The following is a 72,089-nucleotide window of genomic DNA, read 5'->3' on the forward strand; positions in this document are numbered from 1 at the left end:
GTCATTGTAACTCATCATAATGTCAGGAATGCTATAATAACTGAAGTGTGCTTTCTGACATTTGATGATCTCATCGGTAGTCATTGAAGTCAGCAGGTAAAACTACCAGCAGTGACCCTGCTAATTTTATTTTCATCTGAAGTTTGTTCAGGGCGGCAGCTTCCAGAACTGGAAGGCAGTGCTGCAAATGGCATTGGCACGCAAATCTCGTGTTTGGACCCTTGGAGCGGTGGCCATCCAGCTTAGAGAAAACATCGACCACCAATAGTCAGAATAGTAGTCTATGATGACAAACCAATCAGTTCTGCAAGATTGAAGGTGCCTACTCCATGCTTCATTCATGGTCTATCTGGGATGTCATGTGTCATAAGTGCCTCCCTTGTGTTCTTAGCTTCATTATAAGCTCTGCATTGGCTGATGTGGTCCTTGACCTGATCAGTAGAACACATCTCTTGACTCAATTCCTTGGTGGCTGTATAGGTGCACTTTAGCATCTCTTGGTTCCTTTGGAATAATGACTCTTTTTCCTTTGTATAGATGCCATATTGGGCTGTCAATTCATCTCTATATGTCCAATATCCCATTATAGCAACAGATATGTTCTAAGTACTTTTGAACTATCCTTTCATCACTACTTCTTAGAACAATTGGAAAGTTGCATGGTGGAGAGTTTGCATGAATTGAGCAAGATGCTTGTCTGTTAGATTCAAAGTCTCTGTTGGGCTGATGACTTCCAGAGCATGTTGAGCTTCTACTTCCTCACATTGAATCTGGAAGATTTCTTACTCAATGATAGCATCCTCTAATTTCTTCATTAGAAGTGCTGCTCCTAACAGCATACCTACAATGTACATCTGCCATTTCCCCATGATATCTTTGTAACAGCAATAACATTCTTTGAAGATACTTTGAAGCAGACTGTAGCAGATTGAGGAAAATGCTTTGATGTGGTTTCTGGTTGGATTCAGTAATCACTTCCAAGAAACTGTTGTTGAAAATGTTCACAAGCAAAGATAATGGCTAGGCATTCTTTCTCGGCCTAAATGGAGTATCATTCCATTTGTTTTAACATAGGGGTAGGCGATGGCCCAGTGGTATCATCGCTAGACTATTAATCCAGAAACCCAGCTGATGTTCTGGGGACCCGGGTTCGAATCCCACCATGGCAGATGTTGGAATTGGAATTCAAAAAAAAAAGTCTGGAATTCAGAATCTACTGATCACCATGAAATCTTTGCTGATTGTCAGAAAAACCCATTTGGTTTACGAATGCCCTTCAGGGGAGGAAATCTGCCACCCTCACCTGGTCTGTCCGACATGTGACTCCAGACCCACAGCAATGTGATTGACTCTTAGCTGCCCTCTGAAATGGCCTAGCAAGCCACTCAGTTGTACCAATCGATTCAAAGAAATGAAACTGGACGGATCACCTGGCATCGATCTAGGCACTGGAAAAGACAACAGCAGAAACAGCCCTGTTGACCCTGCGAAGCCCTCCTCATTAACATCTGGGGGCTAGTGCCAAAATTGGGAGAGCTGTCTCTCAGACTAGTTAAGCAGCAGCCTGATGTAGTCATACTCACAGAATCATATCTTACAAACAATGTCCCAGACACCACCATCACCATCCCTGGATATGTCCTGTCTCACCGGCAGGACAGACCCAGCAGAGGGGGCGGCACAGTGGTGTACAGTCAGGTGTTGCTCTAGGAGTCCTCAACATTGACTCAGGACCCCATGAAGTCTCATGGCTTCAGGTTAAACATGGGCAAGGAAACCTCCTGCTGATTACCACATACCATCCTACTTCAGCTGATGAATCAGTACTCTGCAATTTTTTAACACACTTAGAGAGAGCACTGAGGATGGCAAGGGACAAAATGTACTCTGGGTGGGGGATTTCAATGTCCACCACCAAGAGTGGCTCGGCAGCAGTACTACTGATCGAGCTGGGCGGGTCCTAAAGGACATAACTGCTAGACTGGGTCTGTGGCAGATGGTGAGGGAACCAACAAGCGGGAAAAACATACTTGACCACATCCTTACCAATCTGCCAGCTGCAGTTGCATCTCTCCATGACAGTATCGGTAAGAGCGACCATCGCACAGTCCTTGTGGAGATGAAGTCCCACCTTCATATTGAGAATAACCTCCATCATGTTGTGTGGCACTATCACCGTGCTAAATGGGACAGACTTCGCACAGATCTAGCAACTCAAGATTGAGCATCCATGTGGCACAGTGGGCCATCAACAGCAGCAGAATTGTACTCCAGCACAATCTCTAACCTCATGGCCTGGCACATCCCCTACTCAACCATTACCATCAAGCCAGGGGATCAACCCTGGTTCAATGGAGAGTGCAGGAGGGCATGCCAGGAGCAGCACCAGGCATACCTAAAGATGAGGTATCAACCTGGTGAAGCCACCAAACAGGACTACTTGCACACCAAACAGCGAAAGCAGCAAGTAATAGACAGAGCTAAGTGATCTCACGACCAGTGGATCAGATCTAAGCTCTGCAGTCCGGCCACATCCAGTCATGAATGGTGGTGGACAATTAAACAACTCACTGGAGGAGGAGGCTCCACAAATATCCCCATCCTCAATGATGGAAGAGCCCAGCACATCAGTGCAAAAGATAAGGCTGAAGCTTTCGCAGCAATCTTCAGCTAGAAGTGCCAAGTGGACGATCCAACTCGGACTCCTGCAGTGGTCCCCAGCATTACAGATACCAGTCTTCAGCCAATTCGATTGATATCAAGAAACGGTTGGAGACACTGGATACCACAAAGGCTACCGGCCCTGACAACATTCCTGCAATAGTACTGAAGACTTGTGCTCCAGAACTTGCTGCTCCCCTAGCCAAGCTGTTCCAGTACAGTACAACACCGGTATCTACCCGACAATGTGGAAAATTGCCCAAGTATGTCCTGTACACAAAAAGCTGGACAAATCCAACACAACCAATTACCGCCCCATCAGTCTCCTCTCAATCATCAGTAAAGTGATGGAAGGTGTCATCAACAGTGCTATCAAGCAGCACCTGCTCAGCAATAACTTTCTCAGTGACGCCCAGTTTGGGTTCCGCCAGGACCACTCAGTTCCTGATCTCATTACAGCCTTGGTTCAAACATGGACAAAAGAGGTGAATTCCATAGGTGAGGTGAGAGTGACAGCCCTTGATATCAAGGCTGCATTCAACTGAGTGTGGCATCGAGGAGCCCTCGCAAAACTGGAATCAATGGGTATCAGGGGGCAAACGCTCTGGTGGTTGGAGTCATACCTGACACATAGGAAGATCGTCATGGTTGTGGGAAGTCAATCATCTCAGCTCCAGGACATCTCTGCAGGAGTTCCTCAGGATAGTGTCCTAGGCCCAACCATCTTCAGCTGCTTCATCAATGACCATCCCTCCATCATAAGGTCAGAAGTGAGGATGTTCAACGATGATTGCACAATGTTCAGCCCATTCGTGGCTCCTCAGATACTGAAGCAGTCCATGTTCACATGCAGCAAGATCTGGACAATATCCAGGCTTGGGCTGACAAGTGGCAAGTGACATTCGCACCACACAAATTCCAGGCTATGACCATCACCAATAAGAGACAATCTAACCACCGCCCCTTGACATTCAGTGGTGTTACCATCACTGAGTCCCCACTATCAACATCCTGAGGGTTATCATTGACCAGAAATTCAACTGAACTCACCACATTAACAGAGTGGCTACAAGAGCAGGCCAGAAGCTGGGAATACTGTGGCGAGTAACTCACCTCCTGATTCCTCAAAGCCTATTCACCATCTACAAGGCACAAGTCAGGAGTGTGATGGAATACTCCCATTTGCCTGGATGAGTGCAGCTCCAACAACACTCAAGAAGCTCGTCACCATCCAGGACAAAGCAGCCCACTTGATTGGCACTACACCCACAAGCATCCACTCCCTCCACCACCGATGCTCAGTAGCAGCAGTGTGTACTATCTACAAGATGCACTGCTGAAATTCACCAAATATCCTCAGACAGCACCTTTCAAACTCACGACCACTTCAATACTAGAAGGACGAGGGCAGCAGACATATAGGAACACCACCACCCCCAAGTTCCCCTCCAAGTCACTCACCATCCTGACTTGGAAATATATCACCGTTCCTTCACTGTCCCTGGGTCAAAATCCTGGAATTCCCTCCCTAATAGCATTGTGGGTCAACCCACAGCAGGAGGACTGCAGCGGTTCAAGAAGGCAGCTCACCACCACCCTCTCAAGGGCAACTAGGGATGGGCAAGGAATGCTGGCCAGCCAGTGACGCCCACATTCCACAAAAATGAATGAATAGAAAAACAGTCTCGATACAAATGCCCCTCTGTTTCCAAGCTGATATTCCCCGAGCCTTGCACAGCTTGCTTTTACCTCCTCCCAAAAATCTACAAACAGGCCTGTCCAGGCAGACCCGTTGTTTCAGCCTGCTCCTGCCCCACAGAACTCATCTCCTCCTACCCTGACTCAGTCTTCACCCCCCTGGTCCAATCCCTGCCCATGTACATCCATGATTGCTCTGACACCTTACGCTGGTTTCAAAACTTCCAGTTTGCCGGTTCCAGCTACCTCCTCTTTAGCATGGATGTACAATCCCTTTACACATCCACTCCCCACCAGAAGGGTCTCAGGGCTCTCCACTTCTTCCTGAAGCAAAGACCTGAACCATCCTCATCCACCACCACCCTCCTCTGCTTGGCAGAGCTTGTCCTAACCTTCAACAACTTCTCTTTTAACTCCTCTCATTTTATTCAGGTAAGAGGGGTGGCGATGGGTACCCGCATAGGCCCTAGTTATCTCTGTCTCTTCGTGGGGTACGTAGAATATTCCTTGTTCCAGTCCTATTCCGGCCCCCACCCACAACTCTTTCTCCGATATATCAATGATACCATCAGTGCCACCTCCCTCTTTCGTCTGGAATTGGAAAACTGCAGCAATTTCGCTTCCAATTTCCACCCTGTCCTCACTTTCACCTGGTCTATATCTGACTCCTCCTTTCCCTTCCTTGACATCTCTGTTTCTGGGGATAGACTAGTCAGCAATATCCACTATAAACCCACTGACTCCCACAGCTACCTGGACGATACATCTTCACACCCCACTTCCTGTAAAGACTCCATCCCATTCTCTCAGTTCCTCTGTCTCCGTCATATATGTTCAGATGAGGCCAACTTCAACAAGGGAGCCTCTGAAATGTCCACCTTCTTCCTCAACCAAGGATTCCCCAGTACCGTTGTTGACAACCTCAACCAGGTCTGACCCATCTCACGCACTTCTGCCCTCATTCCTTCTCTTCCCTCCCACAACAGCAATAGGGTTCCTCTTGTCCTTACCTACCATCCCACCAGCATCCACATCCAGATAATCATCACACACCAATTCTGCCACCTCCAGCGAGATGCCACCACCAGACACATATTCCCCTCCCCTCCATTATCCGCCTTCTGCAGGGATCATTCCCTCCGGGACACCACGGTCCACTCTTCCTTCACCCCCAACACCCCACCCTGTAACCGGCGAAGGTGCAACACCTGCCCATTTACCTCCTCCCTCCCCAGTGTCCAAGGGCCCAAACAAACCTTACAGATGAAGCAGCACTTCACCTGCACTTCCCAGAATCTAGTCTACTGCGTTCGCTGCTCACAATGTGGTCCCCTCTACATTGGGGAAACAAAGCATAGACTGGGTGATTGCTTTGCAGAAATTCTACGTTCTGCTCGCAAAAAAGACCCTGAACTACCTGTTGACTGCCACTTTAACAAACCAGGGTTCCAGCAAAGCTCAACGCAAGTGGGAAGAAGAGAACCTCATTTTCCGCTTGGGGACCCTACAGCCGTCTGGACTCAATATCGAGTTGAATAATTTTAGGGCCTAAACTCTCCTCCATGTCCCAGCCCCCTACCCCACACACCAGGCTTTGTTATCACATAGCCTGCCATTACACACCCGCTGTTTTTAATCACTAGTAGTCCCCGTTAACAACTATTCACCCTCCCAACCTGATTGTTAGCAACTCCTTTGTCCGTCCAACTGTTCTTCTTTCTCTTTAGGCTCTATCCTATTGTTTACTCCCTACCCTATCCCCTCCCTATTCTTTGCACATAAACTGATGTTTTCCCATCCACCGTCAGTTCTGAGGAAGGGCCACCAGACCTGAAACGTTAACTCTGATTTTTCCTTCACAGATGATGCCTTACCTGCTGAGCTTTTCCAGCAACTTTGTTTTTGTTCCTGATTTACAACAGTTTTTTCGGTTTTTATTTAGATACAAATGCAATTGGATTTCCTTGCTGCATTAGTGTTGCTCCAAGCTCCATCTCACTGTTGTCACATTGCTCAGTGACTTCATTATTTGCTTTTTAATATTTCTGCATTGGCACTGCTGTCACCAGTTGCTTGATTTCAGTGAATAGTGCTTCGTGTTTCATGCTCCAATTTCATTGGAATTTTGTGGCCATGAGTTAGGGTAATGATTCACACTTCAATGACGTATTAGACAAGAAATTTGCTGAACAGTTGAGGAATCTAACAAATCATTGCAATGCTTCTATGTCTGTTGGTAACTACAGCACTGCTACAGCTCTCACCTTTTTGAGACCCAGGCAAAGATCTTTTGCTGTCATGGCCTATGTACTTAACTTTGAGCATTTATATTGCAATATTTTTCCTGTTCAGATTCAAGTTCACCTGGCAAGTTCTGCCTAGCAGTCACATTAGATTTTAATCATTGTTGGCAATGGGGTTCTCTATTGTGTCTCTACATCAATAATTAGCAGGTCATTTGTGATAGCTGCTACTCCAGAAAGATCACTAATTGTCTTATGTTGCCTACGTTGATATTCCTCTGGAGCCAAATGGCATGCATGCCCTTCTCTATCTCCCAAAGAGCATCCAACATGTAATTAGAAAAATGCTGCTTTCATCCAACGTCACTTCCCAAAAACCAGATAATGAAGCATTTTACCTTGCAAGTGGCAAAATTTCTTTGATCATTGAAACAAGGTAGTAAGCTCTTTTCAGAGCTTTATTTCAAATTTGTTTTTGGTAAGCCCACGTTCTTGGCTTTCCAGGTTGTTTCTCTGTTACTATGCTGTTGATCTGTTTGCAGGAATTGTCACTTTCTTGATTGTTTCCCTTCTTTCTAGCTTTTCCATCCTGTCTTTTGGGTTTCAACTCTCATGTACATAGAGATGATACTCTCCAGGAAGACATCTTAAATGCATAAATACACAGTTGTAGTTATCTAGGATCAGTTGCATGGCCAGTAGTTTGGTGTCCTGCAACACGTTTCAAATCTCTTTTGGCATGTTGAGGGTTATCAGTCTAGGATTTAGACTTGCTCCTGCTGGGATGTATGGCTTTTGCTTGGCCAGTATGATCTGGAATGCCAGAACTTCCTTCCAGAGCCATGGCCAGTGTCCATGAGACTTCAGCAGAGTGAGATAAAGGTCGAATAGGTATTCCATTGGAAACATTGCTCAAAGTGGGAATCAAACTGTTATATCCTTTCCAAGTTCAGTTTTAAAATGAAAGTCAGATTTGAACAATAGTTTTTAAGTAAATTAAAATAGCCTAATTAAAGGAGATCGCTGCCTGATTATGACAGTTAGAATTAAAGCACCTGAGTTTCTTTGTCTCGATGAAATGTTGATTACTGTAGCTAAAAAGTGTCCCTGAGCAGATCCATGTAAGAAAAGGAATTCTCACACCACGTGGTCGGTGTGAACAAGACTTCAGCAGAATGAGACGAAGACCGAGTGAGTATTCTGTCAGAAATTTGGTACACTGTGGGAATTTGGAGCTTATGGGGACAGAGATGCATTAACTGAGGTCGACTGCAAGAAGAGTGAGGAGTAAGTGAGAAATGATAAAAGGTGTGGATCAAAAGATTGACCTGCAATGACACCAATGATGGAGAAATATCACAAACCATAATGTGCCACCAGGACACAGGAAATTTCTTCAGAAGAGCTTGGAGCCAGAGTGGAGGAATCTCAGTTGTCATCTTCCAACAGCACTGGCTGGACTAGAATGGAGATTCTGCTGAAAGATGTTGAATAGTTAGGAGCTAAATTGAAAAGCAGAACCTCTAAGGTAATAATCTCTGGATTGCTATCTATGGCTAAACTGACATAGGGTAAATAAAGTAGGTAAGTATGGGGCTTAATGATTGGTACGTGTAGAATGGCTTTCATTTTGTAGAGCAATGCCACCAGTACTAGAGTAAAAAGAAGCTGCTCTGATGGGACAGGCTTCATTTGAATTGAATAAATAGAGCTGTAGAGAGGGCTTTCAACTCATTAGAATGGGAGAGGGTTTTGGAGAGGGGAAATATTGGCTTAGAAAGCAAAATACAACAGCACTACAGGGTAGCTCTTTGGATAAGATACCCAGAGGGGGACAGGAAGGAATAGACTGTACAAATATAGAAAAACAGCAGTACAAAGGGAGAAATAACCCTATACCCATTATGGAGACATGGTTACAATGAGATCAAACCTGGGAACTAAATATTCAGGGGTATGTGATTTTTGGAAAGGATAGACAGGAAGGAAAGTGTGGTGGGGTGGCATTGTTGGTATAGGATGGAATAAGTACGATATCAAGTAATAATCTTGGATTGGAAGATGTAGTATCCATATGGATGGAGGTATGAAATAAAACGGGAAAGAAGACACTGGCAGGAGTAGTCTATAAACCCCAAAACAGTAGCTATATGGTGGAACAGGGAATAAATCATGGGATAATGAGTGTGTGTACCAAAGGCAGTGCATTAATTATGGGTTACTTTAACCTTCGTATAGATTGGCATGGTCAGATTGGCAGGGGTAGTCACAAGGAAGAACTCATAGTGTGAATTCAATACAGTCTCCTAGAACAATATGTTGTGGATCCAACCAGAAATCAGCTTATTTTGAATTTGCTGATGTGTAAAGAGGCCAGTTTAATAAATTATGTTAGATTAAAAGAACCCCCAGGAAACAGTGACCATGACATGGAATTTAGCATTCAGTTCGAGAAGGAGGAACTTGAGTGATAAACAACAGTACTAAGCTTAAATAAGCGTAATTATATTAGAACGAGGGCAGAGCTGGCTGGAGTGCCAGCATTTGGAATTTGTGAGCTAAGAGGAGGATGTTGTAGGGAATAAGGATGAGTGGGTATGGGGATGAGGAGGAGGATACGAGGTAAGAAGCAGAGGGCGTGAGGCATGAGAAGGAGTGTTTGAGGGATGAAAATGATGATGTGGAGTAACATGCAGAGGTTGTATGGGATAAGGGGATGTGGGGGTAAGGGTAGAGGGTGTGAGGGATAAATAGGGTTGGAGGAGTGGAGGATTCTTATACAAACAAATGTTTGAATGAAATGATGTAAGAATGTACTTACATTCCTGTTATCCTTACAATCCAATCCAGTTTTGTTTAACTGTTAATTAAATCCCTGCATCAAGGCAAATGGGAAGATTGGGGATTTTTGTTTCCGTGACTGAGGAGGATGAGAGACTTTGTCAATCATGGTATTCAGTGACTAGAATGTAGTAGAACTCAATGGCTTCAGACAAAAAGCAGACCTGATACTCAAACTTCCTGACCAGGTACCTACCATTCCCCTCACTCAGTGACTAAACACCAGCAAAAGTGTTACACTGGCTGGAGCTGTGAAATAGTTACAAAACACCTGGTCCAAAATAGATACAGCTCATGCCATAAGAATTCAAAGTGAAATTTTATTTTAAAAACTAATTAAAATTTACAAGGGTATTTCTAATTTTCCACATGTAGACTAGGCTATGGCGTGTGGAAAATTCTACCAAAGAATGTTCCTATATTTAATTGACAATAAAATGTCTACTGTTCTTTTGCCACCTGGCGTGAAAACTGATGAAATCCACATGTGAGTCTCGCGTAATAGTTATCGTTATGTATACATCATTAAAAGACTAACTTAAGATAAAACACATTAAATTTTGGTGTCATAAAACATACCAGACAAGCAGTGGAATTAAAATGCAATGCCATGATTACCTTCACTTGAATGAACTGGTCTGGTTCAGTTCTGGTTAAACTCCATCTGAAGATACAGCCTTGAATTTTGGATACTTCATCTCGGGAAAGACATTATTTTCTTTGGAGCCAGTGAAACTCAGATTTAACAGAATGATACAAAGATTAGATTAATGGTTATAATTTTCAATCTTGCTAGTTTTTTGTTAAGCGAAGTTGTTAAGGGATATGGAGAATAGTTGGGTCTGTGGCATGAGATCACAACTCCTTCATTATGTCATTGAAAGGCAGAACAGAATCGGAGGCCTGAATGGCCTCCCTCTGTTCCAATGTTTCTGGAAAGGTTAAACTATGAGGACAGGTTCCATATCCTTTCAGATAACTCTGTGGTAACCACAGACCCATGGCTGCTGCAGCACATACAAACAAAGGAACAAGAGTAGGCCACTTGACCCTTGGAGTCTGCTCTGCCATTCAATAAAATCATGGTTGATCTGACTTTAACTTAAACTCTACATTTCTGCATACCTCTGATAATCGTTCAATGTCTCTGGATTGAGATTTTCTCATAGGCTGCATGCCTGTCCCTTCATGAATTCTATACTGTGTAGCTTCTCTTGGCATTGGGTGTCTGTACTTCAGTCTTAGATGTTGCTCCATCTAGTTTGAAAGCTCATTCCCTGGGTTTCTCACATCTTTAGCTCAGCCTTGACCTGGAGGAAGACTCTCTGTGTCTCTGTCTCTGTGTCTGGTCTCTCTCTCTTCCAGTAATCCTTTGAACTCTAGGTATTTACACCTGGTGACATTATTCTAAATACTGCCTCCATAGAGTCATAGAGCATGGAAACAGACACTTCAGTCCAACCAATCCATGCTGACCACAATCCTATATTAAACTAGTCCCACCTGCCTGCACTTCGCCCATATCCCTCCAAACATTTCTTATTCATGTATTTATCCACTAGTATTTATTTTCTCCTCCTCTTCAAGTCAAAATTACATGTTTCTCACTCTGTCTGCACTGATATTAGAGTGAAATCGTCATTTACATCATCATCATCAGTAAATTCATTTGTTTTTATTCTATACAAGAGACGAAGCTTGTATTCTCCTGAGTGCAGAAAATCAAGTTAAAATATAAAGGCTGATCTAAATGAGGTGTTTTAGATGATTAAAAAAAATTTAATAGAACAGATAAGATGTCCAAAGACGGTAACATAATCTTAAAGTTATACGTTGGTTATTTAGGTATGATGTCAAGAAACACACAGACAGTAAGGGAAATTTGGAACTATCTCCCCCTAAAAACTGTTGAGACTGAGATTTAATTGAAACTTTAAAACCTAGATTGATAAAATCCTTATCCAACAAAATATTGATGGGTCACGGAACAAAAGTGAATTTTCAAAGTTAATATGCAAACAAGTCATGATCTAATCGAATAGCAGAATAGGTTTGAGGGGCTGAATTGATCTCCTTTTGATCCTACATTATTATTTTCCCAAATCAATGCAAAGGAATTCCAATATTCTATCTGACTGGATTTGCTTTGGATTGTTATTATCCCAGACCGCTTCACCAAATTTAGGTGACAGTCTGGCTAGGTACCATTTAAAAAAAAGCAGAGTTTGATATCCCACAAACTTAGAGAAAAAAAAACTTTATGGTTTTGAGCAAACAAAAGTACACTTTACCAAATAAAGTTAACACAGCAAAATAATCTATATACACAGCTTATACTTTAACATCCAGAATTAACCTGAGGGGAATATTGCTAACAAACAAATTGTTGCTGAACATCCCACAGTACATATCAAATAGCATATGTGATCAAGGCAGATACACCCAGATGTTAGTGATGCTGTGGGTCACCTAGTCTCATAAATACCTGACCGACTAGTAGTCTGAGAGCAGCAACCTTCTGCTTTGATGATCTCCAACTAACTGACTGTTCAATAACCCTTGAAAACCTAACAAAAGGCCCTGCCTTCGTTCCTAGGCTGGAATTGTAACCCATTGTAACCCTATGTTCCCTGAATGTTACAATGCTCTCGCTAACTTCCTGTCCACAGCTGCCAGTCCACAAAATACACTGCACAAATGAATACAAAAAAAGATTTTGGCTCACTGAAACATGTTTACGATGGGACCATGAACAAATTTCTTAGTACTGACATTGATTTCTGCCTAACGAATAAAACATTACAGTTGCTGGAAATGTGAAATAAAGTATAAAATGCTGGATTTTAGGAATGCAATGACTATTCCTATTGTGCTTTGCTGCTGTGATTGTATATGAATATTATTTGGAAACTCAAGTAGACTTGACAACATGTAGCTTTAAGTTTGATATATATGTTTATATTGTGTGTGTTAAGTTTGATTTTTGAGTTCTGTGAGTTGTACTGGGTGTCTAGAAACCTTTTTACATGCAATTTGAAGAGACAGTTTTAAATAAAATTCTGCTTTTGCTGACACCCAGAAGCATGTTTGTATAGCAGCAAAATCTCTGAAATAAATTGGAATAAAAAACCTAACAAACCCCTTAAAGTGAAGAAAATATATAGGTGAAGATATACTTAACTAAGTAGATTTTCTTTAAACTTTTTAAAAAAAGGCTTTATATTGCATATGCCTATGCACATTTTTAAACAAGTTGGAGATGAGTCGGAATTTATCGTAAAATGTTTGGTGTCAGCGGACAATCTCTTTTTAAAAAATCCATTAAGGTGAACAATTCACTGCTTTGGAAAACAAGGAAGAAGAGAGAAATAAAACTGGGCTGTTATCTAGCAACATTGTGTCCAATGACAGTGATACATAAACAGAGACTAGTTTTTTTACAAAGATAGAACCATTTAGGAAGTCAGTCAGTGTACAGGTTTAGCTCAGATGGAAGCAGGTCATTCAGGGAGAAAAAACCCTTTATCGCAGCAGAGCAGTTTAGCAGTGAGGGCAAGAGAAAGGAAGCCCTGATTGGTCTAACATCAATAAGTAAACTCAAGAGACAGAATATTGTGGAAGAGGTGTTTAAGCAATCCACATGAAGAGATAAGTGAGTTTAAAGTTATCTTGGAGAAATGCCATGAAAGAAGATAGCATTAAGTGAATGCAGAGGTTTGCCAGAAGGAATCCTTGAATAGTTTTACCAACTGAACAGGAACTTTAAAGTGGAAGCAGAAAGACCCTCACTGAGATTTGAGTGTCTGTAATGTTATTGTTGAGGTTTAAAAGGTTGAATTTTTATTCCTGATATTTGTAGTTTGTATTTTGAATATTCTTATAAAATGTATAGCAGTTTGTGTATTTTTACCCATTTTGTGTAATAAATTTTGTTCTTTTGTTTAACGTACGTTGGTGGTTAAGGTCTTAGCGAAAATTTGTAGCTTGGGTTGTGGATGCAGCTGTTTGTTAGCTCGCCGAGCCAGTTGTTCTGTGGTGTGCAAATGTTTCGTTACCCTTCTAGGCAATATCACCAGTGTGACCTCTAATGGAAGTGTTGGTGTTCTGCTTCCTTCCAGATTTATGTGATCCTCTGGTGTGATGGACTTGTTGCTTCTGGTTCTGTTGTTTTAGCAATGGTCTGTATATATGGTCTATTTCTATGTGTTTATTAATGGAGTCCTGTGTTGAGAATCAGGCTTCCAGAAATTCCCTTGCATGTCTGGTGTTCGCTTGTCCCAGTGTAGTCACTGTGTCCCCGTCAAACAAATCAAAGAGGATGAAATCATGATCTCCTTCGATGTTACATTACTACTTAGGTCCATTGAAATACCATTAGCCAGAGAGACACTAGCCACACTATTAGAAGGAGCAAGGGCACTGACCCTGAACGCCAGCAACAACTTCAGCAAGGACAGCTTACTGAAACTATTAGATTTATGCCTCACAAAGCGCTTCACGTTCAACGGACACATATACAAACAGATCAATAGCACACCCGTGGGATCAACCATCTCAGTTCTCATCGCAGAAGCAGTGATGCAGAGACTGGAACACCCAGTCCTTCCTATAATCCAACCGAAACTGTGGGCAAGGTACGTGGACTATACATTTGTAATAACCAAATGCACAAAAGTAGTAGAAACCCACCAACTTGTCAACAACATCTTCAAAAGCATAAATTTCACTAGCGAGGAAGAAATCAAGAAACAGCTCCTGTTCTTAGACGTAATGGTAGAGAGACTGACTAATGGCGAATTCCATATCCGAGTGTACAGGAATGCCACACACATGGACCAAATCCCTAACTTCAACAGCAACCACCCTACCATATACAAGCAGAGCCGCATCAAGACACTATTTAAATGAGCTGCAACACCCCAGAACTCCAGAGAATGGAAGAGGAACACCTACACAAAGTTTTCAGCAACAACGAATGCTCAAGAAGTTTCATCATCAGATGCCTACAAAACAAATGACAATCAGAGGACACGGTACAACAGAGAACACTAGCAACCCTACCCTACATCAAAAATATATTAGAAATGACAACCAGGCTCCTAAGACAGCATAGGATCATGATTGCACACAAACCTATAGCAACACTGCGTCAAATGTTTTAAAGACTAAAGACCCCATACCTACGGTAAACAAAACCAACGTGATATACAGAATACTGTGCAGCGAGTGCAATAAACATTAAGTTGGACAAACAGGGAGGAAACTGACAACCAGGATACACAAACACCAGCTGGCAGTAAAAAGACACGACCAACATGCACTTGTCTCAATACACACGGACAATGAGGGCCATTAGGTCGCCTGGGACAAAATGACCATACTGGGACAAGTGAACAGCAGACAGGCAAGGGAATATCCCTGATGATGTTGCCTAGAACAGTAATGAAACATTTGCACGCCACAGAACAAACGGTTTGTTGAGCTAACGAACAACTGTACTTTGGTAGTCTCATGTGAAAATTATCAGTGACTGACCATCTCAGTAACCAAACTGTGAAAATAAACGTTATAATCGACAAAACCAAGCTTCACACTGGGATCTGACTTGTTCAGTTTGGCCATCAGCTGCGATCATTACATTCCACTTTTCCCTGTCCTTGTTATTACTTAAAACCTGTTCAGTCTGTCATTCTTTTCAGGTTTGATGAGAGACCATTGGGCTAGAACATTAAGCTCTGCTTTTCCCTCCACAGGTCCTGCCTAACCTGCTGTGTAATTCCAGGAAGCTTCGCATGGATAGGAAAGAGAGATCACATCCAGACCGAGACACAGCCCAAGTGTATAGTTTAGAGAATTTGGAGGCAACATTGCAATTTGGTGCAGAGGGTGAGAGGTGGTTTTGTTTGCTTTTTTTGGCTTGTAGTTTGTAAAGTTTTTTTTTAATAGGATACTTGAAGCCTAGGATCAGGGGCCCAGCACAAAAGAGTAACATCATAGATAAACTGTAAGTTTATTGGTTGATGATAGCTACTAATTTGATTACCTATTACAGGTTATTTTCAGATTGAAAGTAAAGAGGGGAAGTATTCATAGGCTACATGCTAAAAGACCAGAGGAAAATTTTTGGAAAATCAAATCAAGAATTAAGTATTTAAAGTAGAGATACCAGGCCAGGTGATGCATTATAACTAAAAACCAAAGAACCAAAGAACTGCAAATGCTGGAGATCAGAAACAAAATCAGAAATTGTTGGAGAAACTCAGCATGTCTGGCAGCATCTGTGGAAAGAAAGCAGAGTTAGATAAAAGAGAGGCAAGAGTGGATATTTGACCACTGGAAAATAAAGCTGGAGAAGTAGTAATGGGTAACAAAGAAATAGCAGAGGAACAGAAATGTACTTTGAATCAGTTTTCACACTGGAAGACACCAGCAGCACACCAGAACTGCAAAAAAGTCAGGGGAGTGAGGTGAGTGTAGTGGCCATCACTAAGGAGAAGGTGCTGGGGAGGCTGAAACGTCTAAATGTAGATAAATCATCCCGACCAGATGAGCTATACCCCAGAGTTCTGAAGGAGAAAGCTGAGGAGATTGTAAAGACATTGGTGGTGATTTTTCAGGAATCACTGAATGCCAGAGAACTGGAAAATAACTAATATAATATCCCTGCTTAAGAAGGAGGGAGGCAGAAGACTGGAAACTTATAGCCTGGTTAGCCTGACCTCGATCAGCGGTAAGATTTTAGAGCCCATTATTAAGGATCAGATTGTGGGTTACCTGGAAGTGCATGGTCAGATAGGGCTGAATCAGTACAGCTTCATCAAGGTTAAGTCATGCCTGACAATTTGTTAGAATTCTTTATGGAGGTAATGAGCAAGTTAGACAAAAGAGAGCCAGTGGATATGATCTACTTGGATTTCCAGAAGGCCTTTAACAAGGTGCCGCTCAATAAGATAAGAGCCCATGGTGTTGGGGCACATTACTAGCGTGGATAGGCTGACTGGCAGAAGGCAGAGGGTAGGAAGGACAAACGGGTCTTTTTCAGGATTGCAGCTGGTGTCTAGTGTAGGTCGCAGGCTCCATCTGGGACCACAACTGTTCACATTATACATTGATGATCTGGACGAATGAGCTGAGAGAGTTGCTGCTAGGTTTGCAGATAACACAAAGATAGGTGGAGAGACAGATAGTGCTGAGGAGGCGGGGAGGCTGCAGAAGGACTTAAACAGGCTAAGAGAGTGGGTAAAGAAGTGGCAGATGGAATACATTGTGGGAAAGTCTAACATTGGTAGGAAGATAGAAACGTGGACTATTTTCTAAAAGGGGAAATAATTCACAAATCTGAAGCACAAAGGGACTTAGGAGTCCTGGTTCAGGATTCACTTAGGGTTAACGTGCCAGTTCATTTGGCAATTAGGAAGACAAATGCAACGTTAGCATCCATTTCAAGAGGGCGAGTATACAAGACCAGAGATGTAGTGCTGGGACTGTATAGGACTCTGATCAGACTGCATTCGGAATATTGTAAGCAGTTTTGGACCCTGTATCTAAGGAAAGATGTGCTGGCTTTGGAGGGAGTCCAGAGGAGGTTTACAGGAATGATCCCAGGAATGAAGGGCTTGTCAGTTGAGGAGCAGTTAAGTACAGTGAGTCTGTATTCGATGGAATTTAGAAGGATGATGGAGGATCCAATTGTAACTTACAGAGGATTGCAAGGCCTGGACAGAGAGGATGTGGAAAAGATGTTTCTAATAGTAGGAGAGACTAGGACATGATGGACAGCCTCAGAGTGAAGGGATGACCCTTGGAACTGAGATAAGGAAGAACTTCTTCAGCCAGAGAGTGGTGAATATGTGGAATTCATTGCCACAGATGGTTGTGGATGCCAAATCATTGAGTATAATTAAGACAGAGAAAGATAAGTTCTTGATGGTAAGGGGATCAAGGGTTATGGGGTGAAGGCAGGAGAATGGGGTTGAGAAACATCTTAACCATGATTAAATGGCTGAGCAGCTTAGTGATACTTGTTAGCAAATAGCAGTTCTCAGGAAAAGAAAAAAATTGAGGACTTTGCTTATTTTCATTCCAAATGCTCAGTTCTTGCTTTTCCCCATACGTGTATGAGCAATCAGATATGTTTTGTGACCAATCAAACTTATTGCTTGAAGCTGATTTCTATTTAACCTTTCCAGAACTGACTCCATTGAAAATGCAGTTCAAAGGCAAATGTTGCAATTCGAGTTCATGTGGAAGGTGAATTTCCATTAGGAAGCGGTGCTCCTCCAATGTAACTTCAGCGGAAGAGCCACAGAAGCCTTGGAACAACACTGTGGAGTTACAGTAGAAAACCAGTCATACCACAGAAAGAGAGACCGATTATCCAACATATCATACATGAGCTGGCTCTTGGTCTTTCCAGTTAGACACGCTACTCAATGCTTTCCCCAAAGCCCTAAATTATTTTCTTCCATGCATTTTTATTCCCTTTTCAAAGTTACTATTGAAAATCCTTCCATTGCCCTTCCAAAGAAACATTCCAGAACACAATTCATTGCATAAAATTAAATGTCTTTATCAGCTGTCTGGTTCCCTTGGTGGTGTTAAACCCTGCGGTCGTTGTGGTATAGGTGCAGCAATACTAATGTTAACGAGGAAGTTAAAACCAAAAAACTATAGAAACAATACAGGACATAAGGGGACTGTTTGGCCCATCCAGTCCATGCTGACCCAAAGACACCAGATGCTCTTTCTAATCCTATCTTCCTGCACGCCACCCCAAGCCCGCAGTTTGCAGCACTTAAGGTGCAGATCCAGGGTAATTTTCAAAAGAGTTTAGGGCCTCTGCCTCCACCATCAACTCACACAGTGAATTCCAGGCACCCACCACCTACTGCCTTTAATGATTTTTCCCCACATCTCCTCTAATCCTTATGTCACTTAATTTGAATCTATAACCCTTGGTTTTTGAACTCTCTGCCAATGGAAACAAGTTCCTCCTGTCTATCTTTACCCCTCACAGTTTTGTATACCTCAATCATGTCACCCCTCAGCTTTCTCTGTTCCAAGGAAAACCACCCCAGTCTCTCCAATCTCTCCTTGTAGCTTGTTCTAGGATTTCAACTCAGCAATAGAGAAGGGATGGGGATAACTTTCCAAGTCAGGATGGTATACAACTTGAAGGGGAATTTGCAGATGGTGGTGTACTCATGCATTTTCTGTTTTGTCCTTTCATGTGGTGGAGATGATAGGCTTGGAAAGTGTTGTCAATGGAGCCTCAGTGATTTGCTACAGTGTACCTCTTACATAATGCACGCTGCTGCCACTGTGTGGTGGTGTGTGAGATGTGAATGTTTACATTGGATCATGGTGCGTCACGGAAACAGATTGTTTTGTCATGGAGGGTATTCAGCTTCTGGAGTGTTGTTGGAAACGTACCCTCTCAAGCAAGTGGAGTGAATTCCATCATACATTTGACTTGTGCCTGAACGTTGATAGATAGGCTTTGGAGACTCAGGAAGTGAGTTACTGTCCTCAGAATTCCCAGCCTCTGACTTGCTATTCTAGATATCATATTTATATTGCTGGTCCAGTGAAGTATTTTCATTGAATAATAACACCAGGATGTTGATATGCAGGATACAGCGATGAAAGGTAGTGGGGACCGAGAGTGCAGGGGTGTCGGAGTCTCTTTTGTTGGAGATGATCACTGCCTGACACTTGCGTAGTGTGAATTTTACTAGCCACTTAACAGCCTAAGCCTCAATGTTAACCAAGGGTCATGGAAGATTTAGACACAGACTACTTCAATATCTCTGAAGGGATTGAATGTTTCAGATAGTGGATAGTGTACCAACAGTCCCTTCAGAGAAGTTGTGGATGTTGCTGAACACTGCAATCATTAGTGAACATCCCATTTCTGATCTTAAGATTGTGGGAAGGTAAATGATGAAGAAACCTCAATGTGGAGATGTCCTCAGGGAATGGTTGCACCAACTGGATAGCAATATACATCAAAATCCTGGAACTCCCTCCATAACAGGACCATGCATGTACGTACTCTACATGGATTGCTGCAAGGAATTTGCTTTGACTCTCTTCTTAGAACAATGGGGATTTACAGAACCCCAAGTAGATATTTAAATCAAGAACAGAAATTGCTAGAGAAACTCAGGGGGTCTAGCAGAATCTGTGGAAAGAAAGCAGAGTCAATGATTCAGGTCAAGTGACCCTTCATCAAAACTTTAAACATTTAGACCCATTTAATGTGGACTCGCTAGTTACTGGAGAAATCCAAATCTAATTCCATTGAACAGCCACTTGCCCACAGCTGTCTGCTTTTTAAATTATCCAATTTTCCTTTCAAGGATGCAGCAGTTACTGCCTTCACAACTCCCTTTGTCAAAGTATTCCATGTTCCAATTACACACTGTGCAAAGACATTTCTGCCAATCTCCTTCCATATTCCTTAGTGCAATTTTAAATTGTTCAGAACTCATCACAAGCTTCCCAGGCAGAGGAAACACTTTTTCCCACGTTTGTCTCATCTATGACAAACTATGTACTGCTGTTGCACTAAAATGTCCATCTGACAGGAGTAGGCCATTTAGTCCAGCAAACCTGTTTCTCCATTGAGTGCGATCATGGATCACCTGTAAATCTAACAATATTTTAACGCCCTTGGCTCCATGTAGCAAGCAAAAATCTATTGATTATTGATTTAAAGTTATTAGTTAAGGTGACATGTATAGCTTTCTGCAGGAAGGAGTTCCACACTTCTAGCGAACACTGGAATATAGTCTCTTGAAGAGGACTACAATGAGAAGGCAGCAGTGTGATGTTAATGTCACTGAACTATTAATCCAGTAATCCTAGTTTAATGTTCTGGAGACAGAATCACGCCACTGCAGAATGTGAAACTTGAATTCTACAAAAGATCTGGAATAAAAAGTTAGCCTAACGGCAACCATATCATCACTGCCAATTCTCACAAAAAAACCCATCTAGTTCACTAATGTCCTTTGCAGAATGAAATCTGTCATCCTTACCTGGTCTGGCCTACATTTGACTCAGACACGACACCCAGCGATGTGGTTGGCTCTTAGCTGTCCTTTGAGCAAGTAGGTATGGCCAGTAAATGCTGGCCTAGCCAGAGATGTCCACACCCCATTAAAGACTATTAAAACAGAACGATGCCCTTGAGTTTTAATCAATGCCCTCTGATTTAGCTTGGCAAGACATTCATTTTAACAAGCAATTGCTTGGATCGCTATTGGATGATAATAAATAACTGAGAACAAAATGAAAAAGAACGTATTTTGGCATTCTGTTATTTATTTATACTTAGCATAACTTACAGAAATCTGAAAAATACAGTCAGTCACAGGTTATGATATTGCTCACAATGTAGGCTGGTGAACTAGAAGATGTACAATTAACGTGCTACCGTGCCATCATTACTTGGAGGATATAATTACAATGTGACAGAACTACATAGGAATTTTGATTGAAAATGTGGAAGCATGCAGAGATACAAGACTTTTGAATTATATAGTTGGTTTTACCATCTGTTGGTCTGGTCCTTCCAAATGTCTGATTTTTTCCCAAGCATGAGTTTATGATTTTGGCTGGCCATGCAAAACAAGAATGAAACTCTTTTCACAGGGAAGAAAATATTATCACATATTGTGTTAACTGGGGACTCTACTGTTAGATCTAACAGTCTAGGCTCATGATCCATTCTGCTTCTCATGTTCAGTTTTCAGGAGGTTAACACTCGTCGAAGTGGAGAATTATTAAATAGGATTCAATAAATTTATAACTTGTGATGTGACAGCAAGCCAAGAGCAAAATTGGTTCGAGGTTATTGTAAAATCACAAATGTTTCACAGATATCTTTCGGGGAAGAGAATCTGCTACTCCTACTAAGTCAGACCTATATGCCACTCTCATCTCATGTTACAAGGTTGGCTGTTAATGCAGATAGGTAATAAATATTGGTGTGTCAGTGTGACAAAATCCTAAGTGCAAATTAATAAAATGCACTGTAGTGTTGACACCTGATTCTTGTAGGGTTTATTTGTCATTTTTTCCCAAACTCCAGTGCGACAGTGTAAAACAGTCCAGTGGGAGGAATACAGTGACCTGGGGCCAGAGGTGGAGAATTAGAGGACAAATTATAACATCTTTTAAATAGTTAAAGGTCATATGGTGTTTTAGAAGGGAGAAATTGATGTTGGACAGTAATCTGAGAATTTGGAGCTGTAGCCATGTGATAAAAGTCAGAAAGAGTTATGGAGGAGTGGGGCCAATGTGATACAGGGGTACACCACTGATGACAGTACAGAAGATTTGGGGTGAGTTTATGTGTAGGAGGCTGGTTTTGGAAGGTTGAAGGGTCTAAACTGGACTTGGCTCATTTTCAGGCAGAAAAAACATTTTGCTGAACAAGATTCTGTACATTTTGTGGGGGTGGTGTGCTTTGTGGCTCAGTATGTTGTACAGTTTCTACCATTTACATCAAGAGTATTTGCATTCACTCAATTTTCTCACTAGAGCAATGGGCAAGAAAATTACAAAGCATCAAATAAAGCAGTGTGAGGTGAGATTGAAATTGAGCAGAGGCACTAACCAGGCAACTTTACACCAGTGAAACATAATGCCAAATATTGAAATATTGGGCAGGGTAAATTGCACGTGTGCAATACTGTACTGCAAATATGGCACTCTGAATTAGAGTCCCATTTCAACCCTCCCCACATATCAGGAGCCAATTTATCTTAAAGACTCACGTAGGAATAGTTAGCATCCTGAGGAGGAAAAGGTGCAAATCTTGGCGGAAAAGCTGGGGAAGACAATGGCATCTAACAACTCAAGCAATACAGTCTTTAGCACGTTCTCCAATTGGCTTAGCAATGCTGTAGCGCTGAGAAACCCAGTGCCTTAGCTGAATACTTGACAGTACAAACTGAAATTCACTTAAGCAAGGGTTCGCCATCACCCGCTTCGGGCTTCAAGTAAAGGTTTCAAGAGGTTGTCTGCAAAGAAAAATGACTGATGTGATGATCAGCCAATCAAAACTGGAGTGAAGAGAAATTTTAGCTGAGACTTCTTGCCAATAAAAGGATGCTTTCCAATGAGAGTCAATCAGAGAGTTTGTGTGTGTGTGTGTGTGTGTGTGTGTGTAGACAGTCTTCGGTTGGTGTTTGACAACAGAGAGATGGAGGGAAAGAGAAATCAAGCTGATCTGTAAATGAAGCAGTGGGTGTGGTTGGTGGATTGCCCCAACATATGATGGGAAAATCCAGAGTGAGGAAATGCATTGGAGCACTAAGCAAATTTTATCTTTGTAATTTAAAAAAAATGCTTTTGTAAAATGGCAGCTGGCTAGAGTTGGACCTATTGTGGATATTACAGTTGTGAAGTAAAGAAACTTGCATTTATGTAGTACTTTCATGACCACCAGATGTGTCAAAATGTTTCAAAACCAATGGAGTGTAGTCTCTGGAGAAACTTGGGGAACATCATAGAATCATTGGGCTATTGAGTCCATTGAGTCTGCACCAACCTCCTGAGAGCATCTCACCCAGATCCACCCCATCCCTGTAACCCTATATTTACCATGGGTAATCCACCTAGCCTGCAGATCCCTAACACTATGGAGCAATTTGGCATGGCTAATCTAATTAACCTGCATGTCTTTGGACTGTGGAAGGAAACCGGAGCACCCGGAGGAAACTCACGCAAACGCAGGGAGAATGTGCAAACTCCACACAGATGGTTGCCCAAAGATGGAATCGAAACCAGGTCCCTGGCGCTGTGAGGCAGAAGCGCCAACCACTGAGCCACCGTGCTGCTCTTTTTCACTCTGTAAACCCATAAGAGTGAGATAATGACAAGATAATCTGTTTTTGTGATGACGATTGAACATGTCATGGGATAATTCATCTCCTCTTCAGAAGCCAGACAGGGCTTTGATTTAGTGGCTCTTCAAGAGACAGTATCTCCAACAGTACAGCATACCTGCAGTACTGCACTGAAGTGTCAGCTTGGATCAAGCCCTGAAGTAGGCTGGAATCCAGAAAATTCTGACTCAGAGACAGAGCTACATGGCTGGCAGTTTTCAAACTTTCTCCCTGGGATGTGGCAAATCCAGCATTTGTTGACCATCCCTATTGCCCTTAAGAAGTTTGCTTGGCCATTTCAGAGGCAACCACATTGCTGTGGATCAAGAGGTGCATTGATCAGAAAACAGAATGATTTCCTTTCCACCAGCTGCTAGGAGGACTGGGTTTGTACCCATGTGACCAGAGCGTTTGTCTAGACCTCTGGATTACTATTCCAGTTACATTACTATTTTATTGTCCAAAGTCCAATATTTGGATGGGTTTGTTTATACGTTTTTGGAGTCAGAGTGTGCATGTGCTGCTTGTGTGGAAAACTCTGGTCAAGGCTTTTTACAATGAATCTGCAAATAAGATGTTTTTGACTAAGTCATTAATGCAAATATTGTTGATGTACATTTTGACTGTGTAATTTCAGGACTGGATTTACAAGAGTGGGAAAGTTACAATCATGTTATTGTCTGTTGTACCATTTGGGAACTGAAATTCTATCTAGCAGCAGGTTTACACAGTATATGCATTAAAAAATGCTTGCTTAAGCCACAAAGAACTTGCAAATTGGAAAGATTATTCTACACAATATCTTCAGAGTGCAGAGAGAAAAAGAGAATGTCATCACAAAAAGGGGAAAAGCTGCAACATAGCAGAGAAGATGCAAATAAAGCAAATTTAATGACAAATGTATACATTTAATTGTACAACTGAATTTTATACAGAAAAAAAAACTTATGTTACAACAGGGGACAGGAATTTTTATAATATGGGGAGAGGCTATCAAAGCAAAATGGTTGAGAAGCCCTGATTTATAGACATTTCAATTTTCCTGAAATCAGACGAATTTTTAAAAAGGTGAGTGGAGATGATCAAGCAGTGAAATTAATTGCATTTTAATTAAATGCTAAAAGCTTATAACATTGCCTGAAAAAAAACCTGTGCACTGAACATATTAAAAGCGATGCCTTTGTAATTTAATTCATTTGCGATGGAAAAGGCTTATCATTAATCGTCTAGTATAAAGCTTACCTCTTATTAGACATGGTGGAGACTTCATCATCTTTATGAGAAGCAATTTCACAAGATTTTAAAGTGGGGAAAAAGTAGATCCAAAGAAAAATCAATCATCATAAAACAAAATGAAAAGCAGCTTGTACAGGAAAAGATGAGCCAATTTTTTGGTGTAATGTACCTTTGTCAGGGTCAGGAACTGGAAGGTCTGCAATGTCTCTTAAGGGAACTGAAAGATTTCGGGAGGATGTGATGGAGTTGGAAGAGGGAAGAGCAACAGACATAAACAAGAATCTGTTCTTATAGTTCCCTCTCACTATCATGTTGACATGACCTTAAATACTGCCTATTCCTCATCATCATTTTACAGTCTTTCAATATAAATACCTAAACTTGCTGCCTCTCTGCAACAGGCAGCAACTATCTGGCTGTTGATTCTGGAGTTGAAAATGCACAACCAAGGGACAAAACAATTTAAATTTAATGAATTGTGAGGCCAAGATGTTCCTCCTTTTGTCTTCTCATGGATGATCCTTTCTGGAAGACAGAGCAGTTACAAATTATAGTAGGTGATTAGATTAGCCTCTTGCAGAAATGTAGGTGATGCACAGAAGATCTGTTGATGTCTATGAACAGCAAGGACAGTCTTGTCTACATTTGAGTAGTTTCCTGATCACATTTTGCAATACCCACCATTGTCTCCATACAGATATGATCAGTGTATTCTGCTGTGTATTATTAGCATTTCCAGTTTTGTTTTACCTGTCCTATTTTGTTTCATAAGAATATCTTAGTAATGTACTTATGAAGTGAACATTACCAGCCATGTTCCAAAATTACCCTTGAAGGTGAGCTGCTCTCTTGAACCAGTGGAGTTCCTATGGTGTAGGTACCCTGACAGCGCTGTAAGGAAAGAATATTGAAGGTACAGTGATATATTTCCAAGTCCCAATGACATCTGACGGAGAGGAACTTGCTGGTGGGCGGTGTTCCCAAATATCTGCAGCTCTTGTATTTATAGGTGGTAGAAGATGTAGGTTTGAAAGGTATTGCCAAAACAATTTTGGCAGGTTGCTGTATCTTGTAACGGGTACACACTCCTGACATTGTGTGCTGGTTGTGGAACAATTGAATGTTTATGGAATTTATTGGGATTTCAGATAAGTACTATGTCCTTGAAGCCATTAAGTTTCTGGAGTGCTATTGGAGCTGCACCCATTGCCAAATGGAGAGAATTCCATCACCCTAATGACTTGTGCTGTGTCAGTGGTAGAGAAGCTTTGAGTGAATTAAAACTAAAAGCCAGTCATTCTGTTTGGGGGTTGGGTGGATTATACTGATCAAGTTGCAGGTATGATAACCATTAGTCGGCATTTTAGGATAAAAAGATGAAAATTATTAGAAAGAGGGCCGACTTTCCAGTTTATTTTTTGTGATGAGTTTGTAGATTGTCTGATAGCCATCATCCCAGGCGTAGAGTTGATGTTCCCGGGGGTTGTAATGGATCATGGAATGTTTGCCATAGCGCTTGGGGAAGTACAGGACTGGCAAATCAGCACTGGTGACCACATCAGTGACGTCATAGAGGCACTGGACACGAGAGCGACCGCCATGATGGGTGTTGTAGACAACGTAAAGGGTGCCGCAGATCATAAAGGCCGCCTCAGCTCCCTTGCTGGAGCAGGAGGTGTCCCAGGAGTGCTCCACTGCCAAGCTGCCGTGGTCAATCTTGGTGATGATGATGGTGCCGCCACTATCATCCGGTTCAGCATGGATGGTCCAGAGGCCCTGCTCATCCACAGCCATGTCAATGAAGGTGTATGGTGAGAGTTGGTAGGCGGGCACTCGGCCTGCCCCCTGCAGAAGCATGCGGTCTTTAACTGTCCCATTACGAATGTCGAACTTGACAATCTGGTTGAGGGTGCCGTTGCGGTGGAAGTACAGGTAGCCGTTGTACACTATGTGACCCGTCCCCTGCCAGGCAAAAGGGAGGGTGACTCTCTTAGCCATTTTCCTGCTTGCGCTTTCTGTGAAAGCCTTGATGCCTCCAAACTCAGTGAGGACATTGCCATTGGTTCCACTCAAGAAATAAACCTTCTGAAAATCTCGGACGGGGTCCTTTATCCAAGAACCTTGGGACTCACCTATTTTTTTAACAATTTTTAATGACTTGATTCCATCGAGCAAGAGGTTGCAATCTGCAAGAGAAGGGTGGGTTCAGGGGAGGTAAAAGAAAATAGAGATAGCACTTTAATAAAATCTAGATTAAACTCTAAAACCTAGATTAAAAGTCTGAAGCATATAATTGATTTTGCAGAGAACACTATTGCAAATTATCTTTAATTAGGCCACATAGGAATAGAGGTTTGGAGGAGGCCATTTCGCCCTTTGATCTTGTTCTGTCATTTGATGAGATCTGTAACCTATCTGCATATACTCATTGTTTTCCCATATCTCTGAATACCTCTAGTTAACAAAAACCAATCAACCCAGGACTTAAGATGGTAACTAATGGATGGGTGAACAATGCCTTAGGGCAGATGAGTCACCTGGTCAGGATGGCTTGATAAGGGAAATGAGGGTGGCGACAAGAAAAGGCTCAACATTATCTTCCAATCTTCCATGGATATGGCAAAGGTGGCAAAGGCTTGGAGAGTAGCAAATGTGACACTCTTAATCAAGAAAGTGTGTAAAGGATACTAGTGCCTTTTTACCAGTAGTTTCAACATCCATGTATATGGCACAGTGGAGGCTCTTTGAGTCTCTGTTGACCTATGTACATGAATCCCACTTTCTAGCACTTGATATTACATTTCAAGTGCTCATCTGTGTACCCTTTAAAGGTTGTGAAGTTTCCTTCCAGGCAGTGCATTCCAGATTCCCATCATGCTCTGGGAGAAAACATTTTACCCTCTAATTCTCCTGCCCTTCATCTTAACATTATCTTAAAATTATGTCATCTCCTTATTGACTCATCTAAAGGGAAAAGCTGTTTTCTATCCACCCTATCCATGCCTCTTATAACCTTATACACCTCAGTCAGTACCCCCTCAGCCGACTATGCTGCAAAGAAAACAATCCTTACACACTATTCCTCTCTTAAACTCTCTATGCCTCAGCATGGTGTGTAAGGTCTTAGAAACAATAATCAGGGAAGAAATTAACAGGCACTTGGAGAGGTGTGACTGACTCACAGAATCAGAGTCACAGAGTCATGCAGCACAGAAACAGACCCTTTGGTCCAACCCATCCATGCTGACCAAGTTTCCCAAACTAAACTAGTCCCACTTGCCTGCGTTTGGCCTATATCCCTCTAAACCTTTTCTATTCGTCTACCTGTCCAAATGTCTTTTAAATGTGTTAACTGTACCTGCATCCATCACTTTCTCTAACAGTTCATTCCACACACGAACTTCCCTCAGTGTGAAAAAGTTGCTCCTCGGGTTCCTTTTAAATCTTTCTCCTCTCACCTTAAAAATATGCTTCCTAGTTTTTAACTCACCCAACCTAGGGAAAAAGCCTTTGCTATCACCTTATCTATGCCCCTCATGATTTTATAAACCACTATAAGGTCACTCCTCAACCTACTATGCTCCAGTGAAAAAAGTCCCAGCCTATCCAGCTTCTCTTTATAACTCAAAACCTCCATTTCTGGCAATATTTTGGTAAATCTTTTCTGAACCCGCTCCAATTTAATAATATCCTTCCTATAGCAGCGCGACCAGAAGTGTACACAGTACTCCAAAAGTGATCTCACTAACATCCTGTATAACGTCAACATGACGTCCCAACTCCTATACTCAGTGGTCTAAGCAATGAAGGCAAGCATGCCAAAAGCCTTCTTAACTACCCTGTCTATCTTGTGATGCAACTTTCAAAGAACTATGTACCTGAACCCCTCGCTCTCTCTGTTTGACAATGCTACCCAGGGCCCTACCAAAAAAATCCTATCCCTGTTTGTATTACCAAAATATAATACCTCACATTTATCCAAATTAAACTCAATCTGCCACTCCTCAGTTGATTGACCCAATTGATCAAGACCTCTTTGTAATCTTAGATAACCTTCTTCACTGTCTACTATATCACCAATTATAGTATTATCTGCAACCTTACTAACCATGCCTTCTAAATTCTCATCCAAATGATCCCCCTACCCAACTCCCTACTAGTTTAAAGGATCCTGAAATAGAACTAGCAAATTTCCTCACCAGGATATTGGCCCCCTTCCAGTTCAGGTGAAACCTGTCTTTTTTGAACAGATCTTTTCTGGTCCAGAAGAAATCCCAATTACCCAAAAATCTGAATCCTTGCCCACTGCACCATCTCTTCAGCCATTGGTTTATCTGCCCTATCTTCTTATTCCTACTCTCACTAGCACAAGGCACCGGGAGTAATCCAGAGATTACTACCTTTGAGGTTCTGCTTTTTAATCTCTACCTAACTACCTACATTCACACTGCAAAGCCTCGACCCTTTCCCTAATTATGCTGTTCATACCAATGTGTAAACAAGCTTCTCACTGTCCCCTTTGACATTATGCTGCAACCATTTTGAGATGTCCTTGATCCTGGCACCAGGATAATCCTTAGTTCACGCTGATGGCCACAGAATGTCCTGTCAGTACCCCCCGACAGGAAAATCCCTGATAATAATTACTGTCTTGAATCTTGATAAACTCTGCTTAACATAAGATTCATTCTTGGTGCCCAAGATCTGCCAGCCACTTCTATTTTCCTCTGAGACACTATCTCCTTCAATAGTGCTCAGAACAGTACATCAGTTTGAGACAGGAATAGCCACAGGAGACTCTGAACTCCCTTCCTCCCTCACCTGATGGTCACCCATCTATTTGACTGAAATTATGGTATAACAAACTGTCTAAATCTACTAACTATCACACCCTCTGATCTTTAAGGAGTTTTATTCTCTCCCTAGTTGTTCTTAATGTATTTGCTGAATCTGTTTGGATTATCCTTGATGTTATCTGCCAAGGCTATCTCATATCCCTTTTTTGTCCTCCTGATTTCCCTCTTAAGAACGCGCATACGCTCTTTATACTCTTCATACTCTTCAAGAGATTCACTTGATCCCAATTATCTATACCTAATATATGACTTCTTCTCATTCTTGACCAGAGCCTCAATATCTTTATTCATCCATTGTTCCCTACTCTTACCAACCTTACTCTTCACTCTAACTGGAACATAATGCTTCTGAACTCTCGTTCTGTCACTTTCAAAAGCCTCCAACTTACCAGTCATCCCTTTGCCTGTGAAGAGTCTCCTCCTATCAACTCTTGAAGGTTCCTGTCTCTTACCATCAAATTTGCCTTACTCCAATTAAGAACTTTAACATTTATACAAGGCCTATACTTTTCCATAATTATTTTAAAAAGTAGTAGAATTATGATCACTGGTCCCAAAGTGGTTCCCCATTAACACTTCAGTCACTTGCCTTGCCTTATTTCCCAAGAAAAGGTCAAGGTTTGCTCTTTCTCTATATTATTGATAAAGGAAATTTTCTTGAACACATTTAACAAGTTCATCACCATCCAAGCATCCAAGCCCTTAACACAATGACTGCCCCAGTCTATGTTTGGAAAGTTAAAATCCCCTACTATTATGACCCTATTATTTTTACATATATCTGAGCTATCTCTACATATTTATTCCTCAATTTCCTTCTGACTTTTGAGGGGCTAAACTACAATCCCACCAATAATCTTCTTGTTATTTCTGAATTCCACACATATAGCTTCACTGGGCAATCCCTCAGAAATATCCTCTGTCAGTACAGCAGTAATGTTTTCCTTAATCAAAAATGCTACTCTCTCCCCACTCCCCCACCTCCCCACCCCCTGCCCCCACCCCCACCAACTCTCTTGCCTCCCGTTCTAAAGCATTAAAAACCTGGAACATTGTGCTGCCAATCCTGTCCCTCCATCAGCTATGTTTCTATAATAGCTATAATGACCCAGTTCCATGATCCCGTACATGCCTTAAGTTCATCTGCCTTAGCTGTAAAGCCCCTTGCATTGAAATAAATACCGTTTAATTCATTGTTCTCTGGCTTGGTCTAGCCTGCCTTTTCTAATTAATGTGCACATTTCAAATTCAGAACCATCCTCATCTGCTTTTCTATTCTCACTATCACTTTGAGCCAATACATACCTGTAAAAGGTAAATTGTAATGGACTAATTTAATTGAATTTTTTGATGAACAGAAAACTGATGAAGGGAACGCAGGAATAAGGTACATATAGATTTGTTGTTCTTGGAATAGACAGTGTCAGTGTCAGCTTCAATACAACATTTAATTTAGAATATTTTTTAGTATAGGTTCATCTGCTCTTCAGATTGGCTCAGGACAGATCTCAAAGCACTTCTTCAGACAGTATTCATCAACTGTAAATACGAGATGATATTGCTGCAGGTATCTCCCCGGAGAGCTGCTGTAGTTCCAACCTGCTAGCAGAGTCTCTCTCACATGTCTACTGAGCTCACAGTTCTATCATAGCATATCTCAGAGGCTGATCTAAATACCCATTAAGCCTTATCTCCACAGGATAGAAAGCAGCAAGTTGTGGGAGCTGGATGTTTTTCAAACTAGACGATGGTAGACAGTGGCATTTCCAAAAGGTCAGCGCTAGTACTGCTGCTTTTTTTTTGTAATTTTATAATTAGCATGAAAATTGGAACATATAGGGTCATATTTCAAACTTTGCAGATGATAGCAAACTTGGAGTATGAATGTGGAATCTCTTGTTCAAAGCTGCATAAGATCAGGAGATACAATGTGGGAATAAATATGGTGGCTGCTTTTGTAATGAACACAGTGCCAACTAAAATTATATTTGACAGTGGAGGTGATACCAAACAGCTGCATCTTAGTATCAATGCTTTCTCCGTATGTGTTAGCATATGGGGTATTTGGGACTTATGCTAAGCAGAATTAGAAGAATTCATCAATCTCCTTAATAATTATCAACCCTCCTTAAAGTTAAAGCCACAATACACAAGGGAAGCATTCATATCAGAGACATCACTCTATTTAAATTAACATATGACAACAAGAATCAGCAAGTTTTATTAAATAACTGACACATACATCAACCAAAAATAAAACCACACTCCTTCCAGAGAGTTGTGAGGTCTCATATGCTCAAAGCTACAACATCTCAACTTTTATTACCCTTTTTATGGCATCTCAGATCTCAATCTCAGATTTAACTTTAATTGATACATGGTATTCCTTACAAAAGCATCCACTATATTTCTCCCCATATAGTATCTCCTGACCTTATGCAGCTGTAGACAAGAGATTTCACATTCATTTACAAGAAATGCATTTTCTCAGCAATTTTAAGATTTCTTGGCTCCAACTTTGGTGACTATTTGTTACCATTAAGAAAATGTTCTCCCTGCCCCTTTGTAGGCTCCCTCTCCCTAAACCCACTTACATCCTCTTTCACCTCTTAGAAATATTGCAGGTTTCTTCTCCCCAACCCCTTGCATCCTCCCTTTCCCCTACTCTTGCAGTTTGTTTCTACCCTTCATCAATTTTGCAGAATCCTTCTTCATCCCACTCATTTTACTGCCTCTTCTTCCCCATAATCCGTTTGTAGTCTACTCCTCCGTACCACCACATCCCTCCCACAGCCTCCTGTTCTTCATAAATGCCCTTGCTGCCTTCACCTCCTCCTCTGTAACTCCCTTTGTAATCTTTTGCTCCCCCACTCTTCTTGCAGACGTTTCCTCCCCTCCCACCCAAACACCCCGTTTTTATTGATCTGTATTTTTGATTGTGGACTGAAATGGCAAAAAGACTCTTTTAAAAATCAAGAATTTTAAAAACCTTGTGCAGTTGCAATAAGAAATCCCTAGTCTTATTCACCAACCCCCTTGAAACAAGGGCCAACATTCCATTATCCTTCCTGATTATCTGTTGCACCTCTGTGTTAGCTTTCTTGTATTTCATACAAAAGTACTCCCAAGTCCTCTTTGTTGCAGCTTTCTGCAGTTCCTCTCCATTAATAATCATAACACTATTTTTTTTGTTTGTTTATGTCTATGTCTGTCTGGTGTAATTTTACAAATGAGTTAAAGCTTTAACTAGTAGAGTTATCTATTGATAATTGACCTGTAGCTAGAATCTATCTACTTGTAATAAATGGTAGTTCTCATTAAGTACAAAAATCTAGTCCATGTTTTCTGTCAACCTGGAACTACAAAGACAAGTAAATCGGGGATTTTGTGTACTTTGGTAAAATCTTTAACTTTTGAGATGTCTCTGGGAATAGTCAATTTTTATTCCCAGCATGCTACCCCAGTGAGGTGTAACACCAGGTTAATCAATTTTGGTGCCCATTGATTTATAAATGTTGATCTAGTAGAACACTGCAATTGTTCTTCCCAATAGCACAATGGGAAATTTTTAATCACACTGGGAAAGCATGGTGAATTGTTGCTTAAAGTTAATAGAGTACTGCATGAATGCTCAAGTTCCTAATTTAGATGCTTAAATACTATCTACTACACCAAGGTTATGACCTGATGATAATAATTTTGACTGGAATTTGTTTTAAAAATAACAATGTTGATAATTATTAACAAGTAAATTGTCCAGAAACCTGCAACGAGGAAGGGATATCCCAAAAATTGTGAATTTGTGTGTTTTGGGACAGTTTCTTAGTGAAGAATGTGCTAGATGCAACCAGAGAGCAAACTATTCCATATCTGGTAATGTGCAATGAGATAGGATTAATTCATGACCTCATTGTGAAGTTCATTCCTGGTAATGATAATTGTAAAACATTTTAAATTTGTACCTAGTTTGAGGGAGAGAAGAGTGTGTCTAAGGCAAGTGTGTTAAACTTAAATAAGGAAATTATGAGGGAGTAAAGAAAGAACTGGCTAAAGTAAGTTGAGAAATTAGGTTATGAGATAACTCAGTAGGGATTCAATGGCAGGCATTTAAGAAAAATGTAACATATCACGCAATAAAGACATATTGAAAAGAAAGAATCAAGGGGAAGGATTCGCCACTCATGACTAACTAAGGATGTTAAAGGTTCTATCAAAAAAGACGTAAAAAAATGCATTTCCATAAAGATTAGTGGCAGGTAAGAAAATTGGACAGGATATTTTGAAAAGAATGACTGAAATAATAATGATGGAGCAAGTAAGTACAGGAGAAAACAAACTATAAATATAAAAACAGACAGTGAGAGATTTGCAGGTATTTAGAAAGGAAAAGAATAAATAAAGTGAGCATTGGTTCCTCTAAATAATGGGTCTAGAAAATAAAGAAATGGCAGATGAAATGAACAGATATTTTGCATTTGTCATCGCTATACAGGATATAGATAACATCCCAGAAATAATTCTGTATTAAGGGCTGAAAGGAAGGGCAGTTCCTAAAACAATTATAATCACCATGGAAAGGGCACTGAGAAAATTATTTTAACTAAAGGCTGACAAGTACTCAGATCTTCATAGAACTCCTCTGAGAGTCTTGAAAGAAGTGGCTGGAAAGATAAAAGATGCAGTTATTTTAATTTGCTAAAATTACATAGATTCCAAGGATGAGGAAAGGTTGGACAGGTTGGGTCTGTATTTATTAGAATTTACAAAAAATGAAAGCATCCTGTTTAAACCCAAGATCCTGAGGATGTGGTTCAAATTGGGCACTGAAAGGAGGTTTCTCCTTGTGTGAGAGACTATAACGAAGAGACACATCTTAAAATAAGGGATATTGCATTTAAGATGGAGAGGAGAATGCTTTTATTTTTCAGAGGTTCATAAGTTCGTGGAATTGTCTTTTCTAGAGAATGGTGGATGCTGGGTCATTGAATATTGTTCAGGCTAATAGGGGTCTCAAAAGAATATTGGATTGATAGGCAAGTGGACTTGAGGTTGCTCAGATCTACTATGATCTTATTAAAAGCGGCAGTAGGTTTGATGAGCCAAGTGGCCTCATCTACTCCTAATTCATATGTTTGTATGATTTGCAACACCCTGCTGTTAGCTTCACAGAATTGGCATCTTAAGCCTTCATTTGAGTTTCATAAAATTATTAGATTTGCATGTGAGTATCCCATTAACTGTCCATGAGAGATCAGACAAGTAATTAACAATTTAAGTATCCTCTTAACGGTGGGATTATCATTAATGACTGTCAAATGTGAACAGTTAAAAATGTGGAGTCTCATTCCTTTAGGCTGTTGATGTTAGCAGAGTTTTAAAATGTCAATTTTAATCTGAAGAAGAAAATAAATCCCACTTTTCCATTTTGTCGAATTTTCTCTCCCTCTTAATCCTTTCTGTCTTTTGCTCACTTTATTTCTCCTCTTCTTAGCATGATTTGAGTCTAATTTGACTGATTTCCTTTTCGGTCATTCCAATGCTTCTTTCACAATCCTAAAAACTTATTTGTTAAGTGAATGACAGGTCCCATCATGCACTGTTTCCCACATCACACCGCAAACAGCTCACACTACCAGTAACTTGATACACAACATTCACTGAGCTAAAGGACTTTGGCAAAAGTTTAGTTAATAGGCCATGGTGGAGAGTCTAACCCATTCCATCAAAATCCATTTCACTAAAGCCTAACAAATCATTTCAATATTTTAAAGCCAGTATTCCACAAAGATTTTTATGCTAGTGATTGGTGGCAGCATTATGTGAAGCAAATCTGTTTTGGCTTACATTATGTTGGATGAGTTTATGCTTCATTTCCAGGAACTGCCATGGACTCCAGCAGTTAGTAATGGCTGGTTCCATGCTCTGAATGTTTGAGTAGGACTTGAAATTGGAAACAGACTGCAACTTGGATTACAGTTGGGTAGCTAATCTTGAACTGTATGAGTTGAAAGTGTTCCCAGCTCTGCACATGTCTTATGATGACATTAAGAGGTGATTTTCTGCATAGAAGCCAGAGGAAGCCATTCAGCCCCTCAAACCTGTCCTACTTTTTAATAAGATCACGGCTGACCTATCTCTTAATACTACCCAGCCACCTTGCTTCTGTGACACTTAAATATCTTTAGCCAACAAAAGATTCTATCAATTGCCATTTTGAAATTTTCAATTGCCCTGCAGTTTTAACAGCTTTTGTTTTGGGAGAGCAAGTTTGAGATTTTATTCATGTGAAAAAGTGCTTCCTGAAATCACCCCTGAAAGGCCTGGCTCTAATTTTAATGCGACATTTTCTTTATTCTGGATTTTTCCCATAAGAGGAAATATGACCTTCTATAAATCCTTCCAAATCACCTTCAGCATTTCAAGTAGGTCACCCTTTAATCATCTGTACTCAAGGGCATATACGCTTAGTTTACACAAACTCATAAGTTAAATCTTTAGGCACCATTTTGGTGAATCAATGTTATGCCATTTTAAAGAACTATTTCATATTTTTGAGGTATGGTGCACCGAGTTGAATCAGATATGTAAGATGAGGTCTGAACAAAGTTGCTATAGTCTTACCAGACCATAGGGCTGCTCTCTCATTAGAGAGAGAGAGAGACAGAGAAAGAGTCAACTGATAGTGGTTTCCCCTTAAGATCACCGCGTCTCAGGTGAGGGGAGAGGTTGAGAAGGAAAGTTTTTCATGGTAGCCTCAGCTGGAGTGGGAATTGAACCCACACTATTGGCATCATTCTGCACCACAAACCAGCTGTCCAGCCAACTGAGTTTACGGATTCCCCCTTCGTGAGATCTAAACAATACTTTATAACATTTGTCTTCCAGCCACCTTGTGATAATGAGGTACACGTAGGTTTTTAAAGCATTTTTTGAGGCCCAAGGTACATGCATTAGTCAATCGATAATGACTTACACATGAGATTAATCTTTAGGTTAGTCGTGATCGAGCTTGTCAACAATTTCCTTAACGAAAGTCAGGCAAAGCATGCAACTAACAGCTAACCCAAGACTCTCTATTCTGCTCCATGGTCTGAATTTTCATACCAAAGTCAGGAGAACACCTCCACAAACCTGGTTTGGGAACAAGTTCCCATGATGGTCTAATTTCCATTCTGGGTTAGGATGGGCTGGGTGGAGTGGTGGGCATTATTGGCAATGGGTCTGCTGCACTGGGAAGATTTTAGAAGGAGGCGGGTGCAAAGGAGGGTTGTGGGAAAGTTCTGCCTTGATGCTCCAGCACTTTGTTTCAGCTGTAGAATAAGACAGTAAATAATGGTCTTCTAATTCTCACCACCATTCCCCCCCTCCCCACCCACACACACACACACACACCCCATTTCCCCATCCATGCCACTTTTAGCATCTCGAGACATTATCTAGCTATCAATGCTACAATATAACCTGCAATCACTTTGCGTCTTGCACCTATGGCTCCTGGTATCTTCCATGCCAATCACTGCTCTGCTAAGCACTGCCCATAGCCCCACAAATGCTCTATGCTATGTTATGCCCCTCTACATAACTCCTTGGCCCATAATAGACCCTATTTCAACGAAGTGCCAACTCATGCCAACCCATGCCACCCATCAGTTTTCTCCCATGCCAACACCATCCATGCCAACTCACCTACTACCCACCATGGAAAGAACTTAGACCCATGCTGAGACAAAATAAGATAAGTCCTTTTGATGATGAATTCCTTATGTCTTTAAACTCTCATTGACTTAAAAAAAACAACATTTAAGTGCTTTGAACAAACTAATTCTAATGAAAACAAACATTTGTAATCATAGGTCCACGTCAAAGACGATCACCATTTGGAGCTGTCAATCAGATGATGAACTGACAGGCATCTGACCAAGATAATGACAGGTTGTGAAAACAATCTTGCAGCACAGGTCCTGTATTGATAGACTTCAGGCATATATCAATAAACAAAATGAAAGAACAAGCAGCCCCAGAAACTTTTCCCCAAAAAATGTAAATGCCAACAGATTTAGCCATTATGATTACCTGACAGTTCTCTTCACACTTTGACAGTTCAAGTGAGCTTAACATTGCCAATGAGTTTATTTACCTTTAACACATATTCACATCTACTTTTAGCAATCCCTAATGGCAATTGTCTTCTTCCAAGGGGCAACTTACCTCTTTAAAGGTTTCCTAGACCTATCCAAAAGGATACCTTATTCTCCAAAAAGACCTTTTCTGCAGTAGCTTTAGAACTTCACCCGAAAAGTGGAAAGCCTAAAAATCATGTTTTGGATCTCCCACTAGGGTAATTTTTTATTTTTGATGTAAGCTGCACTTCAATGTGAGTAGCTGCCTCCATGAGTTATGCATGTGCAAAGATCAATGCATCTTCGATTACCCCAGTGAAAATGGTGGGCCGTGGAGTTTGCTTCTGGAATTGGGACTCTAGTGCCATTATGTTTTAGTCAACAATGTTCTTTGTCATTAGGAAAATTCAGGCAAATGTCTATTCCAACAAACACAGAGGACCAAGTGAACAAGATTATGGGAGGGCACACAGCCTTAATTCAGTCTCTAAAGACAAACATCCTGTTTAATTTATCCTTTTTTATCATTCTATTCAAAATTCCTATGTATATATTTGTAATAGCAACTGTCCATGCAAACTTGTCCTTGCAAATAATTTCTCCCACTCGTGTTGCTACTGTAATAGAGTCATGTGAGCACATGCTTTCTATCAGATCCATCAAACGTGGTCAAACATAATCTGGGCAGTCAGCTATCTTCTACAGGTCACAAATATGAAGATCACAAATAGCCATTGGCATTTCACCACTGATATATTACATCCTTTCCACATTTTATTGGATCCCCATCACCCGGTGGATTGCATTCAAAATTGTAGCACTTGTCTTCAAGGCCCTCAATTTTTATTCCATGTGTTCTGAATGTCAGCTCATTCCCCCTGCTCTCGGAGACTGGAATTCCTAACTCGACGCCTCCTGTTCACTTTTGTGATAGAGTCATTAGCCTTGTATAATAAGTTATTGTGCCTTGGTACCTCTTCAAATGATCCCTAAATGCATGCTTCATTGAACATGCCATTTGTCACCATGCCTTTTTCAATCAAAGGGAGTGCAGAAGATGGGGTAGATATAGGGGAGTCGTCAGGGGTAGGTTCTTTACTCAGAGAGCGGTCGGGGCGTGGAATGCATTGCCAGAGAGGGTAGTGGAGTCTGCCTCATTAGGGGCATTTAAGCGGCTATTAGATAGGCATATGGATGATAGTATAAGGTAGTGGTGGAGGTTAGATAGACCTTCAGATTAGGGTAAAAGTTCGGCACAACATCGTGGGCCGAAGGGCCTGTACTGTACTGTACCGTTCTATGCTCTATGGGGACAGAATTTCAGCACAGTATGTGTTCCCCTTCATGTTGGTTACTTATTGGATTCATGGAATCAGGCTCTGCTACAAATTCAATTCTTCCGTACATACCATTAGAGTTTCAGTGCCATGGTTGCAAGTGAGTGCCGTAGCTTTTATATTCTGAAGAACATCTACATAATTTATTGTCTACACTTGTTTTATATGGCACTTGATTCATTAAAAAGCTAAGTATTATCAGACACCAAGGAGGTCACACCTTCAGTATTGTGTGCAGTTTTAGTCTCCTAGTCTGAGGAAGGACATTCTTGCTGTTGAGGGAGTCCGGTGAAGGTTAACCAGACTGATTCCGGGATGGCAGGACTGACATATCAGGAGAGACTGAATCGACTGGGCTTGTACTCACCGGAATTTAGAAGGGGAGGAGGGATCTCATAGAAGCATATAAAATCCTAATGGGACTGGACAGGCTAGATGTGGGAAGAATGTTCCCAATGTTAGGGACGTCCAGAACTAGGGGGTTATAGTCTAAAAATAAGGGGTAAGCCATTCAGGACTGAGAGGAGGAAGAATTCCTTCACTCAGAGTTGTGATCCTGTGGAATTCTCTCCCGTAGGAAGCTGTTGGGGCCAGTTCATTAGATATATTCAAGAAGGAGCTGGAAGTGGTTCTTGTGGCTAAAGGGATTAAGGGATATGGACAGAAAGTGGGAATGGGATACTAAAATTGCATGATCAGCTATGACAATATTGAATGGTGGTGCAGGCTTGAAGGGCTGAATGGCCTACTCCTGCACATATTGTCTATGTTTCTATGCAAAGGGAGGCAGATATTAGGAAAACTTGGGCTTGGAGGTAGATTTTAAGGAGCATCTTAAAAGGAGAATTGAGAGGCAGAGTGACAGACAGGTTTAGTGATAGAATTCTAGAGGTTTAAAAAAATCGTTAACATAGTCTAGGGACATAATCTGAACTGAGTATTTGTCTTTTACATGTGCCCCTTCAACTTTCCTGAAGGTAGATTGATAAATCATGTGATAAGACAACGACAGAAATGAATAAAAGAGCTAATTGCTTTATTTCACTGCAAGTGAGTGATAGAGTATCAGTTATGATCAGGGTCACTTTATTTGCCAGTGGAAATTTTTTTTTTCAATGGAACATGGCAAAGTAATCATTATGATATGCTTCCCTGTATCTGTATACAGATTTGCTTGACTTTAACAGGAGAAACACTTGCATTTTTCTTACGAGTCCAGTGAAAATGCTTGCAGCCTTCTGTTTAAAAAACTGAGCTACTTACTGTCCTTCTGATTCATTTTTATTTTAAAATCTTGCTTTGCTGACAATTCAACAATGGATTACAATGCTAAAGCTTTTGCTGATAGATCAGAAACAAGATCCCAAAACCAAGGTCCTACCAACACACTGGGAGTGAGACACATTTATCCCTTGTAGATTTAGATGAAAGAATCAATTGTCATTTACAGGAAAAGATTTTTAAAGTGTTAACACTTCAGTCATACTTGCTGCATTGCTTATCTTTTGAACTTGGTGGAAAGATTTTTCTTTACAACATAATCCGTAAATGCAACTGTTACTTCTAAATCCTCTGTGGAAACAGATCAAGATAAATCACAATAGGTGCTTTTATATAGATGTGAATTATTAAGTTGCTATTGCTACTCTGCATTGGAACAGTCAGTGAGTATCTCAGGTCAATTCGTCCTGAATAAAGCACCATGTGATGTTTCAGCATAATGAGATGCTATAACAAAAGACACAACTTATATTCCTATAACACCTTTAGGAGAATAAATGTCCCAAGGTGCTTCACTGGCATGTTATAAACTAAAACAAACAAAGAAACATGAAGTGGGGGATTGGTGGTGACATGATTGAGGTGTATGAAGTTATTAGGGGCATAAATGGGGTAGATTGGGAAAATCCTTTCTCCTTAGTAGACTGGCCAAGAACTGGGTGTCACAATTTTAATGTAAGGAACAAGAGATTTAGAGGGGATTTGAGGAAATGCTTTTTCACCCAGAGAAAGTGCGTATCTGGAATCTACTCCCTAAAAAGATGGTAGAAGCAGGAGCCATCAAGACATTTAATAAGTATTAGATGAGCACTTGAAATGCGACAGCATACAAGGTTATAGGCTAAGTGCTGGAAAATAGGGTTAGAATAGATAGACGTTTAATGACTGGCAAGGACAGGATGGGAAAAGAGTTTTTGTCCCTGCTTTAAAGTTCTCTGATTCTAGGACTCTAAAATATGCCACTGAGACACATCAGGTGATAATAGATCAGGTGACCAACAGTTTAGTCAAAGATGTAAGTTTTAAGAATCATCTCAAGAGAGGAATGAGGAGTATCTCAAAGGAGTAGAGTGAGGTACGAAGGTAGAAAAGTGTATGGAAGGAATTCTGGAGCTTTGCACTAAGACAACTAAATGCGCAGTCATCAATGGTGAAAAAAACTAAAATACAGTATGCTGAAGAGGCCAAAATTACAGGAGTTGACATCTTGAAGTATTATGGGACTGGGGGAAATCACAGAAATAGGGAGCACACGGAGGCATTTGAAAATGGTAAGAATTTTAAAAGCAAGATATTGCTTTACGAGGGGGCATTGGAAATGACATATAAACAGACAGATAATTTCAAATTTTGGTTGACCCCAACTTTATGGAGGGTAGAATGTGCAAGATGAGGCAGGAGTGTGCTGTAATAGTCAAGTCCAGAGGTAATAAATGAGTGGTGATGAGCTGCGATGGGGCAGTGTTATGGACTCGCAGTAGCACTGTGAATTTGAAATCAGAAGCTCATCTCCACAGCTTGCATTTATGGAGTGCCTTTGGTGATCCCACAATGTCCTAAAGTACTTTCCAGCCAACAAAGTACTTTTGAAGTATAGCTGCACATTTGGAAATGCAGTAGCCAAATATCCTACATCACCCTGCTGTTAACTTTATGGAACTGTCTTAGGATCTGTTACATCTAACTAAAACAGCAGGCAGAACTGCAGTTCAAATGTCATTAAAAAATGATACCCACTGAGTGTGGTTGTCCTCATCCAACAGTATAAGACTTCCTCAGTACTACCTTTAGAATGTCAGCCTAGATTACACACTCACATATCTGGAGTAGTGCTAGAACTCCAAACTCTTTGACTCAGTGACAAAAATGTTACTCACAGAGCCACAGCAAGCACCTAAAGGCAAGTGTTATTTTACTGTGAACAGGATGACAAAGTCAAAAGAACGAGTTCAGCATTTCTGACGACGATGTTGATTAATTGTTTAACAGGAGGTTGCACATCTAAATGAGGAAAGTGCGCCTTTGATTTTAGCCTTCACTTATTCCTCACCAATTTGACTTTTTTGAAGACTTGCTACACAAGAATATCGTGATGTGTGCTCAGAAAGTGTTGCTGGAGTTAAACTTGGAAGCTAGACGGGGATCTAGTTTTAAAGCTGGCATTGGTGAAGTAAATGTCGACATGTCTCATTAATTCTGCTGAAGCTAGACAATCTGGCCTAGTTCTCTCTGTGTGGGCACAGTGCCTGCTGACTAAAGATATGAAAAAAGAGACTGTGGTTGGTAATATACCTGGAATTGCAAAGGTATGTCGAAGTGGTTGTGGTAATTTGATACATCATAATGTCACCAGTTAAAGATGCTTTGGCAAATCTTTACATTTTAATGCAAAATGAGAAGAAAATATTTGAAGAAATAAATATATAGCACATTTCACAATGTTATGAAGTTCCAAAGCACTTTTGAACCAATGAAGCACTTTTGAAGTTTAAACATTGTTGTAATGCAGGAAATCAGCAGCCAAAATTTGCATAGCAAGCTCCCACTAACAAACACGAGGTAATAACCAATAACTATAATGACTTTGGTTGGTTATAAATATTGCCAAAGGCTCTGTCGAGAATGTCTGCCTTGTTCCACCATCTGTTTTTATAAAATCTCTTTTGCCTTCTTCCCTCAAGACTTTTCGTTCTGTCCTCTCCTTTCCTCCCCCCTTATCTGTACTTGCTGAGTCCCCAGCAGATCCCTAACTTTTCTCAGTTCTAATGAAAGCTTATTGGCCTGTAATATAAACTTTGTCTTTCTTTCTGCACAACCGCTGCCTGACCTGCTATTATTTCTGACACTTCCAGCTTTTATCTCTTCAGTGCTCTTTGAAAAAGTGCCATAGGAACTTTTACATCATGCTGAGAGGAGTAAACTGGACTCGGTTTGATGTGCCTTCTAAATGACAGCACCTCCAACAGTGAAGCACTCCCTGCACTGAGATTGTCAGGAATCATTTTGTTTTCAATTCTCTAGAGTAAGATACAAAAGCTTGACCATCTAAAATGCAGGAGTGCTATCCACTGAGCAGTGGCTAACAATGGTAGTACACTAAGATAGTATACCAGGAAGTGATAGGATACATGCCTCTTCATGTGTTATGCTATGCAGAAAATAGACAAAAAAGGTACACTTAAAGCTCATCACTAGGAGCCCTGACAATTAACTGCTAACTAAGCCATTTAATTAAGCATCAAGAGTTTCACTTGTATCTCTGAGTTACAAGGTTGTGCGTTCAAGTCTTTCTCTTAGAACTTTAATTGCAAATCTAGACAGACTCTCCCAGTGCAGGGGTGCTGAACTGAGTGATGCCATCTTTCAGATGAGGAAGTTATCTGCTCTGTCTTTTTAGGTAGATGTGAGTGGTTAATGATCTTAATTGAAGAACTGAGACATTGAGACATACATTTATTTCCGGAACCATCATGAAAACAGATTATCTGATTATTACCATATTACAGTTTATTGGATTTTTACTGAGCACAAATTAACAGCCATATTTCCTGCATTACTACAGTGACTACACTTCAAAAAGCACATAATACATCTGTAAAGTACTTTGGAATGTCTCAAGGCCATGAAAAACATTCTATAAATGCAAGTTCTTTCTCCTTGAATCACACAGTGGAATCTCATGTAGGCTGGACATGTTGGGCAAAGTCTCCCTCGCCTGGAGAATAATGGCAAATTAGCTGGATTTGTACAGTAGCTTTCATTGGTTACTTTTAGACCCCAAAATGACCAATTTTATCTGAATTCAATTTCACAACTTGGCACTGGGGGAGCCGAACCCTAGCTTTCAAATGTTACCAATCCGTCCCCATAACCAGTCCTGTATTCGAGTGACAAGGATCCCATCTCTGTTTTCAGGAAATTTTGGGAAGATTTATATAGAGACCGACTGTTTTCCTACATACAGATGGTTTAAACAGTGTGTGTGTAAAATACTCCCAGCATACCCTCAATTTGTTAGCAGCACTTCTGCACTTCTTGATGCCCAACAGAACAGCAACACAAAGGGAGAAACCTCCAAGTTAGATCTATCAGTAATAGAATATTGCAGCACATTAAGAGGCCATTTCCACCAATTGCAATTGCAAGCTCTTTCAAAGAGCAATCCAATTTAATCCTGTACCTGAGCTTTCTCCCCAACGAGTGCAAATGACTTCTCCCCATGTTAATGACCAATTTTGAAAGTTCCTTTGGAATTTGCTTCTACCACACTTTCAGGTATTATGTTCCAACAGTTAATCACCCAGAATTCTCATTTCCCCGCTTGTTCTTTTGCTAAACCTATGAACTTGGGAGTACATGTGGTGTGGGGTGATTACAGAGGTTGTGGATCATGTGGTTCTGATGTTTCAGGAAAATATAAGATAGAATGGACAAGATGAAACATATTTGGAAAACTTTATGTAATAATACAAGGTATGAGTGACTGTCAAACCAAGAGATGTAAACTCTTACTGAGCAAACAGATTAAAATCACTGCTAAAATGGCAGAGGGATGAGTTTTGATACAACCCGATGCAATGTTTGCCGCTGCAAAAATTATCCTTGCAGCAGTCAAGAGATATTGGGCAAATTGGTCATATTTGAACAGTGGAAATCTCCAATCACCTACACCTTTAACTCAACACACACACTACAAAGTCCACTTAAATCGTAAGTATTTAAGATTCACTAGTCCCTAAACAACTCTATCTCAAACAGTATGGGTATGGTAGACCTTTGTTTCAAGCAGAACTCTAGTGAGCTAACCCTCACTCTTCATCCTGTTTTCTTATTGACATGTTGCCCGTCAGCCACACCTGCAAATACAGAGTCAGTTTCCAGAAGCACTCTAATTACATGTCACCACCGTCACTTTCAAGACCTCCATTGCCACTAAATTATCATTTTGTTGTCCCACAATTTGTCTGGATAAGCAGAAATGTCTTCCAGTTAAGTGACATGAAGAGTGAAGATATTGCTTTCCACTGCTATTAAAAAATCTGATCCCAATCTCCTGACTCAATTCTTCTCCCTGGTCATTGTCTTAGGCTGAACCAGACATGGCAACCTTGTGTCATATTAGACATTGATATGAACTTATGGTCACTTACACCTGCCATCTCCAACAATGCTAATTCCACCGGCATAATATTGGCAAATTTATAGAGTCATACTGCACAGAAACAGACGCTTCAGTCCATGCCAACCATAATTCCAAACTAAATTAGTGCCACCTGCCTGTACTTGGCCTATGTACTGCTAAACATTTCTTATTCATATACTTATCCAAAATGTCTTTTAAATGTTGTAACTATATCGTCATCCATTACTTCCTCTGGACGTTCATTCCACATACAAACCACTCTGTGTAAAAAAAAGTTGTCCCTCATGTCTTTTTTAAAGCTTTCTCCCTCACCTTAAAAATATGTTCCCTAGCTTTTAAATCCCCCACCCTAGGAGCAAGATGCTTACCATTCACCTTATCTATCCTCCTTATGATTTTATAAACCTTTATAAGGTTACCCCTCAACCTCCGATACTCCAGTGGAAACATCCCAGCCTATCCAGCCTATCCTTATAACAAAACTCTCCATTCCCTTCATATTTGCCTTGAGTATTTGTTTATTTTCTAGCATAATCCTGACTGACTTTCTATAGTGTATTGTCTATGGTCTTCCAATCTCTGATCGTCTCCAGCTCCACAACCGTCTGATTTACTAGCATGTCTCTAATTTTGGTCTCTTGAAAATCACCAATCTTAATTGCTATTGGTGTTGATTTCTTCAACTTCAAGACCCTAAGTTCTGGAAGTCCTTTCTTAATATATTGAGATGTATGAAAATCATGATTTAACTTCTTGTATGATTCTGATATCAGTAAGAGACAGAAATCTATCATCTAGAATGAGTATGTGATGCAAGAGCTGTATAGGAGATCTTATTATTTACAGGTGTTAATAAAGGAGGGTTATGCTACATATGGAGTGGAAGAGCTTTACGTACAGATAAAGAGAAAACAGCCTCAAGGACAGTATATGTGCAGACACCCACATCATGAGATAGTTCAAACTGGTATTTCAATGCACATTTGTAGTATTGGTTTAAAGTATAAGTCAAAGCATGGTAGCTGTGAAGGGGGGAAAAAAATCATCCAGAGCCAAGGTTTGAATTTAAAAGAGAGAGTCCAAAAGTTGACATAGAAAAGGAAGACTTTGAAGGCAGGACAGGATCTTGGAAAACTATGAAGTTGAGTAAAAGGCAAGAACACTCTGCAGACAGGCCAAGACCACAAATACTTGAGAAAAATAAGGTAGAAAAGGAGAAGATTCTTAAGGTGAGAAAAAGAACCTTGGAAAATCTCGAGGTCTAGCTATGAACCTGTCCTACACTGATGGGTGAAAACACGGGACTGGAACTTTTCAACAGCAAGAAGGAGAAAGCCACGTGCTCACTTAGGTTGGTCTCTAATCATCTCCAGCTCCACAACCGTCTGATTTACTAGCATGCCTCTAATTTTGGTCTCTTGAAAATATAGGGATTAATAGCACTGACAGAGACATTGACATTACCCCAACCATTTGATAACGTGGACAGCACACAACAATGTCAGAAAGTCAACACAAGTCAACACATTTTTATATGCCGTAGGTTTAATATCTAATGATGTTCTGGTAAGACAGAGCATGGGAGAAAATACTACAGAGTTGATGCTTTCATTAAAACATTTGACATTTACTTTATCCATAAAAAAATTTGGTGATAAAACTGGTGAGATTCAATCAGTGATCTCAGAATTTGGTGAGAATCAAAGTCTTTTTGTTTTGACAGATTCATATCACCCAGCAGGATATTGCAGGTACGAAGCTTTAAAGGATGAATTAATTAGAGTCTGTATAGTAGTTGATGCAATATGAGGTCTGTAGATCCCTTCCTATGTGAGGTCAAAGATAATCAAAAAAGTTTCTGGACCATCAGAATGAATACACAAGAGTTTGAAACAGCTTTTAAACTCCACAAAGGAGCAGCTGTCTCCATACTGGCAGACAGTTTGCTATGCTGAAAGGCTGTGAGAGTCAGACCAACATAAAAATTCAAAGTTTGGGAGGCACAGGATTTCATGTGTGTAGGTAAATCAGCATGAAGCTTTGTCACAGAAAACAAAAGAAAACAATGAAACATTATATATACACCAGAGAATCAGAATACCTAATTGTTGAGCAGAAATGTATTTATTTGTCTAGGTCTCTTAGGGAGAATGAGTAAAATAATTTAGAGTGAAGACAGGGGAGAATTTGGCAAGAATTTCCAGTCTCTCAAAGGTTTAGGCAAATTGAAGCAAAAATGTTGCATTACTCTGCCAGGCAATGTTAAACACATGTGGTTGTACATTCCGAGGGAAATTCCTCATGCTTTAATGAGAAATGAAAATATCCAGTTAGACAGCATGATTGAAAGCAAGATCACATCACCAGTGACAGACCTGACATGATGATGCTCAGGGCTAGCAACTTATCTGAAAGGGAGGGGATCTAAACTTGTGTGCGACTTTCACTCAGTTAAACATAAGAGTTAAGAGGGAAATCCATGCTCTTTCATCTGTTCATGATAAGGTGGGAAAATTGACAACAAACAAGTATTTAATGAAACTTGGCGCCAGGAATTTAGTATGGCACATAACCTTGGATGAGGAGTCAAGGTTTATGGCCACATTTATTATGCTATCAAGGTGATATTACTTCAATAGTCTATTGTTTGGGATCTCTTCTGCACCAGAGATTTTCCAAAGGACAATGGCTAGAACCCTGAACAGAAAACAGTAATCCATTTGCTACCACGAATCATAGAATCCCTACAGTGTGGGAACAGCCCCTTTGGCCCAATAAGTCCACACTGACCCTTGGAGCATCCCACCCAGGCCCATACCCCTTTAACCCACCTAATCTACACACCCCTGAACACTATGAACAATTTAGTATGGCCAATCCACCTAACCTGCACATCTTTAGACTGTGGGAGGAAATCAGAACACCCAGAGGAAACCCACGCAGACCTGGGGAGAACGTGCAAACTCCACACAGACAGTCATCCGAGGCTAGAATTGAACCCAGGTCCTTGGTGGTGTGAGGTGGCAGTGCTAACCACTGAGCCATCATTCCACCCCAAATGCATGGTAAAACAAAACACAAACATGATCAGACAATCAGGAACATGTAAAGTCTGTGCTCTGCAGTGCCTTTAACAGTGAATGAGAAATGCCAATTCTCAGATTTACAATTACTTTTTGAAGAAACATTCTCCAAGAACAAAGCATCATAGTGGATCCAACGAAGAAAGGGACCATCTAGTGAATCTTCCACACCCAAGTGTGTAAGTAATGTACAGTGCTTCTTAGGTGTGGTAAATCAATTGTGAAAATTAATCTCTAACTTACCCAGATTTACTCAACCCATAAGAGAGTTTTTGAAAAATGGTCAGCAATGGTATCAGACTCAAGAATAAACTTCGACAATTGATAAGATTAATTAGAAGTTACTTTCTACTGATGTTTTAACATGTTACAGTCCACTCTTATTCACCATTGTAGCCACAAATACTTTGCCCACCGGACTACGGGCAGTCCTTATTCAAGTGCAAATTTATTGAACATAAAAATAGGTATGTTTTACATTTGAGAGCTTTGATAGAGACTGAATAGAGATATGCAACCACAGAAGAGGATTCATTTGAAGTTGAATGAGGATGCGAAGGACTCACAGACGATTTCATGGGTCTGAAATTTCAGGTCAAGACAGACCCCCAGCCTTTGGTAACATTATTGAGATCAAAAGAAATCTGAAAAATGTTTCTGCATGTCAGGATTAGGCTGATAGATAAGACTGTGGTATAGTCTATTTTTCAGGCAAGATGCAAGTAAAGGCATACAGTCTTGGAAGCAGTGGTGAATTAAGCAGAAAAATCTTATTCTTGGAAAAAGAAATAGTATCTAAATCTGCAGTAATATCAATACTCTACCAGAAACCTCAGCCAAATTCATTGAGCTCAAAGTGGTCAAAATAAAGTCCACCAGACCAAATGCAGGAAAGGGTACCACAAGCAGAAACGACATTTGACAATAGTGTAAGATTTATAGGTATGTGACTATAGAATAATCATACCAAACCTATTGCAAACAGAAATCCGACAGAAACTTCATGAGAGATATCTTAGTATCCGAAGACACAGAGCAAGATCACAACAATCAGCGTAGTGGCCAGGCATTTCAAAAGATGTCAGGTTACATTGTAGTGTGTCAAACTTGTACCACACACAGTCAAGAGCCTAGCCAGCTAATGATTTCATCAACATTTTAACAAAGGCCATGGGAAAGATTAGCAACAGTTTTGTTTGATTTTAGAGGGAAAAAATATTTAGTTCAGTCATCTACTGTTCAAGATAGATTGAACTGACAAGACATTATTCAACTGCAGCAAACTCCAAGATCAGAGCATTGAAAAGGAACTTGTTGTTACAATGTTTCCTGAAAGAATTAGTATTGGACAGTAATCCTCTGTACATGAATGAAGATTTCATGAAGTCCACTTTGGAGGCAGGCATCAATCAGATGACAAGTTCTCTACTTCATCCTTGGTCAAATAGGAGATAGAAAGAGCAGTCAAGGCTATGAAATCACTGATGTCAATAAGAATCCACACCAGGAATTACTCTACTCAGTTATAGAGCAACATGATTTGGTACTTACCTGAGGAATTGTTAATGGGGAGGATGCCAAAAACAGACATATCAGTTTTAGAATGCATCCTTAGGCCAAACATAATCTCTCAAGAACACTGGAAGGTAAAGCAACTAGAGAAAAGCCACCGTGAAAATCAGCAGAAGTGATGTAACTCTAGACACAAGGACAAAAGCTGTCAACTTTAAAGTCAGAGCAGAAAATCTGTTTAAGGGACAGGAAATCAGAAGCTACAGCATCAGAGAAACAGCTCAACTAAGATTTAATATTGTCAGAACGCCTAAAAGGATTTTCAACAGAAACAGTTAGACATTAAACTTACTTGAGGCAAGAAATGAGACCAAGTAGGATCATAGGACATTGGGCAGCCATACCTATAATCTATCAGATGGTGTACAAAGTGGTGCAATACCATTACCATAGCGTGAACTCAAGTGAATCAAATTGGGATATTCAATCAAAGTTCCAGATTGTCTCAATATGAGTGATTCAGACTTTGGTGGGGTGGGAGTTATAGGCGAGAAGATCATAATGGTGATAATGATAGAAATGATGTTAATAATAGTGTCAATTATTAAGAAAACTATGTAAGTAAATAAAAATAAACTAACCGTTAAATGGGTTACATAGAACATGGATACTGCTGAAATAAAGATACATTTTGTTGAAGCTTTTTGTCTTACACTCTTCAGAACAATTAGCAAAATTTCCAATTTAAGAGGAAAACCAACATTCACATGTGTGCGAGGAGAATGTTGATTACTTAGCAAGTGGATTCTGATTAGTCGAGGCATTGTTATGAAGAATGCACCAATTAATGATAATTTTGCAATGGTTGTGAGAGAAATACTTTGTATACTCAGCAAACGTTGTCCAATTGCAGAGTCCTATCTAATGTTGGACAATGTATTGCAAACTTTGTAAGCACAGGCTTGTTTAGTTTGTTGATACATTGCTTGAAGCATCCTTGTCAGTCAGGCTCGCAGTGTGGAGCATTTTTGAGTATTAGATGATACATGTATTAAGAGATAGACTCCATGAAGGAACATATAGAAACACTGCATCTGTTTCCGCTCAACAAAATAGGTAACAGCCATTTGTTAGTTAATTTCTCAGGGCAATACCGTGACTTATTAGAACTTGCCTAGTTTAAAATTTAAATGAAGTCTGGCAGTTAATTGTCAATAATCATTAACTGATGAATTCACCATGGTAACACTACTACCAATCAGAGTCCACAAACCAAACAATCAGCATTCTTCTATTATTTAGTATAAATGTTCATTTTCTCCCTGAATTGGTATTCTTGTGAATTGTCCTGATGAATGCAAAATGAAAGATTTGACAAAATATATCTTTTTTCCAAAGCAAATTACTGGATTATTGTAAATCAAGTGGAAAGTAACCATTGGGAAATATGATATATTGAGATTCAAGTTAGTCATGAAGTTGCAACTGATTACATGATTCTGATATCAGGAAGAGAGAAGATTCCAGTCTAAAATGAGCATGTGAACAAAGAGGAGGAGAAGTATGTTGATAATCTATTACGTACAGATATAAATAAAGGAGTGATATGGTATATAAGGTGATGAAGAGCCTTACTTAGAGATAAGAAGCTAGCAGTCTCAAGGGCAGTATGTATGCAGACGCACAGCCTGAGATACACTAGGCTGGTATGTCATATTTTCAGGGAGCAGAATTGACTTGAAGCACGAGATTATACACTCCTTGTGATCGTTGCCTTGGTAGAAGTAAATGAAGAACTCTCACCTGCAGCCATCTGAAGCTTGGCTTTTCTCTTCTCCTCTGCTTGCTGGATTTGCTCTTCAATCAACTTTTCATCGACCTCCACACATGGCTGAGTTGGTTGCAGTGACTCCAAATAATCAATATCTTTTTCAATCCTCTCAATTCTGGATCCAACAATCTCCATCTCGTTCTTGAACTCAGTTTTGTAAATATTCAAACTGTCCAAGCGGACTGTGATTTCTTTCCGGAAGTCTCTAAACTCCCTGACATACTTGTTCATGTCTTGGTTACATTTCTCTAGCCGGTCCTGTTATTAAGATAAATTGGTGAAGATATAATCTTAACATTAAGTGGTTGACTTCCTAGCTAAGTGGTTAGATGATATTGCTAACATACAAATGACATTTGTGTGTAAATTCAGTATTACTATTGAAGGAAACATGCCATTAATCAAAACATTACCTGAAATAAAATCTGTAATAAGTGGTTTGAAAATGCTTCCAGTAGTTGGAGTGTCAGTATAGAGGTTGTGGGCTTCATTGAATTGGCAAGAAAACCACACAAGAAGAATTTTCTTACGCAGCCAATTGCTTCGATCTGGAATGCGCTGACTGAAAATTTGGAGGGAGCAGCTTCAATAACAACTTCAATAGCAACTCATTTAAGTAATTGTTTAATTCTATTAAATGAGAGGAAATTACACAGCTGAAAGAGTGGGGGAGTGAAACTAATTTGATTGCTCTTTCAAAGACAGATGTGACAGTAGAATGTGTGCTATAGGATTCTATATCTTTATGTGTTGTGAAGAGATGCTATTGATGTAAGCCTTGCTAACAGTCGTATTGTTAACAATTATATAACTACATGCCTAGTGCATTGACATTTGTTATTTGCATTCCATCCATGCTATTTTTAGCAGATGTTTCCACATCTGGAACTTTCATAAGAATATAGGAACAGGAGTAGGTCATTCATTCCCTTGAGCCAGTTCCACTATTGAATTACACCAAAACTGATCTGTATTTTAACTCCATCAACCCTTGTTTGTTCTGTAACCCTTAAGAACTTTTACTCATGAAAATGCATCAATTTCAGTTTTGAAATTTTCAGTTGACTCTCAGCCATCTTCCCTTCCTCCACCCCCCAAATATGTTCCTAGGGGGAATAAGTTTTCAAACTTGGTAACCCTTTGTCCGTAGAAGTGCCTTCTTGCATCAGCTCTGAATAAGCCAATTTATATTTTAAGATTTTGTTTCCTTGTCCTGAGCTTCTCCCTTCGAGGAAATTGTTTAGGAACATTGGAGCAGGAGTAGGTCATTCAACCTGTCAGCGTGCCTCACCATTCAACACAATCATGTTCACAGTCTTCAATACCCTTTACCCACCCCATCCCTTTTACACCACTGGTAATCAGAAATCTATCAATCTCTCCCTTGAGCATACTCAAAACACTGAGCTTCCACAGCCCTTTGAGGTAGAGAATTCCCAAAGTTCACAAATTTCTGAATAAAAAAAAAATCTTTCTTATCATGAAACCTCAATTAAATCTTTCCCAAATATTCCATACACAAGGGGATTTTGGCCTAATTGATGCAACCTGACCCATAATTTGATCCTTTCTCAGCTAAAAGCTTTGACAGGCCAAGTACTGGATATCAAGAAACAAATCATTGTGCAATGTTCAAAGCTTCAAACTCTGCTTGGTAAAAAAAAACCTTAGTAAATTATTTTCTAATTGCTTTACTGCTCCAAACTTGACACAATAATAAAAAATAGTTAATATGTAAATCCCCCTGGAGAGTGTATTCAGGTACTTGAATATAGCTTGAATAAGTAACAAGAAACATTTGGCTTTTTACAGAATTTGCACAGAATACAATTTTTTTTAAATTGCTATAACCATATGTTAATGCGAGGTGTTACAGCATTCCCTGTAGTTTTGGCTCTTTTTCTATCTGTGCTCACTTCTTTAGGCATGGCAGAAAGTTTTCATTGTGGGTCTATTCACAATGGTCCCTGATGATTGAGCTAGGTTCGCTGATGGGAATGAAAATGGTCTGGCTTGTTTTTGTTGCTCCTGCGCCAGCCACAAAGTTGGAATTGATATTTGCAACTCAAGACTAGCCAAAAGCTGATTGCAGAAGAAGACTGAACAAAGGCTCTGGCAAAAACTTCTACAGTCACTAACAGAGAAACCATATCATTCCCGCTATTGCATAGACTCCCACATGGGGCGGCAAGATTTATGAACTTTCTCCCATCCAGTATACAAGGGGTTGGAAGAGGCTCACATGAAGCAGAAACACCAACCTGGATCTGTTGGGCTGAATGGGTCTGTTTCAATGCCGTAAAACTAAGTATCAGTGCCATGTAAGCAGTCTTTTCTGTACTGAGGATAAATTTATTTTCTAATCGTCGTTCATTCTTAGAATGTAGCAGTTCTCTAAGGTTTTGGAGTAGGTTTGTAGCTCGGGTTGTGGGTGTTGAGGTTGTTGAGGTTGGTTGGCTCGCCGAGCTGGTTTCTTGTTTCGCAGACATTTCGTTACCATGCTTGGTAACATCCTCAGTGCAGCCTCCGATGAAGCGTCGGTGTGTTTTCCCACCTGGTTTTTAAACTCTGGGATCCGTTGAGATGGATTGCCTCACTTCTGGTTTTCCTTCGTAGTGGAACGTATATGGGGTCGAGTTCAATGTGTTTATTAATAGCATGCTTCGTGGAGTGCCACGCTTCTAGGAATTCTTGTGCCTGTCTCTGTCTAGCCTGTCGCGGGATCTTGGTGTTGTCCCAGTCGAAGTGGTGGTTCTTCTTGTCCCTGTGGATTGAGATGAGTGAGTATTAGTCGTGTCTTTTTGTAGCCAGTTGGGGTTCATGTACTCTTGTTGTTAGTTTCCTTCCTGTTTGTCCGATGTAGTGTTTCTCACAGTCTCTGCAGGGGATCTTATAGATGACATTGGTCCTTTCCATGGCGGGGAGTGGGTCTTTAGTTTGGGTGAGCAGTTGTCATAGGGTTGACATGGGCATGTGTACCACTCTGATGCCCAGCAGTCGTAGGAGTCTTGTGGTGAATTCCGATGTGTTTCTGATATAGGATAGTGTGATGACTGTGTCGGAGCGTGTAGTCTCTTTCTGATGCTGTTCGTGTAGGCATCTTCTGACCCAATGGATGCCCAAAGAATTGGGTCAGAAGATGCCTACACGAACAGCATCAGAAAGAGACTATACTCCCCGACACAGTCATCAAACTACCCTATATCAGAAACATGTCGGAACTCACCACAAGACTCCTACAATCGCTGGGCATCAGCGATGCCCATGTCAACGCTATGACAACTGCTCACCCGAACTAAAGACCCACTCCCCACCATGGGCAGGACCAATGTCATCTATAAGATTCCCTGCAGAGACTGTGAGAAACACTACATCGGACAAACAGGAAGGAAACTAACAACAAGAGTACATGAATACCAACTGGCTACAAAAAGACACGACCAATACTCACTCATCTCAATCCACATGGACAAGGAGAACCACCACTTCGACTGGGACAAGACCAAGATCCTGGGACAGGCTAGACAGAGACAGGCACGAGAATTCTAGAAGCATGGCACTCCACGAAGCATGCTATTAATAAACACATTGAACTCGACCCCATATACATTCCACTACGAAGGAAAACCGGAAGTGAGGCAATCCATCTCAACAGACCCCAGAGTTTAAAAACCAGGTGGGAAAACACACCGACGCTTCATTGGAGGCTGCACTGAAGATGTTACCAAGCATGGTAACAAAACTTCTGCGAAACAAGAAACCAGCTCAGCGAGCCAACCAATCTCAACAACTTCAATGTTGCAGTTATTGCCCATCTGTTGTTGCGCTAAAAAGGAGGTGGCCTTTTTGGAACAGTTTTTTACCACCTAGTGGTAGGGGCCTGGATCTCACTGCCTGTTGGAGGCCCTCATCACGTGCAGAAATGCAGTTGAGATGCCATGATTTATATAGCTGCAGGCAAGGAGCTGGAAAGTGGAGTTAAGCTGGATAACTCTACCAACCAGCATGGATATGATGGGCCAATTGGACTCCTTCTGTGCCATAAATCTTCCTATGTTTTCAAATGCTGCAGCCTGAGTCCTTATGTATATACAAGAGATTTATACACAATTGTAGAAGGTGTGATTGAGAAGTTCTCAAATGATACGGAAATGTAGTCTTGTGGTTGACAGTGAGGAAAGCTGTAGACTACTGTGGACTGGTCAGGTGGGCAGAAAATTGACAAATGGAACACAGTTCGGAGTAGTGAGAAGTGTTGCATTTGCAGAGGACAAACATAATGGGGAAAACACACAATGACTGGTAAGAGACCAAGTGTGGATGAACAGAAAGACTTTGGAGTGAATTTCCATAGCGGGAGACCATTCAGTCTATTATTACTGTGCCAGCTTAGAGTTTCCACTTAATCACAGATCTCCGGATCTTTGTCTACAGACTTTCTTCAAAACTTCACTTTCAAAATTACCATTCGATCTGCTTCTGCCAACCTTTCAGGAATTCAGGGTGTGACATCTTACTGAATAAAGTTAATTCTCTTCTTCCTGCCTGAAATCTTTGTTCTCTGGTTGTTGACTCTCTGATCACTGGAACCCCAAGTTCACCATATTTCTTCTATCAATTCGATAAAACATAGAGCTGGAGGAGCACAACAGATTCCATCAATTCAACTTGTATTTTTATAAAAGTCTATTTTAATGCTTGGTAGACAATAATAAATGCCATCGCTAAAATTGTGTTATGGTACTGAATGCCACAATTAAATAACTCATAAGGAAATGTTGCAAGCACAGTGCAATATAGATGCAAGTTGTTGACGTTCACAATTAGATATCTTTTCTTTCAGCCTAATTTCGAGGGTACATGAGAAAGACACAGTGTTGACTATATCACTTACCTCAAGTAACATGATTCGTCTCTCAATGTATTGCATGAGTAAAGCATCTTGAGTCATCCGTTGGGCTTCTCCAAAGCTTTGGGTTAAAAAGAGAAACATCAACAGCCTTAGTAACTGGATCCGATCGAACATGATTGGGAGTTTTATCCCAGAGGTTCAATGGAACAGAGTGAAATACCAAGCCGTACTGTTAATTTTTGTTTGAAGTTTTCAGTTTCACTTGCCCTGAAAGCAGGTAACAGCATGCAACGGCTTGAAATTTTGATGAAGAAGTTAAGAAAGAGTATGCAATTAAAACTATGCCAAGAGCTGGTAGGTCAGTACTTGATAGCTTAAACAGAGAGAAGTCTCCGGCTGTGTCTGAAGGGTGCATTTGTGTGTGGAGTCAGGATATTTTTCCCCAGATCCTAATTGTTTCCACGTGCATTGAAATGACTCATGCAGACTCAGAACCAGCCAAATAAAACAGAAAAAAGCAATGGAAAGAAATAAAGCTTTTTTAATTAGTCTGCAAACCTACACTATTATTACATAGTGAGGAAACTGTGGGCAAAATTATTAAACATGGCACTAAGTAAATCTCAGAATGTAGTCAGCAGTCAATAGCAGGTAATTGCTTTGAAAATCAATCCTGCTTTTATAATTTTCTGGAATACCAAAATAAGGTATGTTTAATGATGTAGTGTGCTCAATGTTTGTATTCCCTTAACAAGCAAAGATTAAGATGTGAATTAATTGAAGGATTTGATGGGACAGAAACTGTTTGGCTGGGAGTAGAGCAGTTCAGGTCAAGAACCTTAAGATCAGAGTTAGGCCATTCAGGATAATATCAGAAACAATTTCTTCATATGAAGTGTGGCAGCAATTTGGAACTCTCTCCCCACAGCTGTTAGCTGTTAGATGTCAGTGAAAATTTTCAAAACTGGAATTGATCAGTCTTTGTTAGACAAGGGTATTGAAAACCAAAGTGGAGAAATGGATTTTAGATGAAGCTTAGCTCCGATTGATTTAAATGATGGGACAGGCTTGAGGAGATGAATGGCCTCTTTTTGTGTTCCTATTATCTGGTGGAATTGAAGGCTGCACGCAACTAACAGTGAAGGGGGCTCATCTGTGACATTTCCTCATCAAGCAACGTTTAGGTGGCTTACTGGTCAGCACTGCTACCTCACATTGCCAGGGACACAGGTTCAATTCTAACCTCAGGTGATTGTCTGTGTGGAGTTTACATGTTCTCCCTGTGTCTGTGTGTGTTTCTTCCCACAGTACAAAGATGTGCAAGTTAGGGGGATTGGTGATGCTAAATTGCCCAAATTTGTGCAGGATATGTGAATTATGGGAAATGTGGGGTGATAGGGTGAGATGCTCTTGGAGGCCTGGTGTGGACTCATTGGACTGAACGGCCTGTTTCCACACTTTAGGGATTCTATGATGATTCCAGCCTGAGTGTCACTGTACTGAGCATTCACATTGAACAGAATATCAATCCTGTATCATATGCTGCTGGTATTTTATTTTTCTGTAATTTCTCTTGGTGTTTCTTAGCCAGTCCTGAGCAAGTGTACTGTGACAACGTTTACGAGCTAACTGCTTGTGGGAAAGCGTAGGACATATGGCACAGAAACAGACCATTCAACCCAAGCAATCTATGAGATTCTTGGGAATAGCGATAGAATTAAAGTGCGTGTTCAAAATGGCTCCTTTATTTAAACAGTCTTTTCAGTCTCTCTTCTGCTTCCCTCTGCTGGTACAATTCTGTGCGGCAGCTTCAAGTGAATAAAACAAACAATGTGGCATTTTTCTAGACATTGTACTCTCCATTCCTCCACTGTAAATGAGATATAGCATTAATTGATTTGTCCCTAAACTGAAAATAATAAACTTAAGCATCACTAGAATATTTAATTTATTACATTTTAACTTATGTATTTTCTAACATTGCACTCAGTTATTTACAATGAAGTAAAATATTTCTTCACCAACCGAAAACAGTTCACTTTACAACAGACAGCCAGATTTTCCGAGGAGTGTCAGTCACACTCATATTGCCATCCTGCTCCTAATGTTTTATGAGATGAAAAAGTTCCACATTTCTGACAAGAGACATCACTCAAGGTTCCTTCAGAAATGTGAACCCATCCTTCTATTCTGACAGATCCCTGTCAGTGTAAAACAGTCAGGGAAAGGCAAACTATGCCACTTTTCTCACTGCAGTCAGTTGAAAGTCTGAAATTGAAAAGTCCAGCGTCACAGACCAAGTATGAGAACTCCTATGAAAGGGTAAGCGCATAAGGGGTGCCAACAGAGTAGGATAACAGATGGATGGGGTGGTAGAGAGTTAGTTACATCAAGTGTCAGGTAAGTAGGGTGCCAGGTGAATAAGGTGCTAAGATACCCGTGCATAGGATGGCAGGGCACAAGGGACTCAGTTAAATGATGTAGTGTTTCAGGTAGATATGGTTTAGTGGGAGATATTAGGGGTGAGTCAGATCTGATGGCAGAGTGTGGGAGGTTGTTGAGTCTGGAATGGGAGATGGTGGAGTCATGAGTGACAAAGTTTCGGCTTGTGTCAGCTCCAGTAGGAATGGGGTGTGGGAAGAAGTGTTACGTCTTGTCTGGCACTAATACGTGTGTCAGGTTCTGGGGGTTGTCAGGCTAGGGTTTGTGTGGTGTAAGTGATCTGGAGGTAGTATAGTTGGAGGTGTGTGAGGTACGATGTAGGGTAGATGAATAGTTACTCAGGAATTAGATTAGGTATTTAATTCATACAGTCACCCAAGGCTGGAATCAAACCCAGGTTCCTGGCACTGTGAGGCAGCAGTACTAGCCACTGAGCCAACATGCTGCCCTGATCTAGCCATCAGAAAATCTGAGCCATACTCACTTAAGTGTGATGGATAATTCCCTCGTGAGTTGCGTATCATCTAACATCAAGTCCGGTCTCATTTAATTTATGCTTTTCATTGAGATTTCAACATCAGAATTGTATTCAAAGCACATGACCAATATTTTCAGTACTTTGAAGAATGATACATTTTGTATATGACAAATGAATTGTGCTTAGTACTATTCATTGATTCTTTTTGGTGGTCACAACAAGTAGTTGTAAGTTATTAGGGATTGTTTGCTTTCTAATATGACCATCACATTCCACAATTAAGTATTTTATCACTTTAGTGGTCTACCTTTAAATTTAATATTTTCCTTTGCATTCAATCTCATTCAATCATTCTGTCCTCAATTTCATTCACATACATGCTGATGCTTAGCTCTGGAGGGGAGCTCAGAAAGCCGTGTACACATAGGATGTTCCTGAAGAGTGTACCTGGAGATTTGCTTGCCCTGTAGTAGTGAGGAAAACATTACAGCTCTTGTTTCCATGACTTGATCTAAACTGTAGATGTACATAACACTTTTTCAAGGTATCCATAGATTTTTTTTAACTTCTCCATTAGTTCTTGATTAATGAGGTGTGTTTTTTTTTGATAAGTACAACATACTTAGTTCACAGAATTATTGAACCAATTGCTGTTAGTTGATGTCTATTGTCACTTTTCACCCTAAACAAAGGAAAAGTCTGGTCAATAAATAGAGAGAGGAGGGGTGGGGCTGGGGAAGGTAGATGGGACGGTGATAGTTGAATGCAGGCAGGGACTGGTGGGGATTGGTCAGTGGGATGGGTGGGGCCTATCCACCCCACCCATTCCACTCACCAATCCCCATTACTCCCTACCTGCACTCACCTATCACCATCCCACCTACCTTCCCCAGCCCCACCCCTCCTCTCTCTATTTATTTCCCAGTTCCCTTCCCCCTCCCCCTTTCTGAAGAAGGGTCTGGACTTGAAATGTCAACTTTCCCGCTCTGCTGATGCTGCCTGGCCTGCTGTGTTCCTCCACCTCCATGCTGTGTTGATTTTAACTCCAGCATCTGCAGTTCTTGCTATCTCTGGAGAATCCGGTCAAACTTTGGAATGACTGTTTTCATTGAAATAAGCACAATTATTCCCATGAGTGGAAATCTGCTGTAGTCATCAGTAACAACAAACAAGTGTTTATGACGGCGCAAATCTGCTAAATCAGTGCTCTAAGGTTTTGGCGTAGATCTGTAGCTTGGGTTGTGGGTGTTGAGGTTGGTTGGCTCACCGAGCTGATTTGTTGTTTTGCAGACGTTTCGTTACCATGCTTGATAACATCGTCAGTGCAGCCTCCGATGAAGCATTGGTGTCTTTTCCTGCCTGGTTTTTAAACTCTCAGTGCTAATTTGAGTCCATGGTTATGGATTCTAGTTCAGACATCTTGACAGAATCATGAAAATTTAACATTGTGTTTGCTTGAATTTGTGTTGTAACATACATTTGATTTCTAGGAGCCATAAGCTTTCTCTAAGGAGTTGTTCACTTTAGAAACTTGCTGCTGCCCTGGACATACTAAACAAACAGCATGTTGCTTCAATGATTGTGGAATGACAAGACAGTTTTTGCATAATGTAGATTAGATGTGTTGTAACAATTAGCTTATTTTGAACATTCTGAAGATCTTGTTGTGCCAACGATTTCATTCATAGAAGTTCTTTCAATGAGCCTCATTTAATGAGTGACCTAGTAGTTTGTGAGCATTTGTGAAACAGCAATCATAATATGATTGAGCTGCATGTGGTCTTTTACTAGGATGACACTTAGATTTCATGGATTATGTTAAGAGGAGAGTTTAGACAAATTCGGCCTTTGTTCTCTAGAATTTAGAAGGTTAAGGGGTGATCTAATCATAGTCTTCAGGCAATTAACAAGGAAAGACAGGTTGGATAAATTATTTCCACTGTTGGAAATTCTAGAACCAAAGGGCATAATCTGAGAATTAAGGCCTGGCTATTCAGGAGAGATTTTAGAAGCACTTCTACAATAGAAGAGTACTGGAGGTTTGGAACTCTCTCCCTCATAAACAAGGCTAACATATGGAGTTAGACCACAGAACAGCCATGACCTTATTGAGTGGCAGAACAGCCTCAAGGGCCTGAATGATCTAATCCTGCTCTTTTTTACTGAGTCACATCTCAAAATTCCATAGCTACTGTACTTTGTCTAGCACTTTGTTTTATTTTACTTCAATGTCAGCTGGTTTTGGCAACTTTGACACTATGTTTAGGCTTATTGGTAGTTCTCCCTATAACGTGATGGTTGTGTTCTTGTGTGAAAAATCAGATAGAAAATCATTACACTTGTACAGCAGAAAGTTTGCATAATCCAAACAGCGTCCACTATTCATCAATCATGTTGCAGCCAATTTGTGTTAGCGAAACACATGTTATAACAAAACTACCTGTACATAGTTAAGATGTTGTCTTACAGCCTTTTTTTCTCAGCACAAGGACTGACTGTTGGCAATAGATGTCATGAAAGATCTTCCATAGGTTTGAGCTTCTCTCTGGTACTCAACACAAATCTCACATTTTTGAAGTTGAATGTCCAATACACTGTGCTATTCAAGTAGATGATTTGTGATTGGACAAGTTTGAGTGGTTTATAATCAAACTTAAACTTTAAACTGGTTTCCATAAAAATAGAAATGAAACTGTAAGAGACCCATTGATTCAAAACAATTCTGTATCTGTTTGTAAATAACATTGCTCTATGGATGTTCATGATTTATTTGCCATTGCAACAATTGATGGTTTTTTTTTTGCCTTGTCTTTCCATGCAAGAATTGCACTTGTGCTAAATTGGGTTTACATCCATGACTAGCTGGATGATTTTTGCAGAATTGAAATAGGCATTTGAGTAAAGTTGCCAGCAACCATTTTTTTGATCTGCTTTTTTGTGATACTCCTACTTTGTGGTCCTTATTGTTAGATTACGTAGAGAAGCAAATAATGTAATAAGGTCAGAAATGAAGTCATCACAGTATCTGTTGGGTTTGAGTGGAATTTGACCTTTCTGCATGTTTGCTGGATTTGCAACGTTTGCAATGACTTCAGCTTTCAATGGATCAGATTATACTTCTTCACCACTGTACATACAACTGAAGAATTAGGACCTACTTTCGCTGTACAAACACTGTTCAAGGTCAGGTTATGTTCTCAAAAACATTGTAGGCATGTCTCAAGTTCACTTTCAGTGTGACTGTAGATGAGAATGTCATCACTGGTGTTCAACGTGCCTTCAAGTTCTGGAAATGCAGACTGAATCATGTGCTGAAATAGCTCAGCTGCTGAATTTGATCCAAAGTTGGAGCTCTTGTGCTTTTTAAAAAAAAGTCCAGTGTGCGTGTAGAAGACTGTAAGATACTCCAGTTCTTCTGCTTGACTTGATCAGAGCCCACATTGAAGTCAAGTTCAGTAAAGTGTTTAGAATCATGCACTTTATGATATCATCAGTTTTCAGTATTGAATGCTGTTTCTTGTGAAATGGCTTGGTTCAGTGACTGCATATCAATGGATAATTGGATTCTTCCCCATATTTCTTGTATTGGTGAGATGCAAGGGAAAAGCTTGTCCTTCACTTTCTCAATAATTTCAAGGTCAAATAGACTCTGAAGTTTGTTCACAATCTGAATTCTGATGTTAAATATTCATGATTGTTCATATTCTTTCAGGATCTACACACACCTTGCACGTGACACATTTCAGTTTGTTGGTTCCAGTGAAGTGGACTGCATACTATTTGATGATGTTGCTGGTATGCGTGTGGCGCTCAGCATGTACAGATCTGTGGCTGTGCAAAAACTGATCAGCTTGCAACATTCTGCTGATCTGACATAAAATACAGCATTTGTTCTGCTGTCTTCGAATGTGATTGGCATTTTGAAAGCCCTGAGAATTTTCAGTGCTTTATTACTGTAGTAATGGAAAACCTTTGTGTTCACTGCTTTGTGGTGAATGGAACAATCCTGAAGTCTCTTTAACATTTGGTATCTCATAACACTGGCAGATGTTTCTGTATGCATGAGAGCATCTATGTCCAAACGACAAATTGTTACTGTCACAAGTGGCTGTTTGCTGTGTCTAAAAAAAGAGCAAAAGAAAAATTCCAGGTAATCTGCCTCCATTTTGGTTGAATTCACTCACCTTTTTGCTGTGCTAAATGTATGTAACATTGGTCTTAGTAATTGATTTTGCTGGTGCAGGATAAAAACCAGAAAAATGGCTGAGTTTTCCCAAGATTATCTCTGCTTACTCACACACATGCTATCTGGTTTGCATAAGCACCACAACAGTGGAAACGTTTGAACATGTCAGAGCTTATGAGATTATTTGTGCTGCTTTGCTGGAAGTCTTCTGGTCAGTGAGCAATGAATGGTATTCGCAGTAGTTGAAATTGAATTGTGGAAGTTACTATCAGCAGTCTTAACTTCAGTAGCTTCAGCAGATAGTGAACTTGCTGGTTCCAGTAGTTTTCTTTCTTCTCAACTACTTTTTGATGTGATTGTAAAATGTGATAGCTGATGACCTGCAAAAATCATGCAGTGATACTTGTACTGACTCCTATAACACAAGGAAAAGACATGGTCATGTAGCACTAAAGAGTTCAGTGAGCTTTTGTTACACTTCCTGGTATTTACACAGGTATATTAAAATCCAGGTACTCAGGTGCCTTGCCTCAAGCTAAGCCATTCAGATGTACGGTAGCATACTTCTTTCAGTGTATCATGCTTCTTTCAGTGTATCATGCTATAACCGAACAGAGCTCAGCAAGATGGAGACTGAGAGATTTTTACTATTAAGTCACATGCCATGAAAGAGTGATGACATCATGAGCATGTCCTGTAAATGTTTATCAACTAGCTGTCGTGAGACTTAAATCCCAAATAGATATACATCAAACATCTATTGTCAATCAAAGTAGAATTAACAAGATTAATAATTGAAACTTCGGTATAAGGTTTTGGAGGTTTGACAGCAAGTCTTAAACTTGTGATAGTAAACCCATCTGAGGCTCAGTGGTTACACTGCTGCCTCACAGTGGCAGGGATACAAGTTCAATTCCAGACTCTGGTGTCTGTCTGTGTGGAGTTTGCACATTCTCCCCGTCTCTGTGTGGGTTTCCTCCGAGTGCCATGGATTCCTCCCACAGTCCAAAATGTGCAGTTTAGGTGGATTGGCCATGTTAAATTGTCCATAGTGTCTAGGGATGTGTACACTAGGTGGATTAGCCATAGGAAATGCAGGGTTAGGGTGATAGATTGGTGGAGTGTGTTTGGGTGGAATGGTCTTTGGAGGACGGATGCAGACTCAATGGGTCGCATGGCCTGTTTCCGCACTGTGGGCATTCTATATGATCTGGAGAGGTACGTGTTATTCTCAGTTGCTCTTGGCTGACAACTTGGTTGTCTTGATGCTGGTTATTGTTGCTCACCATTAGTGCGCAATCATCATTGTCACAGTTTTCTTTCTCACTGTCTACATGCATATTGTACATTGGTCTGAACTGGATTCTCTGCCTTCGCAATTTGGAACCATGATTGCAAATGATTTCATGTGACCTGGGCTAATTGGATATCTTAGAAAACTTTGCTGGTATCCATGGATTTCTGATTTGCACTCTGACTCATGGGAACTGTGGTCATACTCTGATCACATGTTTCTTTCATTCTCCTCTGTCATTGAAGATGAATGTACTGTGTCTCAAGATGTTAGACAATTGATTACTAGGCAAGATCATTCACACTTGCCTTCTAGGATAATTTGTGCTGGAGATAGTATCCATCAATGTAGCAGTACAATGTGAAAGTCTTGCTTTTTTTTTTGCCTGACAGTTGTTGGCAATTTGATGGTACATATCACACATTCTGCTAGACTATTTGAGCGTGGTGTTGATTTTGGCCTATCAAGGTCAATGCTACTGGAAATCTCCACCACAATGACTGCAACTTTCAACTATTTGCGCTTTGTAAACAATTCAGAGACAGATCTGTGTAACACTTTTAAGATTTATCCTTTTGATTCACCCCTTATTTCTAATTTGTGTGCATACATGTTACATTACTAATTGTCCTTTTGTTTAATAACACTCTTTAAACTCCCTTTATGTTAATTCAAGAAAGCCTGGCTCCTTTTAAAACAGCAGCTCATTTGGGTGTGGGAGAAAGATATCCATAAAGGAAAGGATGGTTCCCAAATTAACCTTGATTCCATGAACCAGTTGGGTGAATAAAGAAGGGGAGCCGCTTCTTCTTTCTTACCCTAAAGCTATCAAGCTCCTAGTTAATCCTATTGGGAACCATAATGAATTATGGGAACCTCATGTTGGATCTGGTCATAGCATGCTCTTGCTTCTATTTTACTTTATTTTTCATGGTTACAGCCTGTTTATTGAGCATTGACCTGTGTCTTTAAGAGATGAAGGCTTATGAAGCAGATTTCAGGCATTAGGCAGAATTCACACCAACTACAGAGTGATGATGTCACACCAGGTTTGGTGCAAATTGAAGGATACAAAATGGCAGAACCAACTGATTATTAGACACAGGTAAGTTTCTTTAGGATAAAAATTTCTTTTTAATGCTTAAAACACTGTTCTGTCAAACAGCGAACTTGTGAAGTTAAACTAAAATGATCATTTTCTTGCTGCAGTTATACAGGCCACACCTTGAGTATTGTATGCAGTTTTGGTCTGTTGGCCTGAGGAAGGATAGTCTTGCTATTGAGGGAGTCCAACGAAGGTTCACCAGACTGATTCTCAGGATGGCAGGATTGACATATGAAGGAAGACTGGATCAACTTGTGCTCACTAGAATTTAGAAGAATGAGGCGGGGTGATCTCATACAAACATTCGGAATAGTTCCAGAAATGAGAAACTTCAATTTTGAGGATAAATGAAAGAACTTGAGACTGCTATCCCTAAAGGGAAGAAGACTGAGAGGAGATTTGACAGAGGTCTTGAAAATCATGATTGGGCTGGATACGGTATCTCGGGAGAAGGTGTTTGCAGTTGTGAAAGAAACAAGAATGAGAGGGCATAGATTGAAAATGATATGCAAACAAAGCAAGGGTGATGTGAGAAAAGAACTTTTTCACACAGCAAGTAGCTAGGATATAGAATGCACTGCCTGGATGTTTGGTGCAAATAGGTTCAACTGAGCTGTTCAAGAAGACATTGGATGATTGTTCGGATGGACGTGGTGTGCAAGTGTATGGGATAAAGCATGAGATTGATACCAGGTAATGCTGCTCATTTGAAGAACAGCTACAGGCACAATGGGCCGAATGGCCTCCTTCTCTAGTGCCATAACAAGTCTGTGATTCTATGATTGTGCTTTCATTGGCTGTAAAATTGGATGACAGTACGTTTGCACCTGAGTCATCGTGTGCTTCAAAAGTGCTGTCTAATTCTTCACTGAGCGGAGAAGCAATGCCTTTTTCCTTCTGTGCTCTTTGGGAAATACAAGCCATTGGACCTTCAAACATCACAGCCTCTTCTGAAAATGTGGGAACATAATTAATTGCTTCAAATGCATTGCCAAAAGGAGGTAGGTTGGGCATAGCCTATGCTTTTTTCATCAGCAAGAATAATCAAACTTGTCTAAAAAACCTTTCCTGTTTGTTTAATCTGAGTTTATGTACCTTTGAAATAGTCTATTGAAAAGTGTCTCTTTAATTCTGCAAATTTCTACAACCTAAAAAGCATTGCTTTGGAGAGGGTAATCAAATCCTCCGAAGGAATTCATACTTCCTTGTTTTACATTATCCTCATTGTCCATATGAGATGGTTGTAACTAATAACAGCACTACAATGGGACTTAATCTCAAAGCATGGTAATCCATAGGCAATAAGGTAACCAATACTGCCACAGCTGCATTGTCCTGAGCAAAACAGTCTCTGAATCCTTGCCTATAGGAGAAGGATTTCTCCTGAATTCCCTCTTGGATTTCTTAGTGACTATTTTATATTGATGACATTTAGTTTTACTTTCCCCATATTGTAAGATCATACTGAGGTTTGAAATAACAGCACAGAGGCCCATATTCTGTCACCAAGTCTCCCTTTATTTACATGTGCACAGTACATGGGTTCTGACCAGCCAGATCAGAGCCAGTCCCTAGATTGAAGAGACTCTCTGAATCCTCCTGTTTATATCTGTCAGCCAGGGCTCCCTGATTGGCTCAGGTTAGCCCCAGTTACGGATTTCAAACACAATGAGATCCACCTGGCCAACCTCATTCCAATCACAACAGGTTGTGGGTAGAAATAGGTTTGTCTTTATTACTGGTGAACAGAAATTTTAATTACCATTTACATGAGTGAATAGGGGAATACATTCATGGAACCTTACAGGCTTGGTCCTAATTCCAAATAAGTTGCTATGTCAGCAGGCATCACTGATACCATTTATTAGTACAATGGAATAACTCATTATCCTACATCTCCCCCCACCCCCGCCCAAGTCTCCTTTTAAATCATTGTCACTTAACATTGCTCTTAACATTTAACTACTAACAGTACTCTTAATGTTTAACCATTAACATTTTCCTGACTTCCATTTCCCAAATCTCTTTTTGATTCTGTTCTCAGCCCATCCTGGGACAAGGTGGGATATTAGTAATTGGCTTTCTGTTGGACAGAAGGCAGAATCATGAGCACCTTGGCATGGAATCTCAACAACAATTTTGTCAAATCACTTGTAGGAGGTGGGCATTGCTGGCTGGGCCAACAATTATTGCCCATCGATAGTTTATATTGAGAAGTTGCTGGTGAGCTGCTTTCTTGAAATTTACACAACTGAATGGCTTGCAAGGTTGCGAGTGAACCACATTTCTGTTGGTCTGAAGTCACATTTAGGCCAGACCGTGTAAGAACAGCAGATTTCCCTCCCTAATGGACTTTAGTGAACCAAATAATAGGGTTTTCTTGACAACTGACAGTGGTTTCATGGTCTTCATTAGACTTTTAATTTCAGATTTTTTATTGAATTGAAATTCCACCATGTGCCGTGGTGGGATTTGAATCTGGGTCCTTGGGCAATTTTTGAATCAAGAGTCTAGTGATAAGAACACTAAGCCATCACTTCCCCACTAAACTGCTGGCTCCACGGATGTTTCCATTAGAACAACATGAATTAGAAGCAATGAAGAGTGATGAATGAGAAACATAAACAAAATTGCTGCCAGACTTGCTGGGCTTTTCCAGTAACTTTGATTTTGTTCCTGATTTACAGCATCCGCAGTTTTTTTTTTGAGGTTTTAATGAGTGATCAATGAAGGGTGGACTCAGAAGGCAAACTGTCAGCACCTGGAGATGGAAAGAATAAAAGAGGAAAGGGTGTAATTTGTGTCCCTTCCATACACTTCTCTGTATCTTAAGGAGAAACTTCAATGCCCACTTTGAAAAACGGCGCATCTGAATCTCCTGCAATCTGTCTCATTAGAATGACCAGAGAGAAATAACAACTTTATGGGAACAAGGAAGGATGTTGGACAGAAAGGAGAAGGCTCTCTATTGGGCCAATCCACGGGACACTTAGGATGGCCATGTCTGCTGCTGTAGGTAAGAGGATAATTTGTCCACGTTCAGGAGCTTGGAAGTATTCCAGAGTGGAAAACATTCTCCCTGGTTCCTGGATTAAGGTTCCCCATTGGCGAGATGATGGCAACGCTTAGGCATGCACCCTCTGGAATGGGAATGATCAAAACCAGATCCTTACAAGGTAGTTTGTGTGAAGGCTGCTATGCAACCCTGAACACTGTACTGTGTAGGACAAGGAAGCTCCAGGACTATAGAGTGTAGGAGATTATGGACGATCCCAGTGATTCACTTGCTTACCATTGAGAACTGAAGAAGGTGGACCTTCTGAGAGTTCATCTGCAGACATCTGAGCTAATTAGGACATTAAAATAAAACCAAGAACCATAGATGCTGGAAATTTGAAACATAAACAGAAATTGCTGGAGAAACTGAGCTTGATGAAGAGTCACTGGACCCAGAACATTGCCTGTGCTTTCTCTCCACCAATGCTGCCAGAGCTGCTGAGTTGGTCCAGCAATATCTGCTTATGTCTAAGTAGTACATTTTTAAATTATACAGAGGAATTGGTGTCTCTGGCTAGGCCAGCATTCATTGCCTATCCCTAATTGCCTAGAATGCAGATGAGGCAACCACATTGCTGTGGGTCTGGAGTCACATATACACCAGACTAGGTCAGAATGGCAGCTTCCTTCCATAAAGGACATTTGTGAACCAAGTAGTTTTTCCTGACCATCAACAACAGTTTCATGGTCATCATTAGACTTTTAATTCCAGATAGTTATTGAATTCAAATTCCATCACCTGCAATGGCAGGATTCAAACTTGGGTCCCCAGGACATTACCTGAGTCTCTGGATTAATAGTCAAGAAATAATACCACCAAGCCATCTCTTTTCTGCCACTGAGTTGTAGGTTGCAGAGGAGGCACTGATGATATAAAAACATCGATACACAACATCTCTGCAGCAGCTTGAGGTGTATGATGTTAAAGGAGATCAAGGAAAATTGGAACAGAGGATCTCACGTGGCCAATCAAAGAACTCCAACGATTTAACATGACAATACAACATCAGCTTAGTAAAAAGGATTCTACAGAAGAATGATCTGCTGATATTCTTGTAGACAAAGAAAGACTTAGTTGTCAAAGAACTATTGCTGCAGTACTCTGATCCGCAGGCTGACTTATAGAATTATGGAATTCAGTGGCATCTATTTGAAAAATTGTCAGTGTATACTGACTCATAGATATTATGGGAGACTCCGAAAACTCCACTCTGTCCTCTGGCATCTGGTGGGTATGAATGGTGGCAAGGACACACCCCATGGTCATTTCTACATTATCTACTCTAGTTGCAGGAAGGATGCCCAAATGGGATATCACTTTGGACAAAAGGTGAAGGTCATTTGATTATGGCTTTTGTTGTACAATATTGGAGTGTTCAGTCAGACTGTGAGATGAAGGTATGGTTGTATGGATGCAGTGAAGGAACAGCAGAGACTACACAAGGTACATTGGACTATATGAGATCTTCTCTGGATGGTAAAAGATCAGAGAGCCACAAATGGTACTCAAACTATGACACAGGCTCAGGAAATTTATCTTGTAGATTCCTGTAGTCACAGTGATCTGCTAAGTAGTACAGGCCATTTAGGAAAGAATCCATCCTTTCTTGGCTCCTGACTGTACTGATTTAAACCTCATGTGATTAGTGTTGGCAGCCTTAAATAAATCAGTATTTTACCATTTCTTCCTTTATACCAAATTGGGCAAGACTCCAACAGCAATGCGACTGATATGGCATATAATAGCATACTAACCCGGTCTTCTTCAGATTTGAAAGAGGTGTCTGAAGTGGGAAACCATTGAGGCTATAAGATTCCTGATCCTGGCCAGCCTTATGATCCAAAATCTCTACAGGGGCAAGGACTCACTCATCTCTAAAGATATACCTGTGTTCTTCTGTCAAGCAAGTGTGTGAGAGTAGATTAATTTGTGATCAGTTGCTGAGTCATATCTTTAAACACTTTGCTTGTCATGTTATGGATCTTGTGCCACACACTGACCAATTGACCTCTCTACCTATGACATCAATGTGTCTCACGTTTTCTGCTTCAGGCCTTCACTGATCATTTGCCTTGTACTGCTGACTGCTTTGAACGTTTCCATCACAAATCAGGATGATTAGTTTTGCTGAGCGAGAGATCCATTTTAGTTGCCACCATATTGTGAGATCATACTGAAGTTGCAGAGAGTTGAGTCTGTCTGAGTTTGGTGAACAAAAACCTTTATACTATATACATAAATGGATCGGAGAGAATATTCCTTGAACCTTGCTGTCCCAGTCCTTGTTCCAAGTGGATCTTTCTGTCAACAGGCATCACTGATGATCTATGTCACTCATTAGTGCACAGGCACGAATGGAAACACTCTCAGGTGTCCAACCTAACAAAACTTCTGAGAATTAAAAAGAATGATTAGGTCAGCCTTCAGATTTTTCTCTTTTTTGACAAAAGAGATCTAGCCTGTTCACCCTCTCCTCATAGGTATTCACAGTATTCCAAACTGTTTCAAAGCCAATCAAAGACTTTCGATGAACTTTCACTTATTTCTTGTGGGCAAGGCCCATGAAAGGGATAGTCACTTTTTATGAAGTTTTCATAGAAACTTACAGCACAGAATGAGGCCATTCAGCCTACTGTGGAGTTGTTGGCTCTTTGAAAGAACATGTGTGCTCAGTCCCACATTCCCTTTTTATTGCCTATAATCCTTCAGGTTCAGTATTCTAAAGTGTCTGTTCAACTCTTTTCTCAAATTATTTGTGGATACTGCTCCCACTACCTTTTCAGATATAGCACTCTGGATCTTGACAACTCTGAGTGAAAAACATTTTCCCACTTCTGTTCTAGACCAGTTGTCAATATTATAAAATCCATGACATCTGGTTATGGACAGAGTCATAGAGTTATGCAGCATGGAAACAGATCCTTTGGTCCAACC

At 40.5% G+C, this 72,089-nt stretch overlaps 1 protein-coding gene across 1 annotated transcript; it reads right to left on the reverse strand.

The window, feature by feature from the left end:
• Positions 1-23,204: 23,204 nt before the first annotated feature.
• On the reverse strand, positions 23,205-56,985 carry olfml1 (olfactomedin-like 1). Its single transcript, XM_048607159.1, has 3 exons — positions 56,635-56,985; positions 51,713-51,998; positions 23,205-26,763 (listed from the first exon to the last, which is right to left on the reverse strand). The coding sequence occupies exons 1-3, from the start codon at positions 56,764-56,766 to the stop codon at positions 25,964-25,966; spliced, it is 1,218 nt and encodes a 405-aa protein (XP_048463116.1). The 5' UTR covers positions 56,767-56,985; the 3' UTR covers positions 23,205-25,963.
• Positions 56,986-72,089: the final 15,104 nt, after the last annotated feature.

Source organism: Rhincodon typus, chromosome 17 (genome assembly GCF_021869965.1).
Source record: "Rhincodon typus isolate 14 chromosome 17, sRhiTyp1.1, whole genome shotgun sequence".
NCBI classification, from domain to species: Eukaryota; Metazoa; Chordata; class Chondrichthyes; order Orectolobiformes; family Rhincodontidae; genus Rhincodon; species Rhincodon typus.

What these genes read in the sequence shown, in the direction of transcription:
- olfml1 (XM_048607159.1), bottom strand. Translation starts at nt 56,766, where the DNA reads ATGTTCGATCGGATCCAGTTACTAAGGCTGTTGATGTTTCTCTTTTTA. An exon ending in GACGAATCATGTTACTTGAG is followed by an intron (nt 51,999 to 56,634) that starts GTAAGTGATATA and finishes TCTTAATAACAG; the next exon opens with GACCGGCTAGAGAAATGTAA. An exon ending in CAAGCTTCAGATGGCTGCAG is followed by an intron (nt 26,764 to 51,712) that starts GTGAGAGTTCTT and finishes CTTCTCTTGCAG; the next exon opens with ATTGCAACCTCTTGCTCGAT.